This window comes from Glandiceps talaboti, chromosome 18, assembly GCF_964340395.1.
Source record: "Glandiceps talaboti chromosome 18, keGlaTala1.1, whole genome shotgun sequence".
Lineage (NCBI taxonomy): Eukaryota > Metazoa > Hemichordata > Enteropneusta > Spengelidae > Glandiceps > Glandiceps talaboti.
The window spans coordinates 20,301,924-20,374,012 of record NC_135566.1 but is presented as its reverse complement, the minus strand read 5'-3'; the positions used below and the strand labels follow the sequence as shown (position 1 = coordinate 20,374,012).

Sequence of the window (72,089 nt, the reverse complement as noted above, 5' to 3'; positions counted from 1 at the left end):
CCCCATTCTCCAATTGTAAAAAGTGACCCTCCCCTTTGTCCCATTTTGTAAAACATGACCCTCCCCGCCCCTCCCCATGACAATTGCACATACTGAATATTCCCATATATGTATACATACACATTAAATGATTTTGACTCTGTATTAGAAAGTAATATTTGTACATATAAAGTGACAAACAGTAAAAGACTGGCTAGTTACCTTTCTCTTATAATCGTACGTACACGATCTAGTTAGTGTCTAAAACGTGCTTTCCATGTTGTGCATACTCTGCCTGATCTGGTCACTTGTAAAAGTTCACATTTCTCTTTAACTTCTCTTCTCTTCTCTTCTCTTCTCTTCTCTTCTCTTCTCTTCTCTTTATTGAATTCCTTGTTACAGGTCTCTTTCCTTCATTGTTAGTAAGATTGAGAAGTCCGTAGAACTACTTAAATTTGTAAGAAGATGAATACTCATCATCCCAATGGGTGTATATCTGTAGCCATGAACTATTGTATGATTTTATCAGGAGTACTAATACATTCGTCCTATAATCAAAGTGGCCGGGCATTGACATCACTAGCAATTTTAGGTACAGCTAGCTGAAGATTTGGCGGTCCCGGGCCGCTGCGCGACGGTATTAATTTCGAGCCCTGTCCCTCAAACCCCAACGACTTCAGCAGCCATGAAAGACACGTGGCAAGGGGGGGGGGGGGGGTAGATAGACACCATGAGGAAGGTTTGTGGAACGTTTGATATTCGTTCTGATGTTGGAGCTGCAAATTAGTGTCGGTCGGGACATGAGAAACAGAAAAATAAAAGGCCACCCAGGAGTGCCACCCTTATCATCTGACCATCATTCTCTCAAGACAGACTATTTTTCCCGGCTGACGCAACGAAAAATAATCTGATTAAAATTCGATGTAGATGTCGGTTAAATCGTTCATTGCTATTTTACCTTCGTTATAGTGGTACATGTTTATGTTTTTATACTGATCGCCTCCTCTCGTAGAGATCATCAATTGACCGATCGCCACGTTGAACGCCATGTTTTGCCTATGACAAAGCATGCAAAACGTGCGAAGTTGTTTTATGCCCATTATCTGTCATAATGTTGACACATTGTTTGACATGTACGGGATTAGCAGTCCTCTACCGGAGCTAATATTAAAGTTTGTGTAGGGGTTATAACCAACTCCTTGTCTGAGTTGCTGCTGAAGTCTTATCAGTATTGGAGAGTGTAAGACAAAGGGGGGTTTAGAAGGTGTGAATTGGGTGGACGACCTTTGTAGTTCAAGTAAAACCAGTCCAGCAAAGTCAGAAACCATATGCCTGCACATGGAAGTATAGGGGAAGCGTCCATGGTCTCAAGAATGAAATGTAAGGCCCGGACCAAAATAGTTTGCCAAAATTACGAGGACTCACTGAGGAGAACTTAATTACGGAGAAAAATAGTTGTGGCGAGTAGTATTAAAAATAAGTCATACTACTGTACCATGAATGGAGTAGTGACTGCACAGTAAGGGGGATGTAGGGCACATTACCATTCAAAAGAAACGGTAACATTTAAAAAACGAATTTTACACATATCTTCATATGATCTGTGAGCTACACTATAATATAAGACACGTCTCGTTGTTCAGCCCTATCAGGGCTTGTGAATTTTGTATGGATTATTTGTTTCGCCGTGAATACTGCATGCTGTGTGTGTCCCCATCCGAATGTGTACACTTTTATCTCAGTATTATAATTATCTAGCCTTGTTGTTTATCTTTCCACCGGTGTCTATTGTATACTAACTTAGCAAAGGTAATTAAAGTGGGCCTGGCTACAGTGCCCAGGGCGATCGGTCCCATACGAAGGTCAATTCAGGCAAAATAACGAAGGTAAAGAAGACCTTGTTTAGTTGTCTATGGATAGAGGTAGAGCCTAGAGGGCGGTGTGATGTATGACGTTAGAGATGCTGTATAAGCTGTAGCCTTGAAATGCGTGTCATGGCTGTGTCAATCATTTCTGCTCTATGAACGAAGCTGATAGTAGAGTTGTAGTTGGACACTGTGCGTTCTCCATATCATTTTTGTCATGTCGTCAAACAGTGAACAAGCCGTAGTATGGGACGCTGTTGTCGTAGGGGCTGGCATAGAAGGGTCCGCCACAGCGTACCAGCTGGCAAAGAATAAACAGAGGACTTTACTGTTGGAACAGGTAAAATACGTTCTATATACAATGGATGACAATATGTGTTAGTGGGATGTCACGATAGGTGTATCATAATCTATCGCACTCCCTGTATCACAATAGCTGGTCCTGCTTGCACCATCTGTAAGCAGGACTATCACGTAGCATGGAGCATGGATCTAGTGTTATTGAGAACTATTATCCACGCATGGCGGGGGGGGGGGGAGACCACATGCACGTAGCAAGTACACGGGGGGGGGGGGGCACTAACCGCAATCATTGTACCGTTTGCTGTTATTTTGGGGCTTTGTCTTCTGTTTTTGTGTATTTTTCGTTCCGATGTTTAACTGGAAGCAAACCATCCTAATTTACATAATTGCTAACAATAAGGTCATGACCTTTTAGTATCTATTGATTCCGTAAAAATCCCCAACTTGTCACCAGCACGTCCACTGCGGCCGAGTCTGCTGACAGGCGCCGGTCACGAGACACTCCGTTAAAAAATACACGTAGACATAGTTTTTAGAAGAATTACAATTTTGGCCTTGTAAGTTGTAAGTTGTACAGATATAGCAATCTCCAATGAATGTATTTATTCATGAAGAAAGTTGTGAAATGTTATTTGCTCTGTCTGCAATACATCAATGATATTTGGATACATGTATCAACCTTCTTTTGTAGGTCATACCAATGTTAAATAAGTAGGAGATGGTGACCTGCAGTCATGAGACATTATTTACAGAAAGTTTTGAATAACTTGCATGAGGTCAAAGGTCACAGTTACCAATTTGAATTGTAACACTCATGTGCACCTGCATTGTGTGTGTTGTTGTCATCGAAGTGTATGTTTGTACAGTTATGTGCATTAAGAATTTTTTCTTTCTTTCAAGTTTGGCTTACCTCATTCAAGAGGTAGTTCCCATGGACAAAGTAGAATAGTTCGGTATGGATATGACCAGGATTACTATACAGCCATGATGCCAGAAGCATTCCAGATCTGGCATGAAGTAGAGACAGAACTGAGTATAAAACTTATCACGTAAGTAAACAACTAAATCTCATAAGTCCAGAGTCATATACCAACCAAATATATCTGACTCCGTACTCAATGAGTCAGAGCTTCCTCGGACTATACACCCATGTGCTCATAGAAATCCAACTGCAAATTACCATATGAAACTTGTAAAAGTCTAAAGGAAAAGTCATGATGGAAAAGTCATGATTTTACTTGTATTGATTACTGCTTACCAACAGTGCTACATTTTATCATTTGGCTCTACAAACCTTACCAACACTGCTACATTTTATAATCTGGCTCTATAAACCTTACCAACAGTGCTACATTTTATCGTCTGGCTCTACAAACCTTACCAACATTGCTACATTTTATCGTCTGGCTCTATAAACCTTACCATCACTGCTACATTTTATTGTCTGGCTCTACAAACCTTACCAACAGTGCTACATTTTATCGTCTTGCTCAACAAAAATCTTACCAACAGTGCTACATTTTATCACCTGGCTCAACAGAAATCTTACCAACATTGCTACATTTTATCACCTGGCTCAACAAACCTTATAAACATTGCTACATTTTATCATCTGGCTCTAAAAATCTTACCAACATTGCTACATTTTATCATCTGGCTCAACAAACCTTACCATCACTGCTACATTTTATCACCTGGCTCAACAAACCTTACCATCACTGCTACATTTTATCATCTAGCTCAACAAATCTTACCAACAGTGCTACATTTTATCATCTGGCTCAACAAAAATCTTACCAACATTGCTACATTTTATCATCTGGCTCAACAAAAATCTTACCAACATTGCTACATTTTATCACCTGGCTCTATAAACCTTACCAACAGTGCTACATTTTATCGTCTGGCTCAACAAACCTTACCAACACTGCTACATTTTATCACCTGGCTCTATAAACCTTACCATCACTGCTACATTTTATCATCTGGCTCAACAAACCTTACCAACAGTGCTACATTTTATAATCTGGCTCTACAAACCTTAGCAACAGTGCTACATTTTATCATCTAGCTCAACAAAAATCTTACCAACAGTGCTACATTTTATCACCTGGCTCTATAAATCTTACCAACAGTGCTACATTTTATTGTTTGGCTCAACAAAAATTTTGACCCACAGTGCAGCAGTTCTACATTTTATCGTTTGGCTCAGTGAAAGTTGTAATTGTTATAGTAATGTTGCTCTTTGACAGTCAAAATGTGAAACAAGGCTCACTTTCTGAGATTCAGCTAAGTTTAATTGGATTTTCTTCTGAAAGAGTTTTGAAAAATGAAAGAATTTATTTTTAAAAACTTTAGCTTTTTTCATATCAGTAATTTTTTTGTGTGCCATATGATCACCCAGCTATAGTTGCATATGCAAACTTAAGTTGTCATAAATTAGCACAGAGATTTTTATTAAGCTGTCAGTGCCAATGTTTGATATATTGCTATAATTGTGTATTTAAACAGTATACATAGATTCTGATAACCTTAAGACCCATGTAATACTAATGACTGTTATTTAACCTGTACTTGCTGTAACTGGGTTAGTATTTTTTTCAATCAGACAGCTAACAAATATATTCACAGTAAATTATTAAAATACCAATAATTAGACATTGTATAGGCTGATGTTATCCACCAGCAATAAGAAAAAGGATGAAATCATGATCTCCATTTTATAGGGTCCTGATTTTTGGGTGCAGACCCAAAAATCAGTTTGATTTGAGGTATCGTGTATATTAGCTACAAAGGTGATGTGATACATTGGCATGGTGTACAATATGAAGAGTAATTTACTATACCTAACAAAATATTTTCAAAACAAACATTCTAATTGCAGCTAGTACAGCGTTAACAAATTTGAAAAAGGTAAAAAATATTTATTAGAGCAAGACTGTAAATACAGCTGATACTAAGTTTTGTTGGTGGCTGTGTGGTTAAACCACTTACCTCTTCCAACAGCAGTCATTCTGTAAGAGTGTAAGAGTGTTGTTCAGGCTGTGGCTTTGGTATGGTTTGTGAATTTGAAAAGAGAAAATGAACTAAAGATATTCATTTCCTTCTGTAAGGAATGGGATATATTAGGGCTGAAATGTCTGCATGTGTGTGTGTGTGTGTTTGTCTGTCTGTCTGTCAGTCTGTCTGTCTGTTTGTGTCATCGTTTCCTCCAAAACGGCTGGCTCAATTCAAACAAAATTTGGCACAAGTGTTCCATTGAGTAATGGCAAGAACTGATTAAGTTTTGATAAAATTTTCCATGAATATTATTGAGCAATTTATGTAATTAATTGTTTTCAGTAATCAAGCTATATCTCAAGAATGCACCCTTCAAATGCAATATAATTTTGTACACATATTTGTGATACATAAACGCATCTGTCCTGAAAATTTTATCGATGTAGCTTTAAGTTGTGATAAAATATTGGCATATTTTCGGTACATTGTTCACAAGATCGCCATGGACATTAAAGGCTGCCCTCAACAGTCGTTGTTGTGCAAGTGAAGGTATCAGGAGAAAGTGGCCTACTCGGGAAAACTCAGTGTACAAGTTTTGCCCATGAACACAGCCAAACTCACATTCATTTATTAATCTTTTACAAGTGTTTATGGACGGAACTTTAGCAAATGCCCATCTAGCCAAATATCAAACACATACCCATTCTGTATGGATATATTTCGATTCTAGACGTACATAGATACGCGTATATGTATAGTAAAATGTTTGATTCGTTAGGCTGCAGTACAGTGATCATCACTCTCCTTGTCCGCATGTACGTACGTGTAATATCGTCAAGATCATCGCTATAGGAAATCTATATTCACATGTATTTTACTTCAAGCAACCTTCCACTATGTATCGAGCTGCCCTGACTGTACTTGTGTGATTACATAGTCTGATTCTGATTCTGATTCAGCATTAGTCATGGTGACATTTAGGGGAAAGGGCCACTTTTGGAGTGGGGCCGCTTTCTCCAGTGTTCAAAGTGATCGAACGAGTTTTTAGCACAGCGTCTGCACTCAAACACTGAGTCAGTCATATTCCGAGCATTTGGTAAGTACTCGTACATATTATTTACAGTGTTACTTGCAACTACATGTAAGATGAACCACTTCAATGTTTGAACGTTACAAATCCAATCAATTGTCATTTTCGTCCACAGTGTAAGGTCACATACATCAACACGGGCGTGACTTTCATGAGTACTTGCTGAAAGGGAAGCTTTGTATTCTAAATGCAAGATGTAATATTCAAAGCGATAATTTCACCTCCATCTCTACACCAAGGGAACAGCTGTTGTTGACTATATCTGTGTGCCACACAAAGTTTCGGTTTTGTTCTAATTTTACTGTAGTTACATTGCAGTCTGTAATTCATGATCATAGTTTGTATAATTTGCTAGGAGACAGGTGTAAAGTCCCAGACCATTCCTAGCTTTTTGTTGACTTTTGTGACCTTGTTTAATTAATGCAAATAGTAGCTGTACCACACGGGCCAAGGTTCCCGTACTCACCAAATGAAAGTAAAATATCGACTTAATCAGATTCCACCAAACTTTTTATCGTCCGACAATACAAGAAGTGCTTTATTAGAAATCATCGCAAAGTTAGAAAACTCGAAAGAGACGCAAGTTGAAATTGATGACATTTATCAGAAATTGTGTCAATCTATAATTGATGAAATGGATAGGACTATTCCAAAATTTGATTGTCCTAAACATGTATGTAAGACATTTCGTCCTCGAAAACCGTACAGGAACCCTACACTTACAGCACTATGGAACACTATGAAAGAAAAAGAAAAACTTTTACAAGATTTAGAGGCTGTTGTACTATGAGATGTATGTTGCATTCTGAATTTAAACAAGCCAGACTGGCATTTGATAAGAGTTTACATTTCCATGAACGTGAATTTAGGAGTAAATTCACTTTATACATTGAATCATCTTGTACTGAAAATCCATGTTAGTTTTGTGATCAGCTTAGAGGATTGGGAGTGATCAAAATAAGTCAATACCCATGGAAGTATACGATGACATTGGTAATATTTTATGTTCTCACCATGATGTGCCTAATGTATGACATCGTGAATATTCCTCGAGTCTTTATACAGTTATCCCACAAATACTGATTTTGTTATAAATTTTCTTGAAAGAATCAAGCTTCATAAGACACTCTTGGAGAATCATATGGATGACCCATTATATGAAACTAATTACTTTTTTAATATAAATTTTTTGCGAGAAGAAACCGAAAAAGTTGTGAGGAAAGCAAAAGTGGGTAAAGCCGTGGGGATTGATAATATACTGTATGAAACTCTGAATAATAATGAAGCCATTAATGTTCTTCACCAATTGTTTCAGTTATGTTTTGATTCAGGAAAGATTCCTGGAGTGTGAAATGAGCTATTGTTGTTCCAATCCCAAAAGACAAGACTAAAGACAATAGAATCCCATTGAACTATTGTGGAATTAGTTTACAGTCTACTATTGCTAAACTTTATAGTTCTTTATTGAATTCTAGGACTTTGGGTTATTTTAAGGATAGAAATATTTGGTAGCTGAACAAAATGGAATAGATCTTGTGAAAATCATATTTTTGTTTTGTCGTCTATTGTAAAAAATAGACTAAATGATGGTTTATCAACTTTTGTTACCTTTATTGATTTACAAAAAGCATTTGACTGTGAATAGGGATGCTATGCTATATAAGCTATTGTTAAATGGCATTGATGGCAAAATGTATAATAGTATCAAGGCTATGTACAAAGATACTAAAGCTTGTATTAGGGTCAATGATTTGTTAACAAACTGGTTTCAAACTGATAGTGGAGTTCATCAAGGTGACAATTTGTCACCATCTTTAATTGCTCTTTTTATAAATGAACTTGCAACTGAATTGAAAGTTTTACAGAAACGAGTAAAAATTGGTGGAACTAATGTATCTATACTCCTCTTTGCAGATGATATTGCTCTTATTTCAGATAATGAACAAGATATGCAGTCAATGCTTGATCATGTAAATGACTGGTTTCAAAATGGAGACTAGCTGTCAATGATTTTAAGCCCAAAGTTTTTCATTTTTGCAAAAATAACTCGTAGAAGTGAGTTTCAGTTTAATAATATAGGGCAAGATGTTCTGAATTATGTCGATAACTACAAATACCTTGGTATTGTTTTGAATGAACATTTAGATTTTTCTGTTACGTCTGCAACTCTTGCTCAGTCAGCCTGTAGAGCCCTGAGAGCTGTTAATAGTAAGTTTAAAATATTGAAAAATATGGGGTTTTATACCTACACGAAACTTTATGAAAAACTTAAGCTTCATACATATGTTATTTTCAAAGATAATTATATCACTGAACCATACGTTTTAATGAGTCTTTCATGAAATCAGCGATCTTTTATGGCTAAGTTTCGATCAGGGGTTTTACCACTATTTTTAGAAACTGGAAGATATAGAAACGAACCAGTGGGCGATAGACTTTGTGTATTTTGTGACCAAATGCTATAGAAAATGAGATTCACTTTATTTTACATTGCAGTCTTAATGATGGCATACGTAATACTTACATTAACACAGAAAATAACACTGAATACATCACACTGTCAGAAAATCAACAATGGTGGCAAATCAGGTTAGGAATACAGCAAAATTCATTGAAGCCGCTTTTTTAAGACAGAATGAAAATTTGTATCTTAGTTAAAGAAAAAAAGATCTCACTTCTTTTTTTCACTCTAACCTCTCTATATTGTGAATGTATCCTTTTTTTGTTCAAGGTGACTTATAAGCCCGATGGGCTGGAAGGTATTTTATTACCTCATGTCACTATAATAAAAAAATTACTTACTTACTAACTTACTTACATGCGTACGTACGTACGTACAGCCATGTGATGGACGCCATTTTCTTTTTCAATCGATCAAGAACGAATAGGTTACTTTCCAACACGAAGCGTTATCATTATGCCACAAAATAGGTCATGTTGTAATTGTGCCAAATATATAGGTTATGTATGTATGTATGTATGTATGTATGTATGTATGTACTACATATATGATACAAGTAAATCATTTTCCAAGCTAAGTTTTTGTTGTTGTTGTTTTATGAAGTTGACATAACAGTACTGATAAACTCAAAGAAAAATGGTTATTGACTGTTTTGTCCAACAACTACCCATGAAACCTTACCCTCAGTCATTTATGAATTGATGTTATTTTATCAGAGAATTATTGTATTGTACTACCTCAACAACAAGAAAAGGACAATATCAGAGTCGAGTTCCAACTTCCTCTTAAAGTTTTGTTCATAAACCAAACACAACTAACCACGCAGATGTTTTTGTCTTCCATATAGATATAGATTGGAGAATTAACTTACTATGCTATGTAAAACCATTGGAGAATTAACTTACTATGCTATGTAAAACCATGGGAGAATTAACATACTGTACTATGTAAAACCATTGGAGAATTAACATACTGTGCTATGTAAAACCATTGGAGAATTAACTTACTATGCTATGTAAAACCATTGGAGAATTAATATACTGTACTATGTAAAACCATTGGAGAATTAACTTACTATGCATTGTAAAACCATTGGAGAATTAACTTACTATGCTATGTAAAACCATTAGAGAATTAATATACTGTACTATGTAAAACCATTGGAGAATTAACTTACTATGCATTGTAAAACCATTGGAGAATTAACTTACTATGCTATGTAAAACCATTAGAGAATTAACTTACTATGCATTGTAAAACCATTGGAGAATTAACTTACTATGCTATGTAAAACCATTGGAGAATTAACTTACTATGCTATGTAAAACCATTGGAGAATTAATATACTGTACTATGTAAAACCATTGGAGAATTAACTTACTATGCTATGTAAAACCATTGGAGAATTAACTTACTATGCATTGTAAAACCATTGGAGAATTAACTTACTATGCTATGTAGAACCATTGGAGAATCCAGGATTAAAATTCAGATTTATTTATCCAGTTTATTGTATTTGATGTTGATTCAGAGAAACACCTATCCTCTCAGTATGCAGTCCTCCCTATGATGTGCTTGCTAAGAAGATAGATGTACTTCAGAAAGCTGGTCTTCCATGTGAAACGTTATCCCATCAGGAAATAATGAATAGGTTTCCAGGAATGACTTTTGGTTCAGACTTCAAGGGAGTTCTTGAAAAACGTGCAGGAGTAATCAGGGCAGACAAGGCACTTGCCTCCTTACAGGTAAGATATACCATATATGGAAATAGAAATATTTTTGAGTAAGATAAGATAAGATAAGATAAGATGAGATGAGATGAGATAAGATAAGATAATACTTTCTTAAATCCCTAAAAGGGTAATTATAATGCCTGCTGTAAACAAACATACAATAACAGTGATAAAAAAGAAAACATTGTCCTTGCAGACTAAAAGAAAAAAACAATAAATATTTTACAATCATATGGTAAAATTGCATTTGACAGATAAAAGCGTGGTCTGATAAAAAGTTGGATACAATAAAAACCAGTGGAAATGGCTCAAGTAGCATGCTTAAAAGTGGTATTAAAAAGTCTGATTGCTTGTGGTATGAAAGATTTGGCATAACAACAATTAAGTGCCAGCAGCCTCAGTCTACCACTTGTGTTGATTCATCTGTCACCAAGTTCTCATCTTAGTGGATCCGTAGTGTCAGTTAAAACAAGTGTCAGTTTGTTTTCAAGTTGGTCCTTGTAGACAAAGTCCAATGGCTGCTGACACCTGCTCACTTCAAGTTGGTCCTTGTAGACAAAGTCCAATGGCTGCTGACACCTGCTCACTTCATCGATTTTATCCAGTCTCAATCGTTCTTGTTTTCGGGATACTTCAATCCTCCAACAGACAATAAAATAACTTTCAATGCTCTAAATAACAGAATAATACTTAAATGACCAGTGAGATTCAACTTGCAACACAAGTTGTCCATACATGTAAAGTAAGCATAATTTGTTTATATTATAATTTTTAAGCCATATCTTGTGAATGCCAGAAATAGACTGTGGATGTTTTACTCCAGTTTGTTTCTGTAAACTATTGGCATGTCAAATGCCATGAGTGCAAGTAGGGACATACTCAGATTACATGAGCACTTGCTGTGTTATCTGTGGTTGGGGTTGTACTGTTACAAGTGTAGTACATGTATGTACCTGTCAAAGTGCAGCAGAAACACTGCAAGCATGAGTGCAAATATTCCTGGGTATCCACACTGGCACTCACACAGCAATGCATTATGTTATTATTACATTATCATAATGATTATGCTAATATCTGAAACAACATATTTTCATAAAATTCATACTGCGCGATCACACCATTTCACAAGGAACACTCATACCCTCATTTGCATATAATTTGCATTCAGATATGCAGTAATGATTTGGTATGGCACTGCAGTGTTAGTAAAGGAATTGCAATGAGGTGTGTTCATACCTAGTTGTATTTCCTACAGATACCACGTATACTCTGAGCCCTTTGTGGTGACAGCCTGCATTGTCATCTCTTATCTTAGCAAATAACCTCACACTCACACTCACACTCACACTCACATTCACATTCACATTCACATTCACACTCACATTCACACTCACACTCACATTCACATTCACATTCACATTAAAATTCACACTCACATTCACACTCACATTCACACTCACATTCAAAACAGGTCACAGGGGTCAGTTAACTGAGGCAACATTGTATTCATACAATTTTTACTTTTCTTTCTACTCAGCAACTATTCAAAAAATATGGTGGTACAATATGTGATGAGGAAAAGTTGTTAGATATACTGCCAGGTGTGATCTTAACCTTGAAGACAAGTAAAGGAACCCATAAAGCTAGGAATGTAATTCTTGCCCCAGGACCCTGGGCTGGTCAACTCTTTGGCCCACTAGGTATACATGTGCCATTGAAAGTAAGTATTGGATAAAATGGTGTGAAACATAACTTTCAACTACATGTAACATGATTTACAATTTGGTTTCTGAAAAAAAGATTGATAATGTAATATTTATTTTTTTAAAGAATGCTTTCTATGTTAAAATGTAACTCAAAGTACGGTACAATAAAATCAAAAAGTTATTCAATAAGATACCCTTACAAAAATTTCTCACTAGATTCGAGAATCTAGTAAGAATCTCATAATAATCTATCAGGTATTTGTATGCAAATTAGCAAGAAAACAATGAGAATCTAGTGAGAATCTAGTAAATTTTCTAATAGGTATTTGTATGCAAATTAGCGAGAAAACAGGATCTAATAAGAATCTAGTGAGAATCTAATAAATTTTCTATTTAGGTATTTGTATGCAAATTAGCGAGAAAACAGGATCTAATAAGAATCTAGTGAGAATCTAATAAATTTTCTATTTAGGTATTTGTATGCAAATTAGCGAGAAAACAGGATCTAATAAGAACTAGTGAGAATCTAGTAAGAATCTCATAAAAATCAATCAGGTATTTGTATGCAAATTAGCGAGAAAACAATGAGAAGGGCAGATCGGGGCGTCGATTGTGCTGCGGGGGATTCCTAAGAAATGTTGCGGTTAGGAAATGTCAGATTTTCCATAGGTAGGTCGATATTTTGGCGAAAATAGGGATTAATACGTGCAATACCGATCGACATCGCATCAGCTGATTGGAATCCCTGCACTAGGAATTGTAGCGTTAGGTGCGGGATAAACACTAAAACTTAAAAAGTCACCAAAACAGACAAAAAAACCTCAAAACCACAAGACGCCACAATTATTGCAGCTACACTGGCATGCAGCATCATTCAGAGTTAACGGTGACCTGTCGCTAAGTTCTAGCTCCGATTTTGATAGTTAATCCTCTGATTTTGAGTGTGAAACCAATCAAAGTACGTCTGAAGATGAAAATGAACTAATTTCAGCACCATAGTTGGTTTTTTTAAATAACACTTTTCACTGTGCTGTTTTACAGTATTTCCCAACAATAACATTGTCAATATAGTAACCACGCTAAACATGTTTATATGTGTATTGGTATTCACTCACAAGTTACTACTATGACAGTATACTTTTTTATAACATAGGAAATAACAAGATCTGGGTTCCCCCCCCCCCCCCCCCCTGAAGTTCATGCAGCTTTCTGGACCATTTTAACCTTTCTTGCCAGGATCTCACAGGAAATATAATGCTGTTGAAATAGCTAGAAGAATAAATTAGAATTGTTCTGTCACTGTTTGAATGCAGGGGTGTGACAAGTATCCAATAGATTCTTGTAAGATTCTAATAGAATCTTGTGAGATTCTAGTGAGAAAAATGTGGTATGGAGTAAGAAAGTGTTAAAGTCTATTAGAATTTTTCTCATCGACTGTCAGCAAGATCTTCTGATAGCTTTTTGTAAGAATCTACTAGATTATATTGAATTCTGATCAGATTCTCATTAGAAATCCTTATTTTCATGATTCTAATAGAATCTAGTGAGATTCTAGCAAGAATCTAGTGAGACAAAATCGTACAGGATAATACTTGCGGCTTCTTCTTTAACTCCTCTTCCGTACCTTCTATCCTTTTTGCTCCTCAATAACCTAACTAACCTCTTTGATCTTTCCTTCAGTATTCCTTCTTACTACTGGCTAACCTGTTACTCTATAATATCTTCTACTTCAGCCTCTACGCATACGTGTTTGCTACTGGAAAGAGAAAAGTGCTGGGAGCTATACTAATTTTCCAACATTTATAGAACTTGGTACTCCTCATCTCTATGGCTTGCCACCATTAGAATATCCTAATTTGGTCAAGGTAATTGCTACAAATTATTGCCATAAAGATGTATATCGTGTATGTATTTATATTTGATTTCTATAGCCACAGCGTATACGTGTATGCTATTGGAGAGAGAAGAGTCCTGGGACGTATGCAAATTTTCCAGCCTTCTTAGACCTTGCTACTCATCACAAGTATGGATTACCACCCTCAGAGTACCCCAATATGGTTAAGGTAACATTTCCCAAGAAAATATGTAGAGTATGTCTGTAATACTCCATTTTGTGTAGACAATGCTAATATATCAGTGATCAAGTTTTGGCTAAGGTGGTGAAAGAGGGTGGGGGTGGAGGTGGATATCAGGTAAAACTTCAATTTTGTATTAACATCCATACTTTGCACCATCATATTTTGTTGGAATTCCAGTAAACCACCGAGGGAACTCACTGAATATATATTACTTACTACCCAAACTTATATGCCCAAGGTAAAGTTAGACAGCTCACCTACCAGCAGTAAATGTTAGACAACTCACCTACAAGTAAATGTTAGACAACTCACCTACCAGTAAATGTTAGATAACTCACCTACCAGTAAATGTTAGATAACTCACCTACCAGTAAATGTTAGATAACTCACCTACCAGTAAATGTTAGATAACTCACCTACAAGTAAATGTTAGACAACTCACCTACCACCAGTAAATGTTAGATAACTCACCTACCAGTAAATGTTAGATAACTCACCTACCAGTAAATGTTAGACAACTCACCTACCAGTAAATGTTAGACAACTCACCTACAAGTAAATGTTAGACAACTCACCTACCAGTAAATGTTAGACAACTCACCTACCAGTAAATGTTAGACAACTCACCTACCAGTAAATGTTAGACAACTCACCTACAAATAAATGTTAGACAACTCACCTACCAGTAAATGTTAGACAACTCACCTACAAGTAAATGTTAGACAACTCACCTACCAGTAAATGTTAGACAACTCACCTACCAGTAAATGTTAGACAACTCACCTTCCAGTAAATGTTAGACAACTCACCTAGGCAAAATTTCCAGCATGATTGCCTGCAGATGCGATCTTATGGCCAACCACTCATGTAATAATGGGAAGCTTTTATAGAAAGTTGTAGCATAGATCTCACAATGGGGGTGTATAAGGCCACAAAAATAATTGTTTCCTGGTGAGTTTGCATCACTTGAATATCCCGCCTTGGTCTTCTCTTTTCTCGTGTTTGTCCAGTCAATGCAGGGAAAACACAAAATAACTCTCCATACATAAATTGCTACTTCAGGGTAGACAACTGCAGAGCTAATCATGAACAATTAACACAAAATATTTGCATCGTCACACCACTCTAGGCAACATTTCCTGACCAGAAACAACAACTTTCTTTTGTGTGGCCGTGGCATCTAACTACCAAAAATTTGGCAATAACTTATTAAAACTAAAAGCTAAATTGATAATATTTTAAGGACAGATGTGCTTTGGTATCGCAAATGTACCAAGTTATAATGAATTTGAAGCATGCATTCTTGAGAAAAAGCCTAATTACTGAAAAAATTAATTATTCATGGAATGTTTACCAAAATCTAATAAGTTCTTGCCATTACCCTATGGAACATGTATGCCAAATTTTGTTTGAATGGAGCAAGCTGTTTTGGAGAAAACAGTGACAAAGACAGAGACATATACACAGAATCCCCCCCCCCCCACCCCCCACCCAACCCCAAGTATCTCCTTCCTTACGGAAGGAAAAAATGGTGGGGGAGTTGTTTCTTCCAAAATCATCTAATCACATTGCAGATGGCAGATCACATGCCTAAGTAATGTTGCATCATAGGAGGTAATTCAACCTTTGAACTCTACAACCTTTGAACTACTGGTATGCATGCAGAACATGTACACTGTGTGTGGCACTGTGATACCACCTGCATTGGTATTGTGATCTGTGTGGACTAATTTTTGAAAATACCAGGGTTCTAAAACTATTATGCTAGGATTCTTCAAGGTGGGAAAAAAGTAATTTTTGCTGTCCCATTCATAGTGATGTTGTTTTTAACCAATCATTATCTTTCAAATTTAGATGTCAACACTATTAAGACATTTCAATAATTAAGTAAAGTGTGGATTAAAGTGAATCAATTTAGAATTTTGTCAGTTTTGTTTCTACATATTGTAGTTCAATTGATTGAGTTTGTATTTCTTTTGTAGATTTTTTTTTCATGTTTTGATTTGTGATAACAGAATTAGATAAAGCCAGAAATAAGTACAAAATAAGTATACTTGAACTATACCTATTCAAGTTACTTTTTTTCCTTCATTGACTTGCTATAGCACAAAAAGATGAAGTCAGAACTAAGTATACTTAAAATGGACTTACATGTAACTGTGCAATTTTTTTCAATGTATTAACTTGAAATTGTCATGTCAAAAGTATAAAATAAGTATACTTGAAATGTACTTAAGTTTAATAAGTACAAGATAAGTATATGCTTATTGTGTTTCATAAAAAATATTTAGCATCACATCAACCAAGTCTATTTTAAGTATATTTGAAATGTACTTGACATTGAAAAAGTATACTTTAAGTATAGAATAAGTATACTTTAAGTATACTTTTTACCGTTTCATTTTGGCAAGGGACCATTTCAAATATCCAGCAAGTAAATATGCATACATTATAGTTGTGTTATTGTGCAGTGGTGTTCTTTATTCAGTGCTACAGGAAATGAAGGCCCATCCACCTCTCTCCAGCCAGTAATACAACAGTACAGGACTTTCATTAAATTTACTTTCACAAGAGGCTACAGAGTATTCTTTTATGCCATGTTAGAATTTTTTCTGATGTAATGATTAGTATTTTAAACACAGAGGTAAACAACACACAGCGATATAAAATGTACCTCCTTCTTCTTTTTTATATAATTATATTTTATAATAGGAATAAATCATTGAAGAATTCTCAAAGCTTGTAATTCATTTCATAATTTTGTTCCTTGTTAGATTTGCTACCACAAAGGACCAGACGTTGATCCAGATCACAGGGATGATATTGGTGATTACAGGGAAGATCTCGATATACTAGAAAAATATGTGTCTGAACATTTCCCAGGTCTTGAAAATAAACCTTGCATTCAGGAGGCTTGCATGTACACAGTGAGTATATTTGTGTGCTTTCCTGTTGTACCTAATACATCATGGTCTGTTATTTGTTTCACTGTCTCACTAACCCCTTGTAATACTAGTAATGGCAAATGATAAATTTAGCCATGCCCCAAATGGCCGTGATCAGCGTGTCTGTTTGTAGATTTACATACTATTCACAAGATGTAAATGATATCACTATTGATGAAAAATGATATCATTATTGTGTGCATGTAATGACACGTACTTCATGATATATATTTGTCAAAATTAAAACTATTTATTAAAGGTATATCAAAGGATTAGGATTGATTTCAAAAGTACAATTTCTCATATATATTTCAAAATTATGGACTGTTTGTTACAGGTTTACTAATTTTATTATTAATTTGAAAATTAAATTTGTTTCATATATTGTTCTCTGGGCTGATCGATGTACTGGCTGATAGCGTGAAACAACATGTTGTGTCTGATACAGTCTAGAACACTTCTGAAGTTAAACATACATATTTATTTACCAGAAAAGTCAGAAAGAAAGCGAAATTGACATATCAAGTGAGGAAAAGGAATTATTAAGTAAATACATCTGACTGTCTGATTCTGAACCGGCATTGAAAAGATAAAAAAAAAATTAAAACTCCTGGCTGGACCACAAAAATATTTTCTTCAAACTAGCTGGGTTTGTGACGCAAAGAAAACATACATGTATACAGTAATATATCATGGCCGGCTAGGAATTTTCTGACTGGCTAAAGTCCTTGGGCAAGATTTGAACCACAATTGTGCCTCAGTCAACCCAGCTGTATAATTGGGGACCTGGTAGGATAGAGATTGCAATGTGAATGATTTAATCCTATGCACTTATAAAGGCTGCAATGGATTGTATGCTCCCCAGGGAGTTGAGGAAGTATAAAGGGCCGTTGTGTTGCTATAGATCCATGCCAGGGGAAATAATTGTAAAAGTGCTTTGAGCACAGAGTGGGAAAGTGGTATATAAAAACAAACATTGTTATTATTATTATCATTAAATAATTACACCTGTCCAATATATGAGATGGGGCAAATGGGGATTAAAAACTGTGTTTCAAAATGTTAAATATCGAGTATGTTGAATCATGGCTAACTACTAATAGAGGTCTATCCAAGTATTCATACAGATATGAAATAATAATAATTAAATGAATATTATATAATAATCATAATTTTGATAATAATTACTATTTCATCATACAGATATGATATAAAATTATATGATGAGAATTATATCATTTGTTACCAAAACTTGATAGTGCTGAACAACACGATGTATCTTACAGTCCACCAAAACATCACATATTTGGATATCAAAATTCTTTATGCATATTCAAGTACTTATATCAAGCTGTGACTATGCAAGTTTGCTCCTTAATAAACTAAATGTACTGAGCCACAGATGTCACCTCAGTTGCTAGAAGTAACACACTGAGGTTAAATCAGAAACATAATGAATCGTTGTTGTTGTTGTTGTTGTTTATTGTAGTGGACGCCTGATGAAGATTTCATACTTGACAGACATCCACATTTCAGCAATATTATAATGGCAGCAGGCTTTTCAGGTTAGTTTATGACAAGTAACATGTTGTATGATGTTTACAGACTATAGTATTAAAGGGGAAATCCACACTTGTATTTTCATAAACTTGGGGTTCTGGAGAGTCATTTCATGATTTCGTGAAGTTTTGCACCAAATTGAAACACCAAATTGAAACTATTTTTCACCTCAGTTGTTCTTCCACTGATACACTGTTGCCTCATGGGACTTAGCTGATATGAATATATGTTAGATGAACAATAAATATTTATGACTGTTAAGTGTTTATTTCCTTCAGATATATAAAAGATATTAGGTGCATGTAGGTAATTGTATAAGATAGATTAATTGTGCTACCTGTCTATTTTCTTTTGCAGGCCATGGTTTTAAACTTGCACCAATTGTTGGCAAGGTATTGAGTGAATTGGCAATGAACAGAAAACCATCGTATGACCTTTCACCGTTCAAAATTGACCGGTTTTTCAAATCTCCAACAGCCAAGTTATAGACTGTAATCAGTGTTTGTTGTAGTCAAGTCTTAAAGTTTTAAAGTATGTTTCATGTAATTTGAAAACATTTCTTGTCAAGAACGCTAATTTTTGTGAACAATCCAAAAACATTTATGTTTCTTAATGAATGATATGAAAAATTTACATGTGCTCATTCAGGAATCTACCAGGTGAAAAGAAATATTTTATTTCATTTGATATTATTGATCAGTACGATCACAAAGTAATATTGTAAGTATTCAAGTTCAGATTTTAGAATCCCTGTAAGAGAGACCTTTTACATTTTGTTGACGATTACCATATGTCCTTCTGGTCACGTTATGGAGCTGAATGTTATGTAATTACTTTGTGAGTTGTTTGTGAATGGCATCTTGAATTATCACAAAATCTACATTCAGATTGCAATATACTTCATTTCCAAAGCTTGAAACCACTAAAGGTATTCACAGTGTATGTAAAAAAGAAGTATACATCACTGAGAATGTGTTTCGGCGTAAAAAAAGAGAAAATATTGTGTGGTTCCGATTACATTCAATTTCAAAATAGGTGGGTAGGCAGATTTTTTATTTTATTTTTTAAAATGTTTTTTTTCCATATGTGAGTGTCTAGCCCAGTTAGTTATGTTTCCCCATTGTTTTCCATATGGTCTGTGTTATTGGTTTTTGCACATCAGATGTACAGCCATTACAGATTGGAAGAACAGTTGTATATTGTCTTTTTAAGTTGATGCCAGTTTCCGCAACCACTATTTCTTGCGAGACTTCACGATTTTCCCGACTTTATTATTTTCTTTCTCGAATACGTAAAAAAAAGTTGAGGGTCAGCGTGAAAAACTAGGTGGGGTGAGGTAACCGGAACCAAACAACTTTTTTTTATTAGGCCTTATCACCCCTCCCCTTTCATTAAATAATTAGATTAGTATTCTAAAATATGTATTTTAGATATGTATGCATAATCCAATGAATGCTACATTATTTTATCAATATCTTAAAAATCATATTGTTATAAATTTTGATAAGAAATTAAAATATATATGTACTATGCAAATGATGAAAGTTCATCTGTGCAAACGTTCAGTCTATTTCATAAATTTAATGTCATTTTGCACCAAGAAATACTAATAGCTAACCTAAACTTCATCAGGCCAGTGTTTTCTGAAGAACCGGTACATGTGTAACTTCAGACAGTTATCCCAATATCTCAGATGTTGGTAATGCGGCACCCGAAAATGCAGCGCCCTCAATGGCTATCAGAATTTAAACCTGCACGACTTATGGATAAGACGGACCACTGATTAACAGTTCAATGTCTAATTATTGGTATTGTTACAATTTCCAGTGAATAGATTGTGGTTCTCTGAACAAAAAATGGCTCTACAGTTACAAACTATAGCAGCTTTAATGTGACGACATTCAAAACCAAGCTTTCATCCTAGAGTTAAAATTGTCACTACACCACCACCTACGGATAATATTGACCACTGATAAACAAATACTATCATGTCTTTTTATAAGTAATTGACCAATTTTTAGTGATTATATCTTTGGCTACTTGACGAACAAAATGTCGAGTAGATGACATCGACATGGAAAGAGTTCCTTGAAATATAGCGGTAGAATGGTCCTAATTCTATCTACCACTTTATGGATGGCAATCATATACCTGGTCCACGTACGTAGCCGTTACATGTATATGCCCTCTACGGTCAAAACATACATAGCTTTTCTTTTCACAATTACTATGACGTCGTCAGTAGACAATTTAGTGAAGTAAACCCCGCCTTTATATATTGATCATTCTTTTATATAAAAAAGGGAGAGGGGGTCATAAATATACCAATGATATAACTGAACTCATGATAGATTAATTGGAATATTCGTGACGTTTCCTGATTTGCTCGAATTTATGTTATGTTGTTATATTCCTCACCGAATGAGAAGCTTTCATTTCATCTATAAATGTACAAACTGTTGAGCATTTAGAATAGAATTTATCATACATGTAGGCCTAAATGAAACCCATTGGAATTGAAAGTCGTGAGTGTATCTCGATTTATTCCAATTTACACCTTATATTAACTAATATGGCATACCTAAGAAAAGACACAAAACATTTGCATGTATTGTAAGTGATATAGAAGTTTCAGTGAGTAGAATCGTTGAAATCTCTATATCTTTTTATCCATATTCCAATGAAAACATTTTGGAAATGAAAGGTGTACAGTATTAAAAATCCCCTTTTACGTAAACTATTAAAATATTCTAGTCTTAAGTACTGGTGAAAACTGCGACCTAATTGTCTGTAATAACGAGGAAGCTCTGCACGGTGGGAGTCATATATAGGGACAAAATTCATTTGCAGAAAGGGACAGAAGATTTGATAACCTCATTGTAATCAAGGTATGTACTTTGAAAAGGTTTTTGACAGGGTAAACCATTATGCCTTATTCTATAAATTTGCCAAGGTTGGTATGCGTGGAAAGCTGTTCAAAACGTTACACTCAATGTACGGCAAAGTTTGTGCATCTGTTAAAACACCCCAAGGACTGACTGAGTTATTTACTTGCAGTTCTGGATTGCAACAAGGGTCTGTAATCTCACCTCTATTGTTTTGTTTCTTTGTCAATGATTTGGGTAAAAGTCTTACAACAAATATCTATTCAGGTGTTCACATTGTTCTATTTACTTTATGGTCATGACCTATGTATTTTCAGTACTAGTGTAATCGGATTGCACCGTTTACTAAACAAATTGTCTGACTTCTGTAAACTCTGGAAGCTATCTGTAAATATTTCGAAGACTAAAATTATTGTTTTCAGAAGGGGTGGGATACTGAAAGCTATGAGCACTGGGTATTTAATGGGGCTCGGGTAGACGTTGTATCTATGTATAATTATCTTGGAATTGTATTCTCTTCATTTGGTGCCTGGTTTTTAGCACAACAAGCCAAGCCCCTAAGTGTGTTTTTAGTTTAAAGATACACCTTAGCCGTTATGGGAATCTAACACTGGATGACTTGTTCACCATTTATGATACAAAGGTTTTACCAATTTTACTTTATGGCAGCGAAATATGGGGTTTCCACACTGCAAAAGATATAGAAAAAGTACACCACAGCTTTTGCAGATACGCCTTAAAAGTAAACACCTGCACGTCAAATCTTGCTATAAGGGGTGAAACTGGACGTCACTTAGTGGAAGTTAACATGTACATGTACATGCGTATCGTGAAATATTGGCTGCATATGACAATGTAAAATATGGCTCACTGTACGTGTATCAGTGCTATGACTATCAATACAGTAAATCACAAAATAATCAGCCATGTTGGGCCACATCATCAGTTAAACACCTCTTGTACAGCTATGGTTTTGGTGAAGTTTGGTTACTCCAAGGTGCTGGAGATGAGACTATATTTCTTAATGCTTTATTTTAAACAGCGATGTAAAGACATAGATACCCAGAACTGGTCAACAGACATAAATGAAAGCCCAAAACTCCGGACATATTGTACTTTTACGTCAGTATTTACTACTGAAAGTTATCTTATAAATTTAGATGAACCGCACCTTCGTAATGTTCTCTGCAGATTCTGTCTCTCAGCTCATAACTTGCGGATTGAATCAGGTAGACACATTAACACACACACACACACACACACACACAGAAGATTTTGTAATTACTTTAAAACATCAATTGAAGATGAATTTCACTTCTTACCCTGTTGCCCACTTTATTCAGACATCAGACAAAAATTCATTCCATTGTATTACCGTAACCAGCCACATTTTGATAAGTTTACAAGACTCGTGAGAACCCGTGACCAATATTCAGACTTTGAGAAATAATGCACTTTTTTACACTCGGCATTCAAAATCCGAGTCGATAATGTATAGTATACCATGATGTTCGACATAGCTGTTAATACCATTTTGATTTGTTTCGTTTTTTCATGTTCTTTATTTATTTATTTTCTGTAACTCTTCTAGACAAGTGTCCATTTGTTTTATTTTTATACATTTGTACCTAAGGCCAGTCTATGGTAATAACTTGAATAATATACAGAAAGTTGACTTTACCCTATCTCTTTACCACACCTGTGATACACCATCTTTGTCCAGGGGTACTACAAGATAAGGTACCACCGTTGACTTTCTACAGTATTACAAACACACTTAATCTATTTGTATACTTGGAGGGGGGGGGGGTTGGAGTCTATCATATTATAAACTTATTCTGCGATTAAAATAATGTTTTCATTATTTTAAAGACCAGATAAATAAATGTACATGTACATATCTATCATGATGCCGTTTATTTATATTCTTCACATTGCATTTCTGGTTTTATACAATTATCCAGAATGTCGAATAAGTGTAAGTATGTAATAAGCTTGTAAACTATATAATAAACAGTGTAAGTATGTAATAAGCTTGTAAACTATATAATAAACAGTGAAAGTATGTAATAAGCTTGTAAACTATATAATAAACAGTGAAAGTATGTAATAAGCTTGTAAACATTGACACAAATTTTACCCAGAGTGGGAAGACATAATATTGACATGTCGGATACACAATAAAGATTCTTACCATGTCTACGTTCCAACAGAGAAAACAATTTGGTTGCAATTGTGTATCGATGAACATTATTCGTATTATTTCGCGTTCCAACTTTTGTGAACGTATTAATTAAGATGTGTGTGGTGTAATCGCTATTTGACAGAAGTGGCTGGCTTTCTTTGCGTTCCCTACTACGTCACTAGACACATGCAGGTGCCTTGACTGACGGCGTGTTGTCACCATCATTAATTGAACAACAATTTGCCGCTGCAATGTTCTCATAAACACTACTGCCGTCGTCTTTTGCATATCAGTATTCATATCGCCAAGTATAACAATAATCGACGAGACAATATTATGGGATATATCAATCATCGTACTTATGCCACAAGTTTAGCGCCGAAGAGCAGTCACAACTGTCTACACTAAATATCACTACGCCCTCATCGACAATATCTTTACTAAAATGGTCTTGAAGTTGAAGACCAATGTGTGTAGATTTGGCGCTTAGCCTCGGAACGTTGATCTTTACCTTCAATGATAAATCACCGAATGTTAAACAACTATTACAAATTAATTAATGTGTGACTTAACGAATGTCAATGTGTGTACTCACATTCTGCTCTATCCTGTCCCACGTTTACGCTTCAAATATATTCTAAATATGAACAAATACAAAAATTCCGCAATGGTCATGTTGCTGTCCTGCACCGTGAACAGTGACATGTTAGGAATGGTACAGCCAAACTCTACGGAACAGCAGACTCATTACGTTACATTTACATTTTTTGTCTGACATCGAAAGGTGATCCGCGAATTTTTAGGTTGCTGGGTGGAGGAAGATTATAGACAAGATAGCTGCCAGTTTGTCCTGCGATAAAAGAAGAACGGGCATTGGAGGTTAAAAGTCGTTTGACTTACCAAAACTGATACAGAGAGCGTCATGGAAGACTATCAAGCAATTGCCGATGAAACCTGCAAGAATGTCGTGGCATATTATGACGACACGGACTGGATAGAACATAAAACGACCGTAAGTTGTACAATTGGGAATGATATGTCATTATTATTGGTTGAACCTGTTCATTGAGTGTTTTGTTTCTTTCTTGGAACATTGTGCTGATTGAAGTTGATGTCACTCGCTCCAGCGAATGGCTGTCCAATGCAATGACTACATATCGCCATATAGGTACCGGACCGGACTCTCCGGACATTGTGTTTTAAGTCGTACAGGGGAGGGTAATAGGGAAAGTCGAGTTTGATTCCCATATGCAATCTAAACAAATAGCTATGATGGGATCAAAACCGGTTACGTTAAAAAAAGGTGACTACGATCCTGTGTTTGTTTAATCTAACGTTATCTACTGTCGTCTACCATATAATACATATGATATACACCTAGAGACAAATAGTCTGAGAGCTGCAATTGTGTCTATAAATGTAAATTTCCCTATATATATGTCGCCCAGTTGATACATTCAATGTCTGACAGTCACCAGTTTGACTTTCACAGTAATACAATTAACATTGAAAACTCACTTGTAGACCTGACATAAGTAATATCCATACATCAATCGATTACATGGACTTTAACCCATCGTTCGATGCGGAGGTCATGACCTTTTTAAATACAATTAAATATTCAAACTAGGTTTATTGATAGCATATGTTTTGTTATAAAGAGAGAACCAACACCAATGCAATTTATGATATTCGGCGAAAAAAATAATAATTGTGTGTTTCCGATAACGTGACCTTAAAATTGGGTAGGTGGGTTAGGATTTAATCTATTTTGTTTTATCTTTACCTTTTTAATTGTTTTTATTGCTTCGACCCAAAACCAAACGAATTGCCGATCAGAATACTCTTTCTGTGATACTTTGATGAAATATGGATAGACATGACAAGACGTGAAAGGAAACAGGCTAGACGCGCATGCAGGTTTAAAGACAAGGAACTTCTTCATTTTGTTTAATGTTTAAAAAATGTTTAGTGTCGGCGGCTTAAACTAGGGTCGGTCGAGTTATCGGAAACACACAGGTTTTTTTTACCTCATGGCCTTGCATAGATTATCAATTTTTTCTTGAAAATTTCTTTCGAAAAGTACCGGTACCCTCATATCAATGTACATGTATGTAAGTGGAGGTGTAAATCGTAACGATACCGTGTAGCCTGGAACTAGACTAGTGAGCGGAGTTGTAAATTGTAACGATACCATATAGCATAGGAACTAGACTACTGAGTGGAAGTGTAAATTGTAACAATACCGTATAGCCTGGAACTAGACTAGTGAGTGGAGGTGTAAATTGTAACGATACCATATAGCATAGGAACTAGACTACTGAGTGGAAGCGTAAATTGTAACAATACCGTATAGCCTGGAACTAGACTAGTGAGTGGAGGTGTAAATTGTAACGATACCGTATAGCCTGGAACTAGACTAACAGAGCAGCTGAAATTGATTTAATCATAGTTAGAATTCTTTGTTTGGTGAGCCAAAAGTGGTAACTAGACTTAGAAGTGGCTAGGCTTATTGTACGCTGACCTACGCTGGGACAAGGCATTATGGGAAATATTTCAATGTTACGAGCTTCACTTCACAAGTGGCCTATTGAGATGTGAAGCTCCTAATTTTGTTTACGTCACCTCTATTCCGCCTCTTCAAAGTCAGGTTTGCTATGTTGTATACATCTACTTTAGAGAGGTCGTACGTTGCATTTTCGGTGAAAATGATTTTTCTGGTCTCCCTAGTCATAAAGAAATGTAACTAAAACAACCTCGACTTTGTACCCCTTTAATACAAATACTTGCAATTAGAGAATCCTTTTGTTACGTTATAATTAACACTATCGGTGGCTACTGCAGCGTGCCACCTATGGGTGTATATGTAACACAGCAAAAAAAAATAAAACACACAACAAAGATGTTCAGACGAAATAACCAGATCTTATGGTATGTAATGAGGACATATCTTTTATTCACTATTTACACTTTTATTTCTCAAACAGAAAGAAGGTCGTGTGTCGTATAAGAAGTCACGTGATTGGGAAGGTCAAATGTAAGTACAACAATGGAAATTTACATATGTTTGTAACAACGCAAAGTCAGATCGCACCATCATTCACATTTGATGCATGTCACGTGACAACTAAAGATAAATTAATCAACACATCGTGTGCACGAAGAAAATGTTAGTCTACATTTCAGTAAACTTTACAAGGCATCTCAATGTCCCATTCAATTCCATGTGGGTAATCACATCTATGTAGCAGTACATGTATACATAGCATGGTACAATATATCCAATCAAATTGATTTGGGGTCCGCACCTAAATCAGCACTCCTATAAATCACGATTTCAATACATTACTATACTACTTAACTTAAGATAAAATAGACATCTAGTTGAAACGTACAATATCTAATAATAGGCATTTAGTTGAAACGTACAATATCTAATCATAGGCTTTTAAACAATTTTCATTATATGAAAGTATTAATTGTTGGTTACGTTAACGTTGTCTTACATCAGTTGAGGTAGTACATGAACTCATATTCCTATATTTCAAATGCTATTATTTGCATTCAATTTCTTATCACTTCTCTTCAATAGATAATTGTATTTCCCTTCCACATTAACAGGATTCAGACATGCTACATATTAATCGATACTTGTTTTTTAACTTCCAGATATCGATGTGACTTCACAGTGGCAGCGTCCCCCCAAAAAGTAGAGATGCTCCTAACTGATATACCACAACATTTAAAATGGAATAAAAACATGAAGGAAATCGAGAAGATAATGGACATTAGTGAAGTAAGTACTGGTGTGTTATGCCTACCTATCAAATATGTATAATATAGTCTGTACATGCATACCACGAAATGAGCCCATGCACATTTGAGATGTAAGTACGTACGCAAATACAGACAGACAGACAGACAGACAGACAGACAGACAGACAGACAGACAGACAGACAGACAGACATCGTACGTACACAGACAGACAGAGGGACAGACAGACAGAGGGACAGACAGACAGACAGACAGACAGACAGACGGACAGACGTGCGGACGGACGCACGCACACAGACACCACACACGTATACATACATACATACATACATACATACATACATACATACATACATCCACACACACACACACACACACACACACACACACATATATATATATATATATATATATATAATATATATATATATATATATATATGTATATGTATATATATATGTATATATATATATATATATATATATATATATATATATATATATATATATATATATATATATATATATACATATTTGTCTGAGCAATATCTACTCTACACGTTTCCTCTGACGTAAACCCTACGAAATGTTTCAATTTACTTACAGGATTTACAAATGAGATATACGGTATCTCCGTCAGCCTTGATGGGGTTGATATCATCAAGAGATTTTTGTACACTATTGGGTACATCCAGAATACCAGATAGGAATATGACAATGATATATTGTAAGTGCATTGACCTCTTGTTTTGCTATTTCTAGATTTGTGTCAATTCTTTCCTACTGCATCGGCTTTTATTTTCTGATCATTTCTTTTCATTCCAAACATTTATAAATTGTTGTCACTAAACGCATAATCTACTTTGTTGTCCGAATCGAAGACGAGGCTTACTGCCTCTGTTTTAATGTAATGTAAACCACACCAAAATTGTGCGGATAAGCATAGACCCTCCACTGGTGGACTGTCTATGGGATAACCAAATAAAAGCAGAACGCGTCAGAAAAGTCTTAGCTGTACATACTATTCAGACCCGGATGTTTCAAATCGGGTGCATGCACGGTTACCGTATTCCAACAAGTCGCTATGCTCAAAACGTTTAATATTTTTTTAAGAATTGATAAAAGCTGTGATTATTTGTAATGATGTCAACGATGGCCATTTATTTTTCAGTGTGACAACTGAATACCAATATCATATTTTGTGTATTTCAGTTAAAAGTATAGAGTACGAAAAATGTCCTTCAGTTGACAAATATGTAAGGGCTGTCAACTACCCATCTGGCTCTATAATCAAACCAATTGAAGGGTAAGTAGTACCGTCTATGTTGTAATTACAATTGCCAAACTGTTTGATGACACTCACAAAGGTACACACACACACACACACACACACACACACACACACACACACACACACACATGCAGCGTGCCACCTATGGGTGTATATGTAACACAGCAAAAAAAATAAAACACACAACAAATATGTTCAGACGAAATAACCAGATCTTATGGTATGTAATGAGGACATATCTTTTATTCAATATTTACACTTTTATTTCTCAAACAGAAAGAAGGTCGTGACCCTCCCCTTTGTCCCATTTTGTAAAACATGACCCAACCCATGACAATTGCATATACTGAACGTTAATCAATATTCCCATTATATGTATACTTACAAAGTAAATGATTTTGGCTCTGTATTAGAATGCAATATTTCTACATATAAAGTGGCAAACAGTAAAAGACTGGCTAGTTACCTTTCTCTTATAATCTTACACAATCTAGTTAGTATCTAAAACGTGCTTTACATGTTGTGCACACTCTGCCTGATCTGGTCACTTGTAAAAGCTCCCTGATATCATTGCCATCATTATCACGTTCAACTTCAGTATTGCCATTATCAGTGTCACTCTAATCTGACTCACTGGGTACTACTTGAGTGTTCTCTATGACATTCAAAACTAAATCATCATCATCATCATCATCATCATCATCATCATCACTGCTACCATCACCATCATATTTTAACAACATTCACGTACAGTGTGAGTGATAAGGTGAGATGGGTACACTCAACAAAATGCGTCGCTTTATTAAACAATTTTCTTACAATATATGTATTTTAATTTTTGTATTTTTGCATGTAAAGTACTCATCTCACTTTAACATCTCAAAACACACAAAACAAATTTACAATAATTGAATCTTCAATTTGGTCACAAAACTACGGATTGTGACCCTCCCCCAAACATTGTAATGCAAAATATGACCCTCCTCCAAGAACAGATTTGTAAAATGTGACCCATCCCCCGATTCCTCCCCCCCCCCCCCCCCCGTACACACTGAAGGCTCCCTTATGTGGAAGAGAGATTCGTTGATACCGGTCGTTGAATGTTAATGTGTATAGGTATATTAGATCGACTGTTATTGCTATGCCCGTCTCTGTGGTCTGTTGCTGCTATGGCGACAACGACACGATGTATCTAGAGCATGTTTACAAGTAAATTATTCAGCCCTGTTTTTATAAAACGACCCGATTTTGTGTCTTTACAGCGAACCCAATAAATCTGACGTCGTGAACATCACACAGTTTGACGCCAAGTTACGTCCCAGATCCCTGGCTGAAAAGGTATACCCGTCAGTCTTACTAGAGTATGCTACATACCTACAGGATGGCGCTAAAGCCCTGGGTGAAGAATAACCCAGCAAGCAGTCAGCCTTCATGTCTCCACGTACAACCAATGCAAAGACTGATATTGAAAAATCTTTATCATAACTGTAATTATTTACTTAACAATATTTCTTTGACCCTTCATTGACCTTTCATTACAATTTCGCATTGTGTATTTTCTAGTAATAAATGCATAGTTTGAGTTTATCGAACTCCAGTCGTTATCATTAGTATTACCAGTGGTTATCATTAGTACTACCAGTCGTTATCATTAGTACTACCAGTGGTTATCATTAGTACTACCAGTCGTTATCATTAGTACTACCAGTAGTTATCATTAGTACTACCAGTGGTTATCATTAGTACTACCAGTAGTTATTATTAGTACTACCAGTCGTTATCATTAGTACTACCAGTGGTTATCATTAGTACTACCAGTCGTTATTATTAGTACTACCAGTCGTTATTATTAGTACCAGTCGTTATCATTAGTACTACCAGTCATTATCATTAGTACTACCAGTCGTAATTATTAGTACTACCAGTCATTATTATTAGTACTACCAGTCGTTATTATTAGTACTACCAGTCGTTATTATTAGTACTACCAGTCGTTATTATTAGTACCAGTCGTTATCATTAGTACTACCAGTCATTATCATTAGTACTACCAGTCGTTATTATTAGTACTACCAGTCGTTATTATTAGTACTACCAGTCGTTATCATTAGTACTACCAGTCGTTATTATTAGTACTACCAGTCGTTATCATTAGTACTACCAGTCATTATTATTAGTACTACCAGTCGTAATTATTAGTACTACCAGTCATTATTATTAGTACTACCAGTCGTTATTATTAGTACTACCAGTCGTTATTATTAGTACTACCAGTCGTTATTATTAGTACCAGTCGTTATCATTAGTACTACCAGTCATTATCATTAGTACTACCAGTCGTTATTATTAGTACTACCAGTCGTTATTATTAGTACTACCAGTCGTTATTATTAGTACTACCAGTCGTTATCATTAGTACTACCAGTCGTTATTATTAGTACTACCAGTCGTTATCATTAGTACTACCAGTCGTTATTATTAGTACTACCAGTCGTTATTATTAGTACTACCAGTCATTATCATTAGTACTACCAGTCGTTATCATTAGTACTACCAGTCGTTATCATTAGTACTACCAGTGGTTATCATTAGTACTACCAGTCGTTATCATTAGTACTACCAGTCGTTATTATTAGTACCAGTCGTTATCATTAGTACTACCAGTCATTATCATTAGTACTACCAGTCGTAATTATTAGTACTACCAGTCATTATTATTAGTACTACCAGTCGTTATTATTAGTACTACCAGTCGTTATTATTAGTACTACCAGTCGTTATTATTAGTACCAGTCGTTATCATTAGTACTACCAGTCATTATCATTAGTACTACCAGTCGTTATTATTAGTACTACCAGTCGTTATTATTAGTACTACCAGTCGTTATTATTAGTACTACCAGTCGTTATCATTAGTACTACCAGTCGTTATTATTAGTACTACCAGTCGTTATTATTAGTACTACCAGTCATTATCATTAGTACTACCAGTCGTTATCATTAGTACTACCAGTCGTTATCATTAGTACTACCAGTCATTATTATTAGTACTACCAGTCGTTATCATTAGTACTACCAGTCGTTATTATTAGTACTACCAGTCGTTATCATTAGTACTACCAGTCGTTATCATTAGTACTACCAGTCGTTATTATTAGTACTACCAGTCGTTATCATTAGTACTACCAGTCGTTATCATTAGTACTACCAGTCGTTATTATTAGTACTACCAGTCGTTATCATTAGTACTACCAGTCGTTATTATTAGTACTACCAGTCGTTATTATTAGTACTACCAGTCGTTATTATTAGTACTACCAGTGGTTATCATTAGTACTACCAGTGGTTATCATTAGTACTACCAGTGGTTATCATTAGTAATACCAGTCGTTATCATTAGTACTACCAGTACCAATATCATTAGTACTACCAGAACCAATACCACCACCTGATGCAGCCAATGGGCGGATTGTGGTTTTCGTTAACTATATGTTGTTTAAGACTCAAAATGATGTTTTTTTTATTAGAATCGCCCCAAAACAAAAAATGTGGGGACGGTGTTTGACTAGTCTTATATGCCTCCCACTGGTGGCGAAGGATATCTACCCACCCTCTCTCCATCCACTGGGTTTCAACTTACCCGCCAGCCCACTGTCCATCCAATATTATGTATGATTCACCCATTCCCCACCAGAAAAAATGTTCGCACTTTTCACTATATTATCAACAATTCATTTTGACGTACACAATGTGCGCCCTCCCCCACAATTCCATGTTTTCCCCTCCCATTGTATCAAAATCAGGACTTCCCACTGCAATTCTTCCTTGTTTGCTCCCCTCCCGCTACCGATCGAAAATAATTGACGTAAACAAATTGCGTAAGAACAGTTTTTTGCAAGAACAGCTTTGTTGACTGCACCTACACCACATGTACAACTCACGATACTTCAGCTGCACAGCAGGTGACCACAAGTTATCTCCAAACATAGATCTTCTTGCAGTATATGCCCTTAAAATCTCCACGTAAACATTTTGTAATACTATATGAAAATATATACTAAATTGGCTTCCTGGTCTCCTATCATGTGACATATTGAGGGGCGTACTTTCTAAGTTGGTTTTTCATCTGGTACTTTGAGGATGTAATATGAAGTTTAGTTGGCATGTTTTATACTATTAAATTAGAGGCAAAGGGTCGGTGTTACCACCACTCATGATAATTATTCAAAATGTGAGTTGTTTTATTGAAAGGATGAATGAGAATGAGAACTAGAGATATCAAAAGTGACTTGAACTTATAGGTATATTAACTGTACAAGTGGCTTAATTTATAACAACAGCGGCTTTTGGACTTCTACCATGGACCCTGCATGATCATGAGTGTAAGGTATGTGGTTCATTGTAGATTATATTATAAACTCATTGAATTGGTTTATATTTCGTGGCGCTTTGTAGTACCGACTCAGACGTTGCACTGTCAAAAAATACATTGTATCAGCGTATCGGCTTTAATGTGACATAGAACATTTGTTGTTTGGAAAGTGTCAGTATTCCTTTTATGTAGTCAGCTTTATAGCGATACAAAAATACGTAACGTAACAGGACACAATTCAACTAGTCCATGGTCATTTGTTTTTATTGAAACACAAACCAAAATTTATCATTTTCAAATTTGTTCTTCAAAAATACACGGTTACATATCACGTCATATTCATAATGTCAACGTATGTCTATACAAAATTCGCCGACCCCCCCCCCCTCCATTTTTCCACGTTTTTAACACTGAAAACAAGTTTTGTGTATCACAACATCACATTTCAGTTCTAATTCTGTGTTATCGAAACTTTTTAGTTTTTTTAAATTATTTTTTGTTCATGACTTGTAAGAGGACTTCAAGTTACACGATGCGGACAATAAAATTGGTCGTTTAATATAGTTTCACTCCTTTTCTAATATCGTCTACGAAGGTGATTTGTAAACCTGGGATAAACTTTTCAACCAGTGACTTCGGGGACAGGTGACCTTCAAACTGGACAATGTTGACTGCTTGTGTCTTGTTCGGATTTCTGATAAAAATAAGGAGTTGGAATATGTGAACAAGTTGTCGTTGGAGGCGCTCTGATCCGGTAAGCGACATCATTAGTAGAGCGCCCCCAACGATGAATCTGTCAGTTAAGCATGGTTTAGAATATGGATAGTATGATAAGCATGTATAAAGTCATCTTGAATAATCAAGTGTTATGACTATCATATATCTCTCTCCATCAACTGCCTTGAAAGAAAGTCATTGAAACTCATATAATTATTATATCAAACAGTTACAATGCAATCAACAGATTGGCTAATCACAGATTTATACAATCAATATTGACTAATTTCCCAACATGGTTGCCTCCAGCACCAAATGGACTTAACGTTGTTGAGAGGTGTTCCACTGAGTGACAGCAGTCAAATACATGTAGCTATATATATATATATATATATATATATATATATATATATATATATATATATATATATATATATATATATATATATATATATATATATATATATATCAATTGACACTATATCTACATCCATCTATCCATGATATATCAATTGACTGTCTATATCTACATCCATCTATCCATAATATATCAATCGACTCTATATCTACATTCATCTATCCATAATGTATCAATAGACTCTATATCTACATCCATCTATCCATAATATGTCAATTGACTGTCTATATCTACATCCATCTATCCATAATGTATCAATAGACTCTATATCTACATCCATCTATCCATAATGTATCAATAGACTCTAAATCTACATCCATCTATCCATAATATGTCAATTGACTGTCTATATCTACATCCATCTATCCATAATGTATCAATAGACTATATCTACATTCATCTATCCATAATATATCAATTGACTGTCTATATCTACATTCATCTATCCATAATATATCAATTGACTGTCTATATCTACATTCATCTATCCATAATATATCAATTGACTGTCTATATCTACATTCATCTATCCATAATTTATCAATTGACTCTATATCTACATTCATCTATCCATAATATATCAATTGACTGTCTATATCTATATTCATCTATCCATAATATATCAATTGACTGTCTATATCTACATTCATCTATCCATAATATATCAATTGACTGTCTATATCTACATTCATCTATCCATAATTTATCAATTGACTGTCTATATCTATATTCATCTATCCATAATATATCAATTGACTGTCTATATCTACATTCATCTATCCATAATATATCAATTGACTGTCTATATCTACATTCATCTATCCATAATGTATCAATTGACTGTCTATATCTATATTCATCTATCCATAATGTAACAATTGACTGTCTATATCTACATTCATCTATCCATAATGTATCAATTGACTGTCTATATCTATATTCATCTATCCATAATATATCAATTGACTGTCTATATCTACATTCATCTATCCATAATATATCAATTGACTGTCTATATCTACATTCATTTATCCATAATATATCAATTGACTGTCTATATCTACATTCATCTATCCATAATGTATCAATTGACTGTCTATATCTACATTCATCTATCCATAATATATCAATTGACTGTCTATATCTACATCTACATTCATCTATCCATAATGTATGCTCGTAGACAAGATAACAGATATGACATATGATGTGATCTACATACAAACATGAACTTCAGCTTTGAAAGTTTGCATGTCAAATGCATATGATCGGAAACTTACCCATCAGCAGCCCTTAGAAAAATGGCAGAGGGGTAGTTAGTTCCCCGAACGAAGCCTTTCTGTTGTGGATAGTTTTGATGTTCAGCGCTACAATCTGTAATTAAATGGTTACAAGACAGTAAATGATGATGTACAGACGATCGATTCATGAACATATTCTTTTGAGAAATAAACTGACAATACAATGTTTATATGACGTGTCCCTCATCACTATCGCCTTATCTTCCATTATCTGGACTATGGCCACTGTCCCCCGTTTTGCTTTCGCCATGAGTTATGCACTTACAATATGCAATAATGAGGTTATTGCCCTCTTGTCTATCCACTCCTAAGATGTCGATGAAGTCACGTGGTGAGATCAGTCCAGCCATCATACTTGGTGACGTAGTGCGCATTATTATGACGTCCTGCAATAACAGAAGGACACAGGTGTATGCTACCAATTTCAAACTGGAACGTTCTATTCATAAATGTATATGCATACAGCACTTGTAACATTTACAAGCAAGACAAAAAATATCATACGAGAAAACGTATATCCATATTTTAACGTTTTTTATTGTTGCCACTCCTATGATCTACATAGCAGAGTATTATGTATGAATAATAGAAAATTATTTAAAACAAATATTTGAAACTCTACAGATTGTAGTTGAACATATGTCTATCTATTAACTTAATTGACAACAAATGTTCGTTTCAAGGTGTTAGTAAATTTGATATTTGATATGATTTGATTGTGGTGTGGTGTGGTGTGGTGTGGTGTGGTGTGGTGTATTGGGTGTGGTGTGGTGTCGTGTCGTTTGGTGTGGTGTGGTGTGGTGTAGTGTGGTGTGGGCCATGGTGTATTGGGTGTGGTGTGGTGTGGTGTGGTGTAGTGTGGTATAGTGTGGTGTAGTACTGAAAGTTAACTCAAACTCGTCTATTTTGTAAATCATAGTGTATCCTTTCCCTTAACTGGGAGTCAACGAATATGTTCAAGTTGCTCCACATGTCTTTAAATTTATTCATTTATATTCTATTCTTTACAAGCGCAGATATCCCAAAATTGACAGTCTAGAACAGAGATTTACATGTATAAGATTGAGCAATGAATGAAAGCTCCACTAATTAATTTTGTTCACATAATCCAAAACATACAATTCCATAGTTTGAGCTGTGTGAATAGTTCAAATACTGTTGCAAGCCTGAATCAAACTACATCATTGTATCGATTCGTTTGCAATTATCTAAACATAATTAAACTTAGTTTCGCCCAAACCACCACATTTTTTCAGCAGACGCAACGACGGTCGCATTGTCTTAAATGAGACAGTACTTTTACGACAACAATTAAACGTTTATATTAGTTAACGACATGTGGCAACCGAAAACCGAAAACATCCCGAACATTCGCGAACAGCTTGGACAACTTAATAAAATAATGGCATAGCTATAGATGGATGCCATGCGCTTCTTACCTCTTCTACTGTTTCAATCAATTTCATTTCTTTGATAGCACTATCAAATTTGGCGTGCTTTTCTAAATCGAGTACCAAATCTAAGCACTTCTCTGGTGGAGCATCAACATCGTACACGGTCTTATGTCTACACATACAATATGAACAATAACAAAAGAGAGACAATAATGCTATCGTGGTGTACATTGGCATACCGTTGACACTTCATAGGGTTGGTCGATACACTCAATAAGCTATTTGTGCAGACTGGTATACTAAGATTGAACACTTACTGTATGGTATACTAAGATTGAACAGTTAATTACTGTATGGTATACGATACTAAGATTGACCAGTTACTGTATTGTATACTAAGATTGAACAGTTACTGTATGATATACTAAGATTGAACAGTTATTGTATGGTATACTAAGATTGAACAGTTACTGTGTGGTATACTAAGATTGAGCAGTTACTGTGTGATATACTAAGATTGAACAGTTACTGTATGATATACTAAGATTGAACAGTTACTGTGTGGTATGCTAAGATTGAGCAGTTACTGTGTGATATACTAAGATTGAACAGTTATTGTATGGTATACTAAGATTGAACAGTTACTGTGTGGTATACTAAGATTGAGCAGTTACTGTGTGATATACTAAGATTGAACAGTTACTGTATGATATACTTAGATTAAACAGTTACTGTATGATATACTAAGATTGAACAGTTACTGTATGGTATACTAAGATTGGACAGTTATTGTATGGTATACTAAGATTGAACAGTTACTGTATGGTATACTAAGATTGAACAGTTACTGTATGGTATACTAAGATTGAACAGTTACTGTATGGTATACTAAGATTGAGCAGTTACTGTATGATATACTAAGATTGAACAGTTACTGTATGGTATACTAAGATTGAACAGTTATTGTATGGTATACTAAGATTGAACAGTTACTGTGTGATATACTAAGATTGAACAGTTACTGTATGGTATACTAAGATTGAACAGTTACTGTATGGTATACTAAGATTGAACAGTTACTGTATGGTATACTAAGATTGAACTGTTACTGTATGGTATACTAAGATTGAACAGTTACTGTATGATATACTAAGATTGAACAGTTACTGTATGGTATACTAAGATTGAACAGTTATTGTATGGTATACTAAGATTGAACAGTTACTGTGTGATATACTAAGATTGAACAGTTACTGTATGGTATACTAAGATTGAACAGTTACTGTATGGTATACTAAGATTGAACAGTTACTGTATGGTATACTAAGATTGAACAGTTACTGTATGGTATACTAAGATTGAACAGTTACTGTATGGTATACCAAGATTGAACAGTTACTGTATGATATACTAAGATTGAACAGTTACTGTATGGTATACTAAGATTGAACAGTTACTGTGTGATATACTAAGATTGGACAGTTACTGTATGATATACTTAGATTAAACAGTTATTGTATGGTATACTAAGATTGAACAGTTACTGTGTGATATACTAAGATTGAACAGTTACTGTATGGTATACTAAGATTGAACAGTTATTGTATGGTATAATAAGATTGAACAGTTACTGTATGATATACTAAGATTGAACAGTTATTGTATGGTATACTAAGATTGAACAGTTATTGTATGATATACTAAGATTGAACAGTTACTGTATGATATACTAAGATTGAACAGTTATTGTATGGTATACTAAGATTGAACAGTTACTGTATGGTATACTAAGATTGAACAGTTACTGTATGATATACTAAGATTGAACAGTTATTGTATGGTATACTAAGATTGAACAGTTACTGTATGGTATACTAAGATTGAACAGTTACTGTATGATATACTAAGATTGAACAGTTATTGTATGGTATACTAAGATTGAACAGTTATTGTATGATATACTAAGATTGAACAGTTACTGTATGATATACTAAGATTGAACAGTTATTGTATGGTATACTAAGATTGAACAGTTACTGTATGGTATACTAAGATTGAACAGTTACTGTATGATATATTTAGATTGAACAGTTACTGTATGATATATTTAGATTGAACAGTTACTGTATGGTATACTAAGATTGAACAGTTACTGTATGATATACTAAGATTGAACAGTTTTGTATGGTATACTAAGATTGAACAGTTATTGTATGATATACTAAGATTGAACAGTTACTGTATGATATACTAAGATTGAACAGTTATTGTATGGTATACTAAGATTGAACAGTTACTGTATGGTATACTAAGATTGAACAGTTACTGTATGATATACTAAGATTGAACAGTTATTGTATGGTATACTAAGATTGAACAGTTACTGTATGGTATACTAAGATTGAACAGTTACTGTATGATATACTAAGATTGAACAGTTATTGTATGGTATACTAAGATTGAACAGTTATTGTATGATATACTAAGATTGAACAGTTACTGTATGATATACTAAGATTGAACAGTTTTGTATGGTATACTAAGATTGAACAGTTATTGTATGATATACTAAGATTGAACAGTTACTGTATGATATACTAAGATTGAACAGTTATTGTATGGTATACTAAGATTGAACAGTTACTGTATGGTATACTAAGATTGAACAGTTACTGTATGATATACTAAGATTGAACAGTTATTGTATGGTATACTAAGATTGAACAGTTACTGTATGGTATACTAAGATTGAACAGTTACTGTATGATATACTAAGATTGAACAGTTATTGTATGGTATACTAAGATTGAACAGTTATTGTATGATATACTAAGATTGAACAGTTACTGTATGATATACTAAGATTGAACAGTTATTGTATGGTATACTAAGATTGAACAGTTACTGTATGGTATACTAAGATTGAACAGTTACTGTATGATATATTTAGATTGAACAGTTACTGTATGATATATTTAGATTGAACAGTTACTGTATGGTATACTAAGATTGAACAGTTACTGTATGATATACTAAGATTGAACAGTTTTGTATGGTATACTAAGATTGAACAGTTATTGTATGATATACTAAGATTGAACAGTTACTGTATGATATACTAAGATTGAACAGTTATTGTATGGTATACTAAGATTGAACAGTTACTGTATGGTATACTAAGATTGAACAGTTACTGTATGATATACTAAGATTGAACAGTTATTGTATGGTATACTAAGATTGAACAGTTATTGTATGATATACTAAGATTGAACAGTTACTGTATGATATACTAAGATTGAACAGTTATTGTATGGTATACTAAGATTGAACAGTTACTGTGTGATATACTAAGATTGAACAGTTACTGTATTGTTGTATGAACGGTTTCCAGTGCCCCTCTGGAAACCGTACTATAGCAATAATGGAACAACCCATCAGGACGCCACCAACGATAGAGGGCTGACTGGTATATAAACGTATCACCCTGGAGAATCCCGTAGGACGGATTACAGAAAGTGTGGATGCAAGTCATACCAAATCGTATACTAAAGCCTGCATCTACACAGCCACATCGCAGAGACAGAGTTGTCAAGCCTGACGATAGTCAGTTCAGGTAAGACAACATAACCTCGGCACTGATTACAACAATTGGCGTAGTCGCTCCCGTATCTGAGCGGTTATTCAGAATTTTGCAAACTTTTAGTTGTGGTAAACTTCCTTGTACTGGCGTGGGAACGCCATCTTGAATTTGATAATTGACGGAGGGGCCAACCAAAAAGTCAAAACCCGGGTGGCTCCACACTAGTACACGGTGAATTACCAGTTTTCATTTAGAATTGTTTGGTGTTGCATATTTCTGTTGGTGGACCTAGTATTTTGTGATTTTCAAAGTGGTTTGTGGTTTTCAGTTTCCATGTGCTTGTTAATTTATGCATAGCGTCCGTTCCACCTGTTAGTGGGTACGAAACTGAAAATTGGGGCAAAGTCAGTTTGACGCTGTGTAGTGCTTATCTGTTCTTCGTTTTTGGTCCTAAAAAATTCTACAATAGTTGGTGCATAGGACAGTTTTATTTTTGTTGAAACCGTTTTGTAAATTAGAGTTCATAGTAATTTTTTTTGTGTGGTGACACGGAATTGTGGGGTAGAGCTTACCAATTGGGCAGGCCCCTACAAAGTGCACCACGCGTTCGAATCAATTAGTTAGGGACTACAAATTTTTCTTTGTGTGGTGTTGCCAAGTCGTGGGGTAGAGCTTTAAAAAATAGGCCGACCCCTACGCGAGAGCACACCACGTCTTCAATTTATAAAGTAGGTTTAGTAAATTTTTTTTGTGTGGTGTAGCCAAGTCGTGGGCCAGCTTTACAAAATAAAGCACACCCTACGCGAGGGCGCACCACGCCTTTGTGTAAAATACGTGTGTGTAGGCATAGCTAGGTTACGTAATTTATGTTAAGGACTTAGAGTGTTAACACCAGCTAGTAGAAACAAAATAGAAAAATAGTAAATTTCAAATAACTTACAAAAAGGCTAGGAACCTAGACTGAAGGTCTGCAAGGTGTTGCTGACTTTGGATTAAAAACCCCAGATTAATTTTTGTATCTTCGGTACGGGACAGGGGACACAATAATTATTGTAAACACTGCTCCGTATTAGTTGTGCAGGTTATAATTCCACAAGTCACTGGGAAATATCAATTTCTACTTCGCGAGTACAGTAGGAGATAGAAAGTGTATTTAGTGTACCTCTGTTGAATATTAGTACCCACTTAGAAACTACCCTTGCATATTTCCATATACTAATTGTATATTGTCGCGTACACGTTTAAACACGTCTCAACTCTAGAAGATTGTCTTACTGTTAACTATTGTTGTGTAGTACAAGGCAGTTATTAGTTCTAACGTGAGATATGGCTACAGTTAATATCAACAATTGTACAGAGGAAGAATTACAACAAATTCCTGGGATTGGTCCCAAATCCGCAGAAGCCATATTGAAACTTAGGGAAAAGTATGGGAATATAACAATAGAAAACCTAGCGGAAATTCCATATCTGAAGTCATCCCCTGAATTTGTAGAAAGGGTAAGCTTTACACCTCTCCCCGGTGAGGATGGTAGTGATATAGCTACCGGACCGAGCTATGGGGAAGAGATGTTAACAAACCCTGTGAAAACTTCAGTTACTCACGCAACCCAAACTCCCCATGATAACTTACCAGACAGAGAATACTTAGAGTATGGACAACCCAAACCAGAGGTAATGGGTGCAATTCCCAAAAAACCTCCAACCCCACGAACAACAGAGGAGGTAATAGAAAGGGTTTCCCATTTAATAGAGGGTGGATATGTCAAACAACCTTCAACAAAGCATAGATCTGACACTGAGGAATATATAGATACAAAATATGATCAATATAATCGTAGTCTAAATGTTCCTCATGGAATAGCGGCAAAAGAGGAACCCTCCATAGAAACCCCACGCACCAAAAGAACATTGGCAGCTAATTTTGGCCTACTTCAAACACCGGAGGGGGTAAAACCAAAATATGGCACCAGATACCAACCTGAGCAACCTAAATCTATGAGTAAACCATATAGGAAAAAGACACCAGTGAGGATAGAACAGAGTAATACCCGAGAAAATGTGGATACAGGGGGTAGGGATAGACGGGAAGTGAGAAAAATTAGAGATAAACCGGATAGCCTGGAACCTACCTATAGTAAACCAAATTATTATAGACCCCAGGGTCCTGAACATTTCTCCTCACAACCCCCCCTATCACCCGAGTATGACCAAAGCCCGGAACATGAAAAGTCCTATAAATCACCCCCCTACACTAGACATGAGCGTTATTCTTTATCTCACAATATCCCCAAGACCCTTATGTATAGTGGTGAGGAAGAATGGAGAATATTTCACATTAAATTCTCAAGATATGCTGATGAAGTAGGGTGGAACTCAAAAGAAAGAAGGAATCAGTTGTGTTGGTGTCTCACGGGACCAGCCAGTACATATTATGCTAATGTAATCGAAAGGTATGGTGACATAGACTATTTCGATCTAATAGCTAGATTTGCAAAACGATTCGGTCACCAAGAACTCCCCGAAACGGCACAAATGAACTTTTGGCAAAGTACTCAGCGGCCTGATGAAAGTTTACAAAACTGGGCAGATAGAATACAGGGCCTAGCCACTTTCGCCTTCAGTTATGGGTCAGAGGCAAATACAGACAGGCAAGCCGCTATCAGATTTTGTCATGGGTGCATTGAGAAAAAGGCTAGTCAATATGCAATTAATCAACATCCAGCAAATATTGAGGAGGCTATTGATAAAATTAGATGGTTCCAATTTAATGCAGCCGCCATATCTGGTGACACTAAACCCGCCCGTACTCAAGTTAGGTGTACAAGGCCAGAAGACGAATCTGACTATAACATAGTTGCAGTGCAAGCCACTACCACTAGTACTGGGCCACCCCCACCTAACTTTAGTCACAATAAACGTCCATCCACTCAAGTTGACTCCGGATACAAAATAATGGAAGACAGAATGTCACGTCTAGAGTTACATGTTGCTAACTTAAGCTCTAAATTTGATAGCTTTGCGAAGGAAATGAAGAGTTATATGATGGCCACCACTCAAAAACGGACATACAGTCGTTCACCATCCCCTAAATCCGACAAGTGTTTTCTGTGTGGTAAAGTAGGACATTTCAGAAGGGATTGCCCTAATCTCTCTCCCAGACCCCATGGGAAGGGTGTGACCTTTGAGAACTCGTTAAACAAACACGGGTCAACTCAGTAGGCCCTGGGCTGACCCCGAATGAAAATGGCCGACCCCATTTGACTGAATTACCAGTCAAACCCCCACTGTACATAGATGCTGATGAGGAAGTAGTCATCTGCCAACTACAGTCTGGTTCCATGCTGAGTGTCCCACTTACGATTGAAGGACATGGAACACAGGCAGTGATAGATACCGCCTCAGAGGTAACTATAATTTCAGACAAACTCTATGATCAATTGGATGCAAAACCCCCCTCTATTAAACCGATTACCATGCAGACAGCTGGACGAGAAATGAAAATGAAAGGTTTTTTAGTGGGCCCGGTCTGTATCAGGTTGGGAATGGAGGTGTACAAACAACAAGTTTATGTGGCCCCCATTGCAGATAACATGCTTCTGGGTTTAGATTTTCTAAAATCAAACAAGGCTAGCCTAGACTTATTTAAAAGTACACTTAACATAGGAAATGAGAAATTACAAATGACTACACAGTCCAATAGGGGACCCCCCAAAGTCTCTAGGGTAACCATGGTAACTAAAGCGAAAATTCCACCACACACTGTAGTAAGACTGCCATGTTCTATTGATAAGCCCATGGTAGATTACGTTATAGAGCAAGTGGATAAACTTAGAGTTATGGTACCCAGAACCCTACATTCAGGGGGCACCACTCCTAGAGTATGTATCCTAAACCCCACAAACTATCCTGTACTTTTGAGAAAAGGTAAGGTGATAGCCCAAGCCAGCGAGTCAGTTGCAGTTACCCACACCAACGGTACTGTAAAGGACCCCAGGGTAAGCATGATGAGTCGAAATGCCAGCGACACTCCTAGCTCTCAACCGAGCAACCAGGATGTCGAGGACAAATTGACACATCCACAGGTGGCGGACAAGGATAAAATACCTGCATATTTAACGGATTTACTAGAAAGATCTAGCGTAAATTTAAATGAGGTTGAAACTGAGCAAGTGAAAAATCTCCTTTGCGAGTACCAAGATATATTTGCAAAAACTGAGTACGATCTTGGTAATTTTACAACTATAGAACATGAAATAAATACAGGGGATTCTCATCCAATTAAACAACGAATAAGGAGAACCCCTATCCATTTTGCAAATGAAGAGGAAAATCACTTACAGAAAATGTTAGATGCAGGTGTTATCAAACCGTCTACTGCTAGTTGGGCTTCAGCTCCCGTTCTCATTAGAAAGCGTGATGGTAGTGTTCGTTGGTGTGTGGACTACCGTGCACTTAACACTAACACAGTTAAAGATGTCTATCCCTTACCCTTAGTAGAAGAGTGTAAAGACACCCTAGCAGGTCACACATGGTTTTCTAAGTTAGATGCCAATTCTGCCTATTGGCAAATTAAGATCAATAAATCTGACCAAAAGAAAACAGCTTTTATAACCAAATATGGCCTATATGAGTTCAATAGAATGCCTTTTGGTCTATGTAATGCTCCTGCTACTTTCTCAAGGGTAATTAACTTAGTGTTAAGAGGCCTAACGTGGAATACTGTGCTAGCATTTATAGATGATATACTTGTTCTAGGGACTAGTTTTACAGATCAACTAATCAACCTAAGAACTGTATTTGATAGGCTGAGACTCTACCAGATCAAGTTGAAACCGAGGAAATGTGATCTATTCCAAAAACAGATAGTCTTTTTAGGACGTACTGTTAGAGATGGGGGGATGGAGTTAGAGGAAGACTCTATTCATGCTATAACGCAATGGCCAACCCCCAAAAGCTCAAAGGAAGTAGAAAGATTTGTAGGGCTAGCGAACTATCATAGAACATTTATTAAGAATTTTGCAGAGCTAGCTAGACCTCTATACCAAGTTACAGGGAAGAAATGTTTTAGCTGGGGAAAGGAACAGCAACAGGCATTTGATACCATTAAGCTGGCAATGTCCTCAAAACCAGTGTTGACTTTACCTAACAAAACAGACCCCTTTATATTGGACACAGATGCATCAGGTTTCGCCATAGGTGCAGAACTATTGCAATTACAAGAGGGAGAGGAAAGAGTAATTGCTTATGGTAGTTATACCCTCACCCCGGAGCAAACACGTTATTGTACTACCAGGAAGGAACTGTTAGCAGTCGTAAGATTCACTAGGCACTTCAGACATTATCTGCTAGGTAATCACTTTACTGTGAGAACAGACCATAGTAGCCTTACATGGCTATTAAATTTCAAAGAACCACAAGGTCAATTAGCCAGATGGTTAGAAGAACTGAGCCAATACAACATGACTGTACAATACCGACCTGGCAGTAAACACGTTAACGCCGATGCTCTCTCCCGTTTGCATCAGAGTGAAACTTGTATGTATTATCGACCCCTCGTACAACCCCAAGACCTCCCCTGTGGTGGGTGTAAGTACTGTGTTCGGGCCCATAAAAACTGGTCCGAATTCCATGAGGAAGTCGACTATGCAGTCCCCCTGGCGTTGAACATTGATAAGAGGGAGGGTACTGGGAGCACAAATATGACTGGCCAGGTTTCCCCCCTTGAGTCAAACATCAATAATAGGGAGTATACTGTAAATAGTGTAACTGCAGGGGAAGTCACCCACAATGACCTTCCTGTTTGGCCATGGGAGCACACTAATACACAACCGGAGGACCCTGAGTGTTTAGATCATACCGAAAGTGAAACTGAATTATACCCCCACATAGAAATAATTCAAATTCCCAATGAGGCATCTAAGGAAATGCGAGTCTGTGTGGTCACTAGATATAGTGGTGATAATTCAGGCATAACATTTTTGGGGTACTCTGAAGCTGATATTAGCAAGGCTCAGCAAAAAGATCCACAGTTACAACAACTGCTTGAATGGCTACATACAGGAAATTGTCCAAGTGAGAAAGATCTCTTTCTCTCTTCGCCAGCTAAGAAATATTACTGGGTAAATAGACAACGGTTCTATTTGCACGGTGAGATTCTGTGGCGGAAATTAGAGGAGAGTGATGGCAGTGTTTTGGTTGTACCGGATCCCCTGAAGATTGAGTTATTGGAACTTCACCACAATATACCATCTTCCGGTCACCAAGGTATTTCTAGGACATGTGCTAAACTCCGTGAAAAGTACTTCTGGTATGGAATGATAAGTGACACTCGTATATACATTGCTACCTGTCCAACCTGTAATACAAGTAAGAAGCCTCTTAAGAAGGCTAAGTTCCCCCTTACTCAGTACCATGCAGGTTCCCCTATGGAAAGGGTTCACCTTGACTTTTTAGGTCCATTGCCCAAAACAACTTCAGGGAATGAGTACGTATTAATGATGGTAGACCAATTTTCCAAATGGGTAGAATGTATCCCCCTCCCATCACAAACAGCTGAAATTACTGCTCAGGCAGCTGTGAACGATTTCTTTAGCAGGTTTGGGTACCCATTCGAAATATTTACCGATCAGGGCCCCAACTTCGGGAGTAAACTGTTTACAGCTATTTGTGACGTTTTGCATATTCATAAGGCACGCACCACTTCTTATCGCCCCTCTGCGAATGGCCAAGTAGAGAGGTTTAATAGAACCCTAATGGATGCAATTCGGTGTTATGTCTCACAATCACAAAGAGATTGGGATATATATCTAGCACAAATTGCCGGGGCACTGAGGTCACATGTTAACAGAAGTACTGGATACACAGCCAATAGACTGATGCTAGGTCGGGAGGTTAACCTGCCCGCAGACTTAGTGTTCGGTCTACCCAAAGGGGGTGATCCCATTACCCATGACACTTCCCAGTTTGTATCTGACTTGGAACGGGCGATTAAAACAGCTCACGAAATAGCCAGAGGCAAATTAAAAACCAGCCAGGAGATCATGAAGAGGAATTATGACCTACGAGTGAATGTACAATCTTATAAAGTGGGTGATTGTGTTTATATACTTGATACAAGTGCAGTTAAAGGTAAATGTCGTAAATTATTAAACCCATGGAAAGGCCCGGGAGTTATTGTAAGTAAATATACTCCTTACATATATAAAGTCAAATTAAAACGGTCCATGTTTACGGCAAATCATGACAGGTTGAAACTTTGTGGTAGTAGAAATATGGCACCTTGGATTACTAAATTTAAACAAACTCAGGGTAAATACAACAAGGTAAGTACCAGTGATTCCACTACAGTGTACTGCATATGTAGAAAACCATATCAGGGTAAGTTTATGATACAATGTGACTCATGCTCTGAATGGTACCACGGAACCTGTGTACAAGTAACACCAAAGGCAGCACGTAAGATTAAGGAATATATATGCCCCGCCTGTAACTAATTGCACTATGTATTCCTCTTTTTATTTCTCTACAGTGTCATGGCCTCCGATGACCCCGAAGGAGGACCCAAGCGGTCTTGGAGATCCGAACGAAGGGAAACCCGACGTAGGACACCAAGACTGCAACCCCTACCACCACCCCCACCCCAGACCCACCCCACGCAGTTTACGGAGATAAGGAAGGAGCAGATGCGCAGGGCAACCAAGATATCAGAGATGACTAAGGAAGGTATCTTAAGATCCTCAAGTGACCTCATGATGGACCTTGGGTACATTTGCACCATGCCTGAAGGTGAAGCCTGCGTATCAGATCTCCTTATAGGTCAGCACACCATAGCAGCCCAACAACAACTATGGACCTGGGTAAAGGATGTACGAGAAGACGCCCAGGTGTTGCTACAGAAGCCCTTGGAGTGGATTAATAAATATCTACCCCAAGAAGATCAGAACCTGCTGGCCAAGGAGAGGGGCCCTGGACATCTTCGTAAATGGAAGAAGCCAGCACCCAAGGCGCTAAACCCAAGTATGGTAAAGGCTAGTGGAACCACAGTGGATGTCCGTGTCCTGGAGAACCCCGCCCTTTTAGGTAAGTGGAGGCGCCAGTCAGCACACCCCGACAGGTTGCCGGACCCAGCCACTTACCTGGCGGAGTTTAATGTTCCATCGACATCCACAATGGCCACTGACCCCGCCATAAGTAGTGATTCCCCCAAGGAAGATCTATCTGCCCATGGGGCTTCCCTTTCTCCGGAAAGTGGAGCTGTCCCCGTGAGCGGAGAGGCACAACCCTTGGGGGAGGGTATGAACATTCAGGCCCCTCAAAGCTCCATTTGGGGTGATGAGATGGCTGAACCCGTTCAACCCCAATCACAACCATGGTGGCAAGCCGTCGATACTTTGGAACCGGAGGGAGGTTTGGAAGCTAAAGGAGCATCTGGCTCTTTGCCTTGGGTAAAGGTCAGTTATTCCAAAGGACCAAACACCTCTCCAAGTCCAAAGAAGAGACATGTCACACCATTGATGAATCTCCAGTTTGGTTCTGGTCCATCTGCCACTTCGCAGGGGCAGAAGGGGACTAGTTCCGGGTTGACAGGTTCTCAAAAACAAGAGCGCCATCCTTCCCGACTCCACTCACGCCAGGCTCGGAAGTTGAAACAGAAGACTGTCACTTCCTCTACCTCAATGACTACGGAATCTCTTTCGCAAGGGAAACCAAAGTCCAAGGGTAAAGGAGGGGAGAGTTCTGTGAAAACACGAACCAGGCCCCCTGTGAGCGGGGAATGCAGTAGTCTTACTACAACCAAGAAAGACTATGTACGCTGTCCAAGGACTGGCACGGCAATCCCCGCAAGTCTAGATACTAAATTGGGAGAGAAACCAATGAGAGGGAAGGACCAGCACAGGGGTGGAACCAGTCATCGTGCAAAGGATGGTAACACATCCCAAGCACCGGCTGCGCCACCTTTGCAGAGGGTCCAACCTCCACTGCGTATCTCACCCAGTTGCAGTACATCATCACAGACTGATTTACCATTTGAGGTTGGGCAGGTAAGTCAAGGTCGGAGCTATGCTCAGGCTTTGATGACCCCTCCCCCAAAGATGGCAAAGAGGGAATCTGTGCCGGGTACTGCTTTGCAACCTAAATTACCTTTGAAAGGGGGACAAGTGAGTCAAAGAAGGGGCTATGCTCAGGCTTTGATTTCTCATCCCCCGGAGAGAGTAAGGCAGGTATATGAATCCCGTACCATTCGGCTGTCTAAGATACCATTGAAAGGTGACCAAACAAGTCAAGGTAGTTCTTCTAAGACTTTGACCCCCCCTCCCCCAGAGATAGTAAGACAGCCGGGTGGCCAAGGCAAGAAAAAGGTGAGTCACAGTCGGAAAAGACCTCGGACTGCGATCTCCCCAACAAAAGAAGGACCTTTTCCTGCCTTCCCTTTCCCCCACCCTAAGGTACCCCGATTGTCGAAAGGTCAAGTACAGTGTCCCTTGCCGGATTGCAGAAAGATAAACAGGAACCAGAGAAGTCACACCTTTTCTTCCCATCTACCTGCACCTCTTCGAGCATATGAGACCAGCATGAATGCAGAAAATGTAATGAGAGCGTTAGAAGCACTATCCGGTTGGCTGGTTGATGTTCCGTGTCTAGGGCCTATACATGACCTTTTGGCTTTCTATAAGGAGTTTGGGCAAAGCCTAGTCCCAGAGAATGCCCAAATTTCAGACCATTACCATATCATTATGCACCAGTTGTGCAGAACATTAAATTGGCAAGACCACCCCCAATTTAGTCTGCAACGCCCAAATTCACTAGTCATACTGGTTCACTGGAGAGTGCTGCTGATATTGATGGGGTTCCTGTCACCAATACAACGGCGGATGTTCAGACAGATGTTCGACACCCAGGAGAAAGGAGAGGGAGATATATCCGTCAGTATGGACACAGAATCATTAGACATATCCTCATCATCCACTAGTGAATACCCAACAGCAGGCATATCCACAACTGGTGAGTACCCCAACCCCCTTGTTGTTACCCCATCAGTGTCTTCTGAGCCGATTGCACAGAATCTGTCTACCCCTGATGATGGAGGTGATCTTTTGGAGGTGTACGATACGCATTTCCATTTGGATCGTATCCAATCTAGTTGGGGGCGGAGGGATGATGTGCCCCAAGACTCAGAGGATCTGATAGCACGACAACGAGAGACCGAACCGGACCACCCAGTACATCTACTGGGCGGTGTGGAAGTATTCTGCGATCCCAGCAGATTTCGGGAGATAGGGCCCCCCAACCCTCGCTGGAAGAAGGCTGTAGGACTACACCCCAAACATGCCAGTAAAATATCTAAGAAGCAGTTCAAGACGTTCCGTAGGTTGATGGAGTCCAGCAATATCGACGCTGTGGGTGAAGTAGGTCTAGATTATACAACACCTGAATCTGCTTGGCCAAAACAGAAGGAACTTCTAGAAGAAATCCTACAGCTGCTTCAAGAAAAGTCTGTCTCAAAGCCCCTAGTGCTGCATATTCGAGGAGGTGATGGAGACCCTTATGGTCATAAACCTGGTGAGGAGGTATTACAACTGGTACGTAAGTACTGTCCCAGGGAACAGTTCATACATTTCCATTGCTTCTCTGGGGATGCACCACAAATTCAACTCTGGCTGACCCACTTTCCAAATACTTATTTTGGGTGTACAGCCAGTGTAAGGCATGCCACGCCCCTTCAGGTATTCGCAATATCACAAATACCTGAAGATCGCCTTATCTTGGAGACAGACTCACCCTATTTTCCCCCTCCCAATTGTCCTAAACCAAACTCTCCCCAGTATATAGGAAGTGTTGGGTTTTTAATAGCCACAATTCGGGGCAGTACTCTCCATGAACTACTCCCTATCACGGTGAGGAACACCCGTACCCTTTATGGCTTCCTGTAACGTATAGGTCCCCCCATTTTGTTTGGTAAGGGGGAAGAAGGGAAATTAGGTTTATTATGTAACTTACACCTGTGGTGTGTCGTGACACTTGGCGCCTTCTTGGAGGTAAAAAGTTGTACATTGACATACTGCGGGGGTAAAAATGCATGATAAATAATTTATTATGTGACTTACACTTGTGGTGTGTCATGACACTTGCCTTCTTGGAGGTAATAAGTGTATATCGACAGACTGCGGGGGTAAGGGTGCATAATACAGATCCAAAAATCTGATTACTGTGTTAGTACACAGTCATTGGCCCTGGGATCTTCTTAGGAGGTGGAACAGATAACCAATGGCCGCATACTAACCCAACTTGTTTTTAGTTAATAGCTAGGGATGGCACTAATCAAGCCTGGGGACCAAAACATTCAGTTAAAATCCCTAGTTAAGGTATTATGTTCAGTATCAATACCTTGATAAAGAAATCAAGGTAGCTAGTCACTATACTATAAGTTGATGGCTAGTTAGTTAGAATTATTTGTACCCCATAAAAGTTGAGGTAAATAATTTCAGTTGAATACCCTGATAAGGACATCAAGGTAGCTAGTCATTATGCCATAAATTGATGACTAGTTAGTTATAATTATTTGTACCCCATGAAAGGTGAGGTAAATAATTGGATAGCTATTTTAACATAGCTAGCTCAGTATAACCGCTGGTACCTTGTACAAGGTAATGGGACATTGTTTCAGGCACTATGTTTATAGACTAGTAGCTCTTCCATCTCCCCTAGTAACAGTCCCTGGTGGATATTCTTAGGCTATTTCGCTCCCACAAGATCCCCTCAGGGTCCAGCCCTATTTAAATGAAGTTGGGGGGAGTGTTGTATGAACGGTTTCCAGTGCCCCTCTGGAAACCGTACTATAGCAATAATGGAACAACCCATCAGGACGCCACCAACGATAGAGGGCTGACTGGTATATAAACGTATCACCCTGGAGAATCCCGTAGGACGGATTACAGCAAGTGTGGATGCAAGTCATACCAAATCGTATACTAAAGCCTGCATCTACACAGCCACATCGCAGAGACAGAGTTGTCAAGCCTGACGATAGTCAGTTCAGGTAAGACAACATAACCTCGGCACTGATTACAACAGTATAGTAAGTAGTAAGTGGTTTATTTACCCAATCGTATAAAATGATTACAAAATAATGGTAACAAAAATCAAAAGAGAGAAGGGTAAATGGGGAGTCAAGAAATAGCTTGCAGCTAGTCTAGCCTGATCCCCGACATAGATTAAACAGTTATTGTATGGTATACTAAGATTGAACAGTTACTGTGTGATATACTAAGATTGAACAGTTACTGTATGGTATACTAAGATTGAACAGTTATTGTATGGTATAATAAGATTGAACAGTTACTGTATGATATACTAAGATTGAACAGTTATTGTATGGTATACTAAGATTGAACAGTTACTGTATGGTATACTAAGATTGAACAGTTACTGTATGGTATACTAAGATTGGACAGTTATTGTATGGTATACTAAGATTAAACAGTTATTGTATAGTAAACTAAGATTGAACACTTAATGTATGATATATTGTACTAAACCGTTAGTATGCCACACTTGTTTTTAATCCGAGTACCTAATTACGTACAACTGCCAAAAAGATACTTATTTTCCATAAGAACATTGGAATAAGTAGAGTAGAATCTAGCTGTTGGCTTTTGAATCCAACTATCAATACCAATGGCTAGGGAGATCTGATCTGATCGGATACAAAGCTAGACATCATACAGAGACGTTAACAACAGTGCCTGTCAGTAGTAATCCATCAGTCATGGGTTCTAATTGAATGAAATAAATACTGTAACAGCTCTTGTTTCTATGGCATTAATTTAAAAACTCAACACAGAAAGATGCCCTAAAAGACTGACTTTCCTGGACGTCGAATGAGATCTTCTGATTCAAAAGTTAACGGGCTATGATTGTATGACATCTAAAACTTATTTCATTTCCCAATGTTTTTAATTTTTAATTGTTATTGTTCAGCGCTTTTGAATATTTGTTTTAAAATAGAAAGGGCACTATAGAATATAAATAAATGTTTCAAAAAAATAATGTTAAAACAACAACATTAAAAGGAACGAAAGGTAAAGACAATGATGATTCTAGAGGGCAGGGGATGATACTTTTTTTTTTTAATTTGATAACGCGTGCAATGGGAAGTACAATCATTACGTTGGGATATATAAACCTGCTAATTTGTCGACAGCTGAGAATTTAAGAAGACACTAAAAGACTTACAGTGTACCGTTGAAGTCAGGCGACGGTCTTGTATAGACATTCACGTCTTTCTGAAAGCATACGAACATAAAAAATAAATCATAAGTTTAATAAATCACTTTATCATAAGTAATTGAACACAAGATTGACAAACTATTTACGCATAGTGGTGTTTCAGTATATGGAGAAGTGACAGACGCATGAAAAACAACAAAAATCTTATCACGTTCATTTAAATACATTTGATCATCAAGAACAGTGGATTGGATTGGCGTTTTGAAGTTATATGTAAAAAGTTCAATCAAGATGAATCAAAGAGTCAGAGCACATTTTGTTGTTACAAGTTATGCAGTGCGATGTTTCCAAGCTGGCAAGGATTTCCAAAATATACGGGTCATGGGAGGCTCAGTCTTGGCCTGAGTTGTGCTTAAACTTTCAACACTTGTATTTGGCTGAAAACTGGCGTCACGGAAGACCATTAACCCCTGCTTTCTGACTGAAACGTAGATTTTCAACCCCTTGTTTTAGAACCTTTTATAGACTCGGATTATGCTTGTCCATCGAATCCTAAGCTTGAGGGTACACCAGTCCTAGGCCTGTAAACATTAATTCTCCTGCCAGGCACCCTGTAGGGACACGTCTGTAAACATCAATTGGCCTGCCAGGCACCCTGTAGGGACACGTCTGTAAACATCAATTCTCATGCCATGCACCCTAGCCTGTAGGGACACGTCTGTAAACATTAATTCTCCTGCTAAGCACCCTATAGGGACACGTCTGTAAACATCAATTGGTCTGCCAGGCACCCTATAGGGACACGTCTGTAAACATTAATTCTCCGGATCCTGCCAGGCACTCTGTAGGGACACGTTTTGTCAAGTCACGTCTTCCTACGTGAAACTAAATGTAGACTTTTGACACATATTTTTTCCCTGATACTAGCTACTTTTGACACCTGACTAGTTTTGACAACTTCGTGGATTTTATGCTTTAATATTAGGATTCCTCCCAGGGGTGCACACTTGACCATTCTACTGCCAAAGTACCCCAGGGCTCGTCTTATCAAGAAGTAATAGGACCACGGCATTGATGTGTGTAGAGATAAAAGAGCCTCAATGTATTAATTTCGACAGCGAATTTCATAGATATTGATAGACTGTCGACAGTCGTTCGTGTCTTTTTTGCTACGTTTTATCTAAAACTAAAGTCGTCACCTCGCTCCGATCCGGAGCAATACTATAAAGTAACCGCGTACTGATTGAACAGCGAGTGCCGGGGGCACGAGCCTTCGGTACTCGCAGTTCCTATCAGTACGTATTAATATTCAGTGCTACGGAGCGAGGCGACGATTTTGTTTTAGATAAACGTAGCTTAAAAAAGGCACGAACGACTGTCCACAGTCTAAGATATTGGCAGCTACATGTACATCCTGCAGCAACACGAATCAATGGAGGCTATGTCGGACACGACCGGTATGTACATGTATAGGCTATGAAAATTTGTTGTGCGACTGGATTAAATCATGAGTGAACATTTCACAGACATATCACGTGATCGCTTCATGATCATGGCTGACAATCTGTTTTCAGAAAGATAATATTATTAGTATTGTGTTGAGCTGATCGTCGTAAACAGTGATAACTACACTTTGACTTAAAATAGCTTTGTTGAAGTTCAACGAAACGACTATAACCGTTTAAGAGACAGACGACCCAGATTTAAACACGTAATCGTTGGCGATCTTCGTTGGGCACACCAGTTCAATGTAACACACGGTGGATGTGACGTAACAAGTTCCATGTTTGATCTAACGCTGTATCTGCAGTATCAGAAAACGGTCAAACGATCAAATATATGAACATAGCGATAAGATTTGATCATTCCAGAAAAATTGACATGATTGTATGTCAGCCAGTGCGGTGGCTTTTTTAAAACGAGTCCACAAAACATGTTTATCATTAATTCATGCCTGAAATGACAGCAAGATATAATTGCTTGCGTAACAAACATATGATAATACGATGGAACCCTGTCTATAAGATGAAATCTCCATATTAGCCAATATAACAAACAGGAGTCCATCTCTAGCTTACTAGTATATTTAATCGTCTAACAATAGACAGTTTAGGTACCATGTCATTTTAACGACGTAAATCCCGTGGGTGTTTGGACCCCGTGGGTGTTTATTTCACATCGTCTTATCGATATGTGTAGGGGTTGTTTACGAAAATAGGGGGAGGGGCCGGGAGAACACAACGCGGTACAAACAGCAACAATAACAATTGACAAAGGGAAGGTGTAACCCGTATTTCTTCAATTTATCGGCTGTTGACAACAGATTTTCAGGATCGAGAAATGATTTCCAAAAGCTTGACTATTTACTCCCTAATTTCACTCGTAGAGGGAAATCATTCTTTGTATCAATGTTTTATTATACACCAGAAAACTGTTGTCTAGATACCAAAAAAAGTCGCACAATGTCGCACATTACAATTATATTATATTAAATTATTTATATCATGAATTTCTACACGCGACATATACATATACACCTAATGGATACAATCCAAACTACTAAGCTATCACGAACTTATTACACAGTAGGACCACTCGATCTGACTAGTGGTTAGTCCTGCTTACATGACGGTGCACGAGTCTGTATTACTGACTTGACTCTAAACACCAGAGGGACAATTGTCAGAATCGAGTCCCGAATTCCTCCGTATGCAAGCAGGACTAACTAGTGGTGTATGTACGGTGGACGAGAAGGACATTTCCGCGCTCTCAATGATTGGGCGTTCAAAGCAATTTCCGCGCTCTCAATGACAGAGTTCAAAGCAATTTCCGCGCTCTCAATGATTGAGCGTTCAAAGCAATTTCCGCGCTCTCAATGACTGGGCGTTCAAAGCAATTTCACCGCTCTCAATGACTGAGCGTTCAAAGCAATTTCCGCGCTCTCAATGACCGCTCTCAATGAACGAGTTCAAAGCAATTTCAGCTCTCTCAATGATAGAGTTCAAAACAATTTCAGCTCTCTCAATGATAAGAGTTTCAAAGCAATTTCCGCGATGTCAGACATTTCCGCAACAGAAACGATTTCTCTGACAGAAGCGATTTCCCAGACGTACAGAAGTGGAATCCCCACAAGTCACGTGTTAGTGACCCGGAAGTACATGTAACTGGTAAAAATTGTGGACACAGTGACGGTGCCTGTGTGTACACATTGTCATTGATAACTACAGTAGGTATTGTCAGAGATAGCTATAGTAACAGGTATTGTCACAGATAACTATAGTAACAGGTATTGCATCCATGGCCAGAAGTCATATATTTTGCAGGAAATACATTTTTACATTTAACTCATGCACGTTTTACATTTTTTTAAACAGAAGTTAGAAATCATTATTTACATTCTCTGACTGCACGAAATACATTCTAAGACCGGGCGGACGGTCCAGGGAGCTTGTAATAAATGCATTTAATACATTCTAGAGTTGCACGAAATACATTCTAGTATTGGGAGATTTAATGCCGTAACAGTAACAGGCATTGTCCGGGATAACTATAGTACCAGGTAGTGTCAGAGATAGCTATAGTAACAGATATTATCAGAGATAACTATAGTAACAGGTATTGTCACAGATAGTTGTTGCGGAAAGCTTGTGGGTGTCACGCCCCGGGTGCCTGTATATGGCTCGTCTGATTTTTCCCAGTACTTCAGGTCTAGATATCCCGTGTTTTATTCGAAACACACTTTTCATATGCCAGTCAGTTGCTGAGGGGTGGAGTCTTGGTCAGGTAGCTATAGCAACACTTTTCTTCCTCCCCCTCTCTCTCTCTCTCTCTCTCTCTCTCTCTCTCTCTCTCTCTCTCTCTCTCTCTCTCTCTCTCTCTCTCTCTCTCTCTCTCTTCTGTTAAAACCTACTTCTTCCTTTAGGGAAACGTTTTCTAGTATGCCTCCGTGAGGTTGAGGCGTTTATTTTCACGAGTTGGTCGTGATATTTCAGGTTTCTTGGGTTGTGCCATAGTCTAGAGACGCTGGCTTGGCGAATGTGTCTGTACTCAAGTTTATATAGTGTATGTTCTGCCATACACAAGGTCAATCGAACAGCTTGATGTGACGGAGAGGGTTTTTCACGCTTATCGAAGGCTTGCTAACGCTACCACTTATTAGCTTTCGTAGGCAATCTATTCTAGTGTTTTATTAGGTGTTAAATATCAGAGTTTTTCGTGTACTTTCCACGAGTTCGTCACACTATTTTTTTCTCTTTAACATAATAATGACGGTTCTAGGGCATTCCCCCCCCCCCCCCGAAAAAAATGCTCTCGGAGAAAGGCCTCAGGTGGGATAATTACATACTAGGGCATGGTCGAAAGTGGTCCTGTTTATGAGTTAATTAGAAATCAAATCCCATGTTTATCGCACGTCGTTTTTTTCTAAAATTTCATTTCATTATCAATATTTCAGTCTTTATCAGCATGTTTGAAATGAAAGTGTATGTGTATTTGTAGGCGTGATTGGGGGCATTTATCCTACGGGTTGTTTGTCTGGGGGCGTAGTGTCCTGTTACCAATAATCACAACATCATAGTCCTTTCATCTTACACAAATATCAATTTCTTGATAACTTTCATATATACTGACTGCAACCAATGTTGGAATAGTTGTTTCAACATTCTGATGACAACACGTGAAGTCTATCCTCGATACTCTGTCTGCATACTGACTAGGTGCGTGACTAACGACGTCCAAGTGAAATCCCAATCTATCCAGATATGATGTGATTCGTTTCTGACGTAATTTCGAACCATGAATACGTGTTTAAACAATCAACATTTGAAATTACATGTGAATTTGGAACTTGGTATTTTAGGTGTTGATATCGAAATTCGAACTGTCGTTTTTTGAAACACAATCAAAATCAAACCACAAACAACGTTTCACGTTTCAACGTTTTACTGGAAAGTTAGGGACACCTTTTACTCGTACTATCTACAGTTTCTATGAAGTTTGCAGGTTGTTTACAAAAATGATATCAAAGCGAAGATCAAAGGGAAGCAAAGACAACAAGTAACAGATAGCGTTGGAATATGAACATATCCTTTTGGACGTCCTAAATGTACAAATAAATTGTAAATTTGTAATCAGATGTTTGGGGTGGGACCTCGTTTCTGGCGCAAATTGCATGACTGACTGACACCAGCCATCCATCCCATACAATGACGGTTGTTTGTACATTATACAAGAATTGTTTTTAGGTAGTGAGTTATCGTCGGCATTATTTTTTCAATCAAATGTATTTATTGTGATGTCATACCGACGATGTTATACAGTTTAAATATATTTGTGTTGTTACCTAGACGGGGATGGGGAGGGGCCGGCTGCGTAACTAGACTGTGTAAAATAAAATAAGATGACTCTGCTGAGACTTCCAAATCCAAACGGTAAACCCAAACTCTATACATTCCACACACCCAAAAACTTACAGAGCTCGAGACCCTTGATCTTAATACTTAAGACGGCACTTCGCACAAAACCCCTACCCCTTTCAAGCACATTTTGGGTGAATCGACGTAACATAGTCATTACTATACGTTTGTGTTAAACCTCAGACCACTATGAACACAAGGTTGCCGAGCTTAGAATATTATTAAACCAGTATTCTGACATGATAGTTTATTATACCCTATGTGTGAATTCCTCGTACTCAAAGTGGGGCTATCGATTTAATGTGCCACGTCATGCCCGATGATCGACGGGATATTCCCTGCGATGTCTCTTTGAGTCGAGCCTAGTGGCACAAATGTTACAATAATGTAACGATAAAAAGTGCACAGCTGAGAAAAGTGAAACATGGTTCATGTTTTGATTTTCGATGAGTCTCAAAAAATGGATGTTCAAAAATCGATATCAACATCCAAAAATGAACTTCGAAATTACTTGTATTTCTAAATGTCGATTGCTTAAAAACGTGTTCATGCTTTGAAAACGAACCATATCATCTCTTGATAGATAGGATTTTACTTGGACGTCGTTAGTCACGCACTCGACTATCTTTCAATCTCAAACTATTGGAAGTCTCAGATTGATACACCATAAATACATTTGCGAAGTGTCTGGGCTACATAATTTTAATCATTCAAGGACATAAAATTGATATTACATATAGTGGACATAAATGAGTTACAAATTACTGTCGTGTTCTGCAACATTTTCTGCTGAAGACATTTTTATTTTTCATGAACATCAACTGGCATTTGTAAAGTGATTATTTCTCCCCCAAGCATACTAAGTGCATTGTTAAAATTTATGGATGGGGTACCAATCTTTCTAAAAATCTTGCATACAACAATTGAGCTTCTGCATGACTCCTCCAAATTCTGTACTTGTGTGTACACATGAAACATATGTCTGGGAAATCGCTTCTGACAGAGAAATCGTTTCTGTTGCGGAAATGTCTGACATCACAGAAATCGCTTTGAAACTCTTATCATTGAGAGAGCTGAAATTGCTTTGAACTCGGTCATTGAGAGCGCGGAAATTGCTTTGAACGCCCAGTCATTGAGAGCGCTGAAATTGCTTTGAACGCCCAGTCATTGAGAGCGCGGAAATTGCTTTGAACGCTCAGTCATTGAGAGCGCGGAAATTGCTTTGAACGCCCAGTCTTTGAGAGCGCGGAAATTGCTTTGAACGCTCAGTCATTGAGAGCGCGGAAATTGCTTTGAACGCACAGTCATTGAGAGCGCGGAAATTGCTTTGAACGCTCAGTCATTGAGAGCGCGGAAATTGCTTTGAACTCTGTCATTGAGAGCGCGGAAATTGCTTTGAACGCCCAATCATTGAGAGCGCGGAAATGTCCTTCTCGTCCACCGTAGTGTATGTCTAGATTTGTGTTGGGAAAGATAACCTTTGAAATGTCATATCATGGTCTTTGTTTAGACTTCTTCTCTATTGAGACTGAGTTACATGTTCATGTCATTTACAAAAACGTACGTAATAGTTCCTAACAAAGTCGTTCGACTACAAACATTTCGAAATCGCATTTATATATATTACATCAACAAGTGCCATACATTATTACATCATTTACATATACAGCGGTACTGTCAATGCACGTTACAATAGTTAATACACTTGTAAACATACTCACCGAGCTTTTATACAGTTTCCAATCATCCTTAGATTCGTATTCAATTACTTTAGCGAGGCAGCTTGTTCCGATTGCCTTGTAGTCAGTCATATTGTGTGCATACACTTCCTAGCTTGTACTCGTCGCCTACTAAGAGTATCTAATATTCACGTGCACCTGACGGAATTATTTCTGCACATGCGTAGCAGCGTTACTACTGTCGTTCATGGCATGATATCATCGTATTATTGAATAGAACACCACACGTTCAACACCTCAGTTAAAACTAATGATATTGCATTATAGCTTATTTAAACAGCTTCATATGACATCTTGAAAATGTTCTTTCGTCATCAAAATATCAACAGTTTTAGTGGTATTCACTGAAAAAGCCGACGGCTGCTGTTTTGGGGCTATCGGTCCGTCGTTATGTTCTTCGATTTTCTAGTCTCATTTCGTAGTCTTCAGTTAGAGAGTCGTCTTTGTTTGGCCAGAGGAGCGTGGGGGTCGGAGAAATTGTCGAAAACCTCTTTGAAATTATAGTATTGTTATCCTCATCCTCCGGATAATACTACAACACAACTACGAAAACACAACTTCAGAAGGCCCTTGCAAAAAATTTATATGGAGGACGACCAATTGAATACAACTAAGTGATGAGATGTCTATTGCCTGCAAAGTTGTTCCTATAAACTTATATCACACACACACACACACACACACACACACACACACACACACACACACACACACACACACACATATATATATATATATATATATATTGTATCGGAGGCTATTAGAATAATTTCATTCACTGTGTAGAATTCTCAAAAAAAGTTAATTTCTTCAATCAACAGTGCAATACTGGAGAATTCCAATATTTCAACGACTGACAGCCATCTCTGTCTGGGAACGAGGCACTAAACGTTTATATTTCTTTCAGCCAAGTCGAGTTCACACGAGAACGATATATTACAATTGCTAAATGTCTGGTTTCAGGCTTTTGCAAAGCATGACATGACAATTTAGGTTTTGGCTGACACTCTCGGATTGTTTGTTCTTATGTTTAACCCAAGTACAGTGTGGACAACCACGTGTTATCCAATGAAATGATAGACCTATGTGTATGCATGAATGAATGGTGACAAAGTAAATGATACTCGATAATCCCAAATTCATCTCCGAGGTTTATCAGATTCTTTCCAGTTATCCTTGACTACATCAATTTACCGCTCACAATGGTCAAAGCAGACACAAATAGATCATTAAGATTCGTTTTAACACGTTCTTGTGTCCGGATTGTTATCGTTGCCTAGATAACGAGGATGTCTAACTTAGATACATCCTAAACCACTGATTTGATATTGGGCGTTCGCTGTATAGGAGAATCTCACACTGGAACACGCATACACTTCCTACACGAACCAAATCGGAAACCGTGTGTTTACGAGCTTCGCGTTCATTACGAGACGAAATTATAATAAAAAACAGAACGCCCCAGGCCCGTCTTTGTGCAGGTTTCGTAAACAGGGTTACAAACTGGTAAACCGCTTCTAAATATCATAGCCACAATAAAAGAATCATGATACAAAAATACAGATAATAACCTCATGGGTTTCAATGGGAAGGTGTCAGGATTGCCAACGTGGCTACAAGTAAATTTAGCCGAAAGTCCTCTTGGGGAGCAATTACACCCTAGTCATGGTGATTGTATGTCATATCTTTCAGTCATGAATTACGCGCTATTGATAGTCTTACATACAAGCGTAGATGTCAATGTTCTGACGTCACATCGTTATTACAACGCTTTGCGAACTAGTATCATGCACTTGAACACTCTTTGGCATTTAATGATGTAAAAATTGTATAGCGCTGAAACGTTAAAGATGCGTATGCACTAGCTACAACCGAAACATTTTGTGAAACTGTTTTGTTAGATATTGGACTCACTCGTAATACCATACACCCTGGATAGTATGGAATCACCTGTGGGTAAACACATTTATCTACATGTTATGGTAATAATTCTTATCAAATTGAATTCTGGGTACGACTCCTAAAATCAGCGCCCCCAACACAATCATAATTTCAATTTATTACAATACTACTTATAAGTTATCGATAACACCAATCTGGCATTAATACATAACGTGTCTAATTATTGGTATTTCGCATTGCTGATTGTCTGATTAACAAAAATATATTCCAGTGTTAGCTAGTGCACCTTTAACGTATTCGTATTAGAACGTGTACACAAACTTCAATTCCATGATGTACACAATATACTCTATAATTGAGATACCATGTGTAATAACCAAAAGATCTCATTCCATCATTATTTTTTTTTAACATGGTGGTGGTGGTTCATTATTTTTATACAATAAAATTGTTTTAGTCATTTTTGTTTCACTTTTTGCATATTTTATTTATTAAACACCAAAGTTTTGCAGGTTCTCACATCAGTGTTATCTTATCAGTGAAGCCTTATAAGGATATGATTCTTACCAGTTTTTTCTAAAGCTCTGTGAGAACTGTTTGTTCACACATTATCATTTCATAAGACACGTGTTCAAACTCATCATCACGTGTCCTAGTATGACGGAGCCGTTCATCAATAAATCCCATGCTCATAACATTTTAGGTGTAAGGGAGCCAAGACAATGATGATGATGATGATGATGATGATGATGATGATGATGATGATGATGATGATGATGATGATCATGAACACGACGACAATGGCGACAATAACAATTTTTGACTTGCTTACGTCAAAATGCCATCGCGATGACCTCTAACAAGCATCCATGTTCAAATCTGGTTTTTGATGCTAATGTTGGCATAGGCAGACAGGCTGAAATTACAAGACCGTGAAAGTGCAGAATCGAACTTCGTTCTTGCCCATAAAAAACCTTCTATTTGTAGATTCTTAATTGTTTAATTGAAGGAGCGAATTGAAATAATATTATACTATGATGGTAGTACAATACATAATGCTATGTATATATTGTAAGCTTACTATGGAAACTAATTTGTTTATGAATCAAAGGACGATAAATTGGATACCAATGCCACGTTATGATCCAGCATCTACTACAGCGTCACGCAATAATATGCTTACTCAGTGTTAGCATCTTTGAAAATTAATGCTGTAGTCTTATTGCAAACGATAACAATTAACTTGCAAGGCTAGGTGTAAAATAGTCACGTGATATATATACTTGACGTGCATCAACCGTTCGAAAACCCTGGGTCATATGTATATGTATGTATATATATATATATATATATATATATATATATATATATATATATATATATATATATATATATATATATAAGTACTAATAATAGTACAGTATCAAGTAAGATACAAAGGAGCCGTTACACAGTGTTTCATGCTTTCGCAATCATCGGACGATTATATTTGCTCCAGTATAGACATATGGTATATGCTGAGTATATATATATATATATATATATATATATATATATATATATATATATATATATATATAATATGACAATGCATGTAGGATTACTGCATATTAAATATGATATAATCACAGTTCGACATAGAAATGGATCACGTGCACTCTGCACGCTGCATGCTGGAATACTTGTCCTATCTATAGGCCTAAAGCCTTTTGTAAATCTTCATGCCAATCAAATTGCAGATTAGGAATAAATCTTTCAGTCAATGATTTGGGAGACAGATGTCCTTGGAGTTGAAAGATATTAACACCTCGGGTCTTGTTTGGGTTCCTAGAGACAGACGAGAAAAATTGTAAGAAATGAGTTAATATCATATGTCATATATTATAACCTCCCCCCCCCCCCCCCTCAGCAATTAATAATTTATGTATAAATACGTATACACGGATTAGGAATACTATAAACTGTGTTTGCTAAAATGTAAATATAGGAGACGAGGAAGAATCCAATCCGACATCTGCACCAGATTACTATACATGTAAAGGCAAATAATTAGTTACATGACTGTTAACAACGTCGATACCACCAGTGACATGTATTTGTTCTGTGATTCAAGCCCTAGAAACGTGTGCACTTTCTATCTATGTACATATGGACCAGCAACTCATTTAACTAGAGAACCATGCGTGTTAAACTTCAAAATAGTGACCACATACGAGATGTGAATTCTACACTCTAAGGAGATCATAGAGACAAAAAACTAATATATCATTATGACAAAGTTTTTAGGTGATTTGAGTGATTAGGTCAAATTTGTCCTCGACAGGCGTGAGAATACTTACCCCTCAACGCTATAGAGATATATAGCAGATGGATAGGTAGTACCACGAACACAGCCTTTGACATTGTCTTTGTATTTGGGATGCTCCACTCCTCTCCCTTCAATTGACAACAATATTAAGACAGAATGAGTGAAAATCATATACATCAATAGAAGAACAATTAAACACAAACACCGTGTATACATAGATATATAGATACATAGAGTGACAAATACATACATACATACATACATACATACATACATACATGCATGCATACATGCATACATGCATACATACATACATACATACATACATACATACATGTACATACATACATACACACACATAGACACACACACACACACACACACACACACACACACACACACACAACCACACACCCAGCCAGGGAAGGAGAGGTAACAATCCTATAAATCAGTCAAAGTGTATCTTTTATTTGAGTCGGTGTGTCTTGGACCATAAATCCACAGACCATTTTTAAATTAACGTCAATTTTGTTTCTCAGGAGTAAAACTCACCGTTGTGGGTGGTAAGCTACTTGTACATAAACATACGACTGACGTCACATTGAAATATAGTTCTACAAACCACTAATTAGACATTTAACAATATGATAGAAACTTACAATAGAGAAGGATCAGATTCTTATCTAGGTATCGCTTGTAACCTAACAAGTCTATGAAATCACGTGCAGACACCAAACCTTTCAATAAAGGTACAGAAACGGAGCGAATGATCTTCAAATTCTGTCAAAAGATGAATATTCAATAGCTTTAATGAGTTTATGTTTAATGTCAATTGCAATCATACAAATATGGCTGACCAACTACCTCAATGACTTGACACATGGGTGACACGTGACCATGCTGTTTCCACCTATGACTGTTTGTGTGGCAATATGTTTTTGTCATTGAAAATTTTAACGTAGACAAGTACGTATTATAATCGTGTGTCTACCCACATCAAATCCTTCTATGTATTGGAAATGCACCAAGGTCAAACCGGTGCAGCCACACAGATGAGATTAAATTTTTATAGCGTACATTTTGTGGAAAAACACATTTACGCAAAATCATAGAATCGGTTGTCGGTTGGTTACGTTTTAGACATCTTCTTCAATTTGCTATTTCTTGGCAATCGGGCAAAGTTTATGTGGTTTGAAATGATGAAATGTCTCTCCAGAACCCAAAGTTTATGAAAATGCATGTATTTCCTGAAGCGACATTCCCTGTGATAGATACAAACAATATCCCTCAAATCTGATACTTATATGACAATACACACCTCATCAATTTCCTCCACAATTTCCATTCCTCCACGTAGTGCTGATTCCCATTTCTTATGTTTCTCAAGGTCCCACACAAGGTCAAACACTGTCTCAGGCGAGGCAGCCAGTTCGTACATTGTCTTATATCTAAAATGTGAGATAAACAACTTACAGTACAAGCTGTGTTGATAAGGCTGAAGAGTGCATGCAGTCGGAACAATTTTCGTTTGCAACAAATGTCTACATTGATACAAGAAGACGGACGTATACTTTAAGTTTATTGTAAACTCGTATTTACTCATACACAAAATTAATTGTACACACATTTCCTTCTCCTCAAGACATTACTGTGAATACAAATTTGTCTGTTACGACGAAAACATTAATATGAGCTAATCAATTGAAATTGCGAAAAAAAAATGCTGAAGTGCATTTGTCGATTTGTGTAGTGACCAGATTTGAAAGACTGATATCATATGAAAGTTGGAACGACTCACTATGCGTGCAGTCTATTAGTATCCCATTATTGATGTACGCCCTCCTGCGTCACACCACTAACATTTTACAACTTATTGTCGGTTACATTTATCGTATCTATCGATTCCTATAAAAGTGGTCTCATCGTTAAATTGTCATCTCTTATCCATGTTACCATGGATACATTGTAGCAGTTTATTTCAAATGTTATAAGGCATCAGCCCATCGCACAAAACATTTTACATAACAGTAGACAAAAAAAAGAACAAAGAACTGAATAACATTCTACTAATAATTAACGGAAAAATAATTAAAGGTAAAAATATGATAGGGGAGAACATATACATCTATGTTTGCTGAACAAAACTAGTACGAGTGTTGAAAGCTTTATGAACAAAAATACATTGCATACATTGCGATAAGCTCATAAAACATTATCGCATCTAATAACAAATAGTGCTACGAAAATAACTTGTCATTTTAGAGGTTATAAATAAATGTAAACTGCAGATTTGATGTTTATCTTTGTCTGTTTTAAGACAAGGAGATGGAGGTTTAGTAGCTTTGAACAATTGTGTACGTTTTACTATTTAGTCCTTGATTACTTTGATAGGTGTTTCAGAGCAACCACTATATATATGCCGTGAATTTTTTTTTTAAATTTTTTTTTGGGGGGAATATATAATAATAGCTAAAAGAATTCTTCAACCCCCATGAGTATACTAATATATATATATATATATATATATATATATATATATATATATATATATATATATATATATATATATATATATATATATATATATATATATGTTGAGGGGAGAAGAACATCAAGTCGGGTTTTTCGTCTCTACAAGCCTGTTTCGTGAGTAAATATATATATAGTTCTGGAACACTTTTGATAGTTCTGGAACACTTTCTTAGTTGTAACTCGGAGTCTCACGCATAGTGCGATCATCAAACAAAGATCATCAGAGTTGTCTGATGATCGCACTATGCGTGAGACTCCGAGTTACAACCAAGAAAGAGTTCCAGAACTATCAAAACTATATTCAACCCCCCCATATATATATATATATATATATATATATATATATATATATATATATATATATATATATATATATATATATATATATATATATATATATATATATATATAACTCGGTGAGTATCAATCTGCTAAGACAGTGCTCTATACCGCAGTAGCAGAGCGCAATAGTTTATATATTATATATATATTATAATTTCATACTAGTGTCCACGGCCATTGCTCTGTTTGATACAACCATATAGAAATCAATAATAAACTGCACATTCAACACTTTAATAACAGGATCGCAACTTCTTGCTACATCGTTTGTCTAAATTAAATAAGGCAGGTGGGCGCCAATACTTTAATATTTGTCGTTTAAGTTTGCATTTTATTTCGTTTAATTTTGACAACATTTGGTAATAAACTGTATTTTAATTCAATCTTACTATCTTAAAGTGTAGCATGCATGTGAAATTTCTTATCTAATTGGTTTCTGTGTGGTTGTATCAACCAGAAATAAATAGTGAACGCTACCATGGAACGGGTTGTATCTGAGAATAAACACTAGTTGTAAACTGAGCGATGTGTCGTGTTTGTTAAGCCTGAGAAGTGAGAAACAGTTCCATACATAGAATTGTGAGTTTGTGTTTGGAAGGTCTTGACGGACAAACACTGTTCCTGATACTTACACGTTACCCTTGTAATCCGACGATTCTTTATAAAATATCTCAACACCTTTCTGAAAAAGTAGGAAACACGTCATTATTTGTATAATATTCCGATTCAGAATATATGAGTACGACTAGTACTGTACCAGCATACACTATATTTGGTATTTAAATTCAGGACAGAAAATAAACGATTTAGTCCTGGTTTTTGGTAGTACATTCTTTGAACTATTTCGGTAACTTTGTTATAATTAGTTCTATCCCAATATGCGATCTGTGGCTTGTAGTATAACTCCATTAATATCCAACAACAACGGTACAAGGTACGCACTGTATCTGGTCAATCACAAGTTCTTCGGTTTTGTGTATTTTATTTTATCGTTTTTAAAACTCGCGCACTAATTTAAAACAATCCGGTGGTGAAAATGACTTCAAATCGGATGTAAAGTGATTATGAAATATGTATAATCCAACGATTCCAAATTTTAAAAAAGTGAAACAGCGTGCGAAACCGAAAATAAATGAACTAATATTTGTCACTCTATTACTTTGAATTAGTGGGCGAGTCATATGTATTGTAAACGAGACGATGTATGTGTAACCTAGCAACCTAGACGGAAGAGGTGAACAAATAGACTGATCTCAATTCAATATTTTCAATTAACCACACACTGTTATAACACTTATACTACCAAAATAGAATTTCCATGGAAACAGTGTTATCAGCAGTCTAAAGGAGTTCGATTCGGCTAGCTCATCTTTTTTTAGAATGGTATAAAATTGTAACTAAAATATATGTTGTTGTTTTTCGTTTTGATATGATAGTGATATTGAATCAACTTATGTTGAACTCCATTCTTGTGATCTATACAACATTTTGTATTCAAATCCTGACCATATTACAACACGACGAAATACAGTCACCTGAAATTGCTTAGTAATCATTTTTACAAGGACGTGTTGATATCTATAATAAATTTGAAGTTTTAGTTTCCACATTCTATTTTCAAATCGCTATGGCTGACCAAAGGCAGGGACCTATATTGGAACAATGGTCATTCTATTCTTCCTGGGAGCATAACCCCCCCCCCCCCCAGCTTCTATATGTAATTACATAGATTGAATCCTTCATACTTTCCTTCTATCCTATCAGGTGCAAAATAAAAACAAAGAACGGCCAGTTTGAGAAAACCCTTTTGATCGTAGCAGGCGAATCGGATATGTATCAAATTTTGGGTAAAAGTATCTAACATGACAGTCAATGTTTATGGATGGACACGTCATAAAAGGTGAATATTGATGTCACCATGTCTTGAATCAACGCAGTCTAAGCCTCGGTGGATTAGGCCCTGGAAAGACGACAAGCGTCCAGGCTAGCAAGAACATCTTCCTTCATAACAACGTACACATTGATGACCCAATAGTGGCATCGATCCGAGGTAGGTACTAAATTGATATGGGACGCCTTACTTATTGATTACTTATCTATTTACGACATATATATTCACGCTACCAGTGAAATAAAACGTTTCGAACCTAACGCTACCGGTTTTACACGTGCCTTATCTCTTAGGACATCACCACCAAACCCGTTCTTATCTGATAAAATAGTACATTGACAACCAGAGATCAGCTGTTCCATGGGGTCAATTCTGTGTACCAAAAACTGAACAATGATTATTCTACAATCTACCTATTTACAGAAATATGTTCAAACTGGATCGATCACATTTAACTTTAATACATTTGATTCCATACAGTGTCACACTGATATACAATACTCAACGTGGCAGACATGCACTTAACAATGATTAAACGGGGAAGATTTCTGACGGAGACATTTCTTCAAGTTTCCATATTTCAATAACTCTATACATATCCAGTGGGTCAGAAGATTGTACATTGTTGTAAATTAAAGCATAATTATTTTAAGAGAATGTATTTTCTACATTTCTACATCAAATATGACAGATAGAATGCACACATATACCGGTACCAGATCTATGTGGATACAGATTCCGGCGACCGCAATATTCGCTATATGGTGACCGAACGACTGAGTTCCTGTGGAAATAAACGACAGGACAACTCCTAATTTTACTTACTGAAGTTTTCCATGGCTTCCAATCTTCGGCTATTTTGTAGGCTTCAACTTTTTCTAACGTTTCAGCTGCAATTGCTCGAAAGTCTGTCATGTTTGGAATTCGACGTTTGCAAAACTAAAATACACTCTATATGAGTAATCGAATGGGGGAATGAAATACATTAGATAAACTTAATAATTAGCTATGTGGTTAATCAGCTGATTACCAACATAGCTAGAGAGGTCACGTGGGTCGGGTCAAAGGGCATCAACTTCTGATAGCAGAATGTGTATTTATTAAAAATAGCGTTGTAGCACAATTGTTTTAAAAATGTTTACCCAGATGCTGATCCATGCTAGGTATATGTGTTCATTAGCATTATCCAGTTGCCTATCCAGGCCTATTCTTATCTTTGCAATATATGTGATCATTTGGCTGCTGCTATTGGCGTGGTCAGTAGCATACATTTTTTGAACGTTCGTTCACTTGACTATGAATCCCTGATGTTATCTTTGCGATATACCATCATCATATGGCTGTTGCTATGGAGGTGGTCTTCTTACTAGGTATAGTTCATACATGTGTTAATGTGTATTCATTATATTAACCCCTGTTGTTATCTTTGCAATGTACGTGATCATTTCGCTGTTGCTATGGGCGTGGTCTTGTTGCTAGGCACATTTACATGCATTTTTTGAATGTTTACTCATTTGTCTATTAATCCCCCTTGTTATCTTTGCAATATATGCGATCACTTGGCTGTTGCTATGGGAGTCGTCTTGTTGCTAAGCATATTTGCATACACTTTTTGAATGTTTGCTAACTTGCTTATCAGTTATTTTAGCAAAATATGCTGGCATTTGGTTCTTGCTATAGGGCATGGTCATGGTTGCGAGGCTAGGGCCAGTTGTGTCAAAACGTTCCGATCAAAATCTGCAGAATAACACTTCTAAAAACATCTCACCAAATTTCAGCACATTGACCAAGTACTTTTTGAGATATAGGATTTTGACCAAAATTCATATTGTTGATGAGGTCATTAGATGCTTAATATTTCTTCATCTATACGCTCCCAAATGCATCCCCATTAAATTTCAGCCCAGTAGTTTTGAAATTATAGGTTTTTGACTAAAAAGACAAATGTTTAGACCTAACTTGCATATCAGTGATGAGATCATCATGTCATGGACAATTCTCAACCTACACACCCCTAAGAATGTTCCCACCATAATATATTTTACACCAATATGCCTAGTAGTTTTTGAGTTTAAGTTTTTTTGACAAAAC

The 72,089-nt window shown here is 36.9% G+C and overlaps 4 protein-coding genes across 6 annotated transcripts; 2 read left to right on the top strand and 2 right to left on the bottom strand.

Annotated features, from left to right (window-relative positions):
* Positions 1 to 1,988: 1,988 nt before the first annotated feature.
* Positions 1,989 to 20,100, top strand: LOC144449197 (peroxisomal sarcosine oxidase-like). 3 transcript variants are annotated; one of them, XM_078139701.1, is made up of 8 exons: positions 1,989 to 2,184; positions 3,048 to 3,196; positions 10,230 to 10,443; positions 11,969 to 12,151; positions 14,069 to 14,200; positions 16,990 to 17,142; positions 18,650 to 18,725; positions 19,078 to 20,100. In XM_078139701.1, exons 1-8 carry the CDS (start codon positions 2,062 to 2,064, stop codon positions 19,206 to 19,208), a joined length of 1,161 nt encoding a protein of 386 aa, XP_077995827.1. In that variant the 5' UTR covers positions 1,989 to 2,061; the 3' UTR covers positions 19,209 to 20,100. The 3 variants fall into 3 exon arrangements, with proteins under 3 accessions (XP_077995827.1, XP_077995828.1, XP_077995829.1); XM_078139702.1 differs by lacking the exon at positions 14,069 to 14,200 and adding an exon at positions 13,871 to 14,002; XM_078139703.1 differs by lacking the exon at positions 14,069 to 14,200.
* Positions 20,101 to 24,712: 4,612 nt separating this feature from the next.
* Positions 24,713 to 30,265, top strand: LOC144449816 (stAR-related lipid transfer protein 6-like). The gene is made up of 6 exons (XM_078140389.1): positions 24,713 to 24,802; positions 26,778 to 26,827; positions 27,460 to 27,586; positions 28,171 to 28,291; positions 28,777 to 28,870; positions 30,118 to 30,265. Exons 1-6 carry the CDS (start codon positions 24,713 to 24,715, stop codon positions 30,263 to 30,265), a joined length of 630 nt encoding a protein of 209 aa, XP_077996515.1.
* Positions 30,266 to 33,782: 3,517 nt separating this feature from the next.
* LOC144449815 (stAR-related lipid transfer protein 5-like) lies at positions 33,783 to 61,095 on the bottom strand. Its single transcript, XM_078140388.1, has 6 exons — positions 61,006 to 61,095; positions 53,877 to 53,926; positions 37,103 to 37,229; positions 35,929 to 36,049; positions 35,643 to 35,736; positions 33,783 to 33,921 (listed from the first exon to the last, which is right to left on the bottom strand). The coding sequence occupies exons 1-6, from the start codon at positions 61,093 to 61,095 to the stop codon at positions 33,783 to 33,785; spliced, it is 621 nt and encodes a 206-aa protein (XP_077996514.1).
* Positions 61,096 to 64,616: 3,521 nt separating this feature from the next.
* Positions 64,617 to 70,913, bottom strand: LOC144449814 (stAR-related lipid transfer protein 5-like). Its single transcript, XM_078140387.1, has 6 exons — positions 70,824 to 70,913; positions 68,740 to 68,789; positions 66,552 to 66,681; positions 65,893 to 66,013; positions 65,265 to 65,361; positions 64,617 to 64,752 (listed from the first exon to the last, which is right to left on the bottom strand). The coding sequence occupies exons 1-6, from the start codon at positions 70,911 to 70,913 to the stop codon at positions 64,617 to 64,619; spliced, it is 624 nt and encodes a 207-aa protein (XP_077996513.1).
* Between the last annotated feature and the right edge of the window lie 1,176 nt (positions 70,914 to 72,089).

Bases quoted from the DNA above. Each gene is read 5' to 3' on its own strand.
- LOC144449816 (XM_078140389.1), top strand. From the start codon at position 24,713: ATGGAAGACTATCAAGCAATTGCCGATGAAACCTGCAAGAATGTCGTG. The intron at 27,587-28,170 runs GTAAGTACTGGT...ATTTACTTACAG, and splicing joins AGATAATGGACATTAGTGAA to GATTTACAAATGAGATATAC. The intron at 28,292-28,776 runs GTAAGTGCATTG...TGTGTATTTCAG, and splicing joins GAATATGACAATGATATATT to TTAAAAGTATAGAGTACGAA.
- LOC144449197 (XM_078139701.1), top strand. From the start codon at position 2,062: ATGTCGTCAAACAGTGAACAAGCCGTAGTATGGGACGCTGTTGTCGTA. The intron at 10,444-11,968 runs GTAAGATATACC...CTTTCTACTCAG, and splicing joins AGGCACTTGCCTCCTTACAG to CAACTATTCAAAAAATATGG. The intron at 12,152-14,068 runs GTAAGTATTGGA...TGATTTCTATAG, and splicing joins GTATACATGTGCCATTGAAA to CCACAGCGTATACGTGTATG.
- LOC144449814 (XM_078140387.1), bottom strand. From the start codon at position 70,913: ATGACAGACTTTCGAGCAATTGCAGCTGAAACGTTAGAAAAAGTTGAA. The intron at 66,682-68,739 runs GTAAGTATCAGG...CTCACATTTTAG, and splicing joins TCGGATTACAAGGGTAACGT to ATATAAGACAATGTACGAAC. The intron at 65,362-65,892 runs GTAAGTTTCTAT...TGTCAATTGAAG, and splicing joins GAATCTGATCCTTCTCTATT to GGAGAGGAGTGGAGCATCCC.
- LOC144449815 (XM_078140388.1), bottom strand. From the start codon at position 61,095: ATGACTGACTACAAGGCAATCGGAACAAGCTGCCTCGCTAAAGTAATT. The intron at 53,927-61,005 runs GTGAGTATGTTT...GTATGCTTTCAG, and splicing joins GGAAACTGTATAAAAGCTCG to AAAGACGTGAATGTCTATAC. The intron at 37,230-53,876 runs GTAAGTCTTTTA...TTGTATGTGTAG, and splicing joins CCTGACTTCAACGGTACACT to ACATAAGACCGTGTACGATG.